This window comes from Thermobia domestica, chromosome 13 (assembly GCF_964235325.1).
Source record: "Thermobia domestica chromosome 13, izTheDome1.hap1.1, whole genome shotgun sequence".
Taxonomy (NCBI): domain Eukaryota; kingdom Metazoa; phylum Arthropoda; class Insecta; order Zygentoma; family Lepismatidae; genus Thermobia; species Thermobia domestica.
Window position 1 is genome coordinate 41,931,336 of NC_137466.1, and position 62,985 is coordinate 41,994,320.

General features: G+C 36.1%; 1 long non-coding RNA gene across 1 annotated transcript; it reads right to left on the reverse strand.

Annotated features, from left to right (window-relative positions):
- Positions 1-17,939: 17,939 nt before the first annotated feature.
- LOC145669179 (uncharacterized) lies at positions 17,940-52,349 on the reverse strand. Its single transcript, XR_014128159.1, has 5 exons — positions 52,250-52,349; positions 35,247-35,400; positions 33,029-33,182; positions 30,773-30,926; positions 17,940-18,358 (listed from the first exon to the last, which is right to left on the reverse strand). It is a non-coding gene; the product is annotated as an uncharacterized LOC145669179 (long non-coding RNA).
- Positions 52,350-62,985: the final 10,636 nt, after the last annotated feature.

Sequence of the window (62,985 nt, forward strand, 5' to 3'; positions counted from 1 at the left end):
ATAGCAGAAATTACGAACACATAACATAACAAGGGTGTATTCATTCTCTTTTATGAGCACATTTTTAGAGGTGAACTCGTTCCCTTTTATGAGCATATTTTTTCAACCCTTATTTTAACATAGCAGAAATATAGCGAAGATTAAACATAGTCCATTTTAAAGGGTGTACTCATTCTCTTTTATGATCACTTTTTCCAACCCCTATTTTAATGTAACATAGCAGTTGGCCTATTTTTCCACCCCTATTTGAATTCGTTTCCTTTTATGAGCACTTTTTAAACCCCTATTTGAACTTAGCAGAAATTACACTGAGACTATGAACACACAGCAGAGCATAAGATTATGTAACATAGCAGAGCTAATACAAGAGTATGACTTATTTTTCAACCCCTATTTTAACATAGCAGAAATTACACTGAGACTACAAACGCATAGCAGATACTAGCACTGGTGGACTCGATCTCTTTTATGAGCACATTACGAACACACAGCAGATACATAAGACTCATTCCACCCTTATTTGAACATAGCACAGCTAATAAAAGAGTATGGTATATTTTCCAACACCTATTTGAACATAGCACAGCTAATAAAAGAGTATGGCTTACGTGAACCCTCGGTATTTACGACCTCCATTTTAAGGGTGAATTTATTCCCTTTTATGAGCACTTTTTAAGGGGTGTACTCGTTCTCTTTTATGAGCATATTTTCCAACCCCTATTCGAACATAACAGAACTAGTAAAAAAGTATGAGTACGAAACATAGTGAATTCGTTTCCAACCCCTATTTGAACATAACGAACATAGCAGAGAATAGGGGTGGTGAACACACACCTACGAAACATAGCAAGGGTGTATTCGTTTTCAACCCCTTAGCATAAGACTATGTAACATAGCAGAACTAGTAAAATACTATGGCTCATTTTTTCAACCTCTATTTGAACATAGCACATAACACATAGCAGACATAAGACTATGGGGGGGTGTACTCGTTCTCATTTTTCAACCCCTACTTGAACATAACAGATAATACATTCGAACCCTATAGCAAAGCTTCTTTTAAGGAGTGAACTTGTTCTAACCTAAGAACAGAGATTATTTAAAGATTACAAAGGAATGCGAACTTCCGTGTTTTGTTATCAGTTACATAATAACTTCCGCCATATGTAAATAATTCTCATTACGTCATTCATCCGGATTTTAAAAACATTGAGCTAGTTTTCTCTTTAACAGACAATACGGTCATTCAACGATAGGATTGAAAAAAAGGAATCACTGAACGTGATTTGATGATATCATCTCTATTGCGTAATATTACGTAATGCAAACAATCACAAAGGTATATGTTGATCGCTCGCGGTATAACTTGTCATTCAACGATAGGATTAAAAAAGGGGGGGAATCCCCGACCGTGACTCATCCCTATTGCGCAATATAACGCAATGCATTCACACAGGTATAAAAGACTGATCGAGATGTTTTTTTCTAATCAGTTCCTTCTTGGTGTTTCAGGTGTAAAGTTCAGATTTTTTTGTGTGTGTTTATATTATTAGTGTGGTTTTGTTTTTAGGTAAGAAAGACATCTTATAACAATAATATCATATTATAAAAACTCACTTCAGAATTATTATAGTAACATTGAGTTATTTAAAAAAAATGGCAACAAAAAAGGTTAAGCCAAATACTATCAATTCACCAACTGATACTCTATTTAATAATAATATAAAAAAATCGTTTTAAAATGTGATACTGTTTTAAATGAGGATAGTGGATGTTTTTAAATAATAAAAGAAAAGACTGTTTAGATATATTAAAACAGGAACAAACTAATACATCTTTTAAAGTAAATTTTTCTTTGGCTACAACTTTTGTAAAACCAGTAGATTTAGAAACATGTAGATTCTTTGTAAATAGTGGTAACGAAATTATTTTACCGAGTACAGATGTGAATTCTGTAATTGAAAAACTATTTAATAAAATTTTAGTTGAACAAGAAAACAGAGCAATTAAGAAATCAGGGTGGTCTTTATGTTCTGAACCAAACCATCTCTTAGAAATTAAAATCAGTAAATATGATCCCCTGTTAGCTTCATCTTATGTAAACTTGCCTCAATGGATTTTATCTAAAAAGAATTGTGTTTTAAATATTCAAAATAACGATAATAGGTGTTTTATGTATACGTATTCTAGCTGCATTATATCCCGCAAAAGATAATCCACTGCGTGTGAATAATTACATACAATATATTAATACTTTATTACCGTTATTTGAAAAAACGAATATAAAATTCCCCGTTGAAGTAGCACACATAAGCAAATTTGAACATATGTATAATTCCGTATTTACTAAGGAACAAATTTCTATTAATATATATGGCATTAATTATGATAATGAAACAATTTTTCCGTTACGTATAAGCGAAAATACAGGTGTATTTAAACATATAGATTTATTATATTTAAACTCTCATTATTGTTTAATTACAAATTTAAATGGTTTAGTTAGACATCAGTTAGGTACTCATCAAACATTTATTTGTAGACGATGTTTAGCATCTTTTTATAACAAATCAAAATTAGATGAACATGAGAAATTATGTAAAGAACACACTGCAACCAAAATTAACATGCCGAAACAAGGAGATGTTTTAAAATTTCGAAATTTGAAATTGTTATTACAGAATGATGTGATAATAGTTGGAGATTTTGAAAGTTTATTAAAACCTATAAATAAACAAAGTGGATCTCATACAATACAAATTCAGCAACATATACCATGCAGTTTTGGTTATATTGTGTGTTGGAGTAACAAATATATGAAATCAGATCTAGTTATTTATCGAGGAGAAAATGTATCGATGAAGTTTATGTCTGCTATGGAGAATGAATTAAGAAAAATCATAAACATATTAGATCAACAAAAACCATTAATACCATTAAATAGTTCTCAGTTACAGGAGTTTAATCTATCCACTGAATGCTCTGTTTGCGATAGTAAATATATGAGTAACAATACAAAGGTTAATCATCATAACCATTTAACTGGTGAATATATTGCCACGGTGTGCAATAATTGCAATTTGCAAATTAAACGTCAAAGTAATTTTATCCCTGTCTTCTTCCATAATTTGTCTGCCTATGATGCACATTTATTTGTGAAAGAATTAGGTTGCACACCTGGCAATATTTCTGTAATTGCTGAAAGCACTGAGAAATACATCACATTCTCTAAACACTTTAATTTTAATGGTAGACCTATCGAGTTACGTTTTGTAGACTTATTTAAATTTCTTCCGTACAGTCTCGAAAATTTGGTGTCAAAATTAAAACCTGAGCAATTCGTCTATACAAAGCAATATTTTTCTGATGATAAGTTCTCTTTAATTCTCCGTAAGGGAATTTATTATTATGATTACATAACAAATTTAGATACATTTAAAGAAATTGAATTTCCTGAGAGGCATTTAATAGCAAATTGAATGGAACACAAATTTCCGAGACTGACTATCAATATGCAAAACTGATTTGGCGTGTGTTTAAATGTGAAAATTTAGGAGACTATCACGATCTATATTTAAAATGTGATGTACTTCTCACAGCAGATGTGTTGGAGAATTTTCGAAAGACGCGTTTAAATGCTTTTTGCATTGATCCGATTATTTGTAATACTGCACATGGTTTGGCATGGCAAGCCATGTTATATAAAACAAAAATTGACCTTCAACTTTTATCAGATATCAATATGTATATGTTTGTAGAAAAATCGATTCGCGGAGGTATTACACAAGCTGTATTAAGGTATGCCAAAGCTAATAATCCTTACGTACATGATTTTGATGCGGAAAAAGAAAAATCTTATTTACTGTATATTGACATGAACAATCTGTACGGACTATCAATGATTGACTATTTGCCATATGGTGGTTTTCGGTGGGAGGATAAAATTGACAATTGGCAAGACAAGAATAAAATTATCAATTCGCCCACGGAAAGTTAATGTTTTTTTTCTAGAAGTGGACTTAGATTATCCAAATTATTTACACGAATACCATTCTGATTTTCCGTGTGCTCCCACTTATGAAGTTCCACCAAATGGTAAATACTCAAAATTACTATTAACACTTAAATCGAAATCGAATTATATCTTGCATTATAGAGTACTAGCAGCGTTCACCCCGCTTCGCTGCGGTCACAACGGAACGCAATAAACTTTGTTACTTAGATAATTTTTACTTTTTCGCTTTCAAGTGATATGATAAAAACCATAGAAGATTGCAGCAAATCTTAACATTATATCGCCTGTCATTTATGTTAACCCGCCCCGCTTCGCTGCGGTCATCCCGGTGCTGGCATATTGTAAAAGTGTCTGTAAAAATAAGCAAATCAATTAAAAAATTTTAAACAGAAGATTCAAGCTATTTTCCGCTGTATATCGCCTGTCATTTATGTTAACCCGCCGAGTGACACGGTCATGCGGGTTGCATATAAATACGTTTATTTTTACCTATGATGAACTAATAACAAAGGATTTGTACGTTATGGACACTTGAATGGTCAATTATCTCAAGACACTGGTAATTAAAAATTAAAGTGATATGATAAAAACCATCTAGGGTCCAAATCCTAATAACCCCCCAAAAATGAAAGAAATTGATTCAGCCGTATTAGCGTGATGAGCGGACAAAGGATTTTGTACGTTCTCTTTTATATATATAGATTACAATTTTATCTAAAACAAGGTTTAATATTGGCAAAAGTACATAAAATATTATGGTTTCGTCAATCTAAATGGTTTGCAACATATATACAAGAAAATACTCAACGCCGTGCAAATGCCACAATTGAATTTGAAAAAGACTTCTATAAGTTATTAAATAATTCTGTATACGGAAAGACAATGGAAAATGTATGAAAACGCATTGATATAAAATTAATTAACAATGAAAAAAGTGTAAAAAATTAGTAGCGCAAGATCAGTTTCAAAATTGGGTAAAATTAGGAGATAATGTTGCATTATTCCATATGTTAAAAAAATCTGTAACTTTAAATAAACCGATCTATGTAGGAGCTACAGTTTTGGAACTATCAAAATTAGCAATGTATGAATTCCATTACAATATAATGAAACCTCGATATGGAGATAAGATTAGCATTACTTATATGGATACTGACTCTTTCATTTACTACATTAAAACCGATGATATTTATAAAGATATAAAAGACATGAACGAATATTTTGATACTTCTAATTATGCAGAAAATCATGCTTTACATAACACAAAAATAAACACGTTTTGGGTAAAATGAAAGACGAGTTAAGTGGAGTTCCTATCATTGAATATGTTGGTTTACGAGCAAGAAATTATGCAATAAAAACTGGTGAAAATAAAGAATTGAAAAAATGTAAAGGGATCAAGAAAAATGTAGTTAAAGAACAAATTACGTTTAACGATTATAAATCATGTCTATTTCAAAACGAAACGATTCATAAAACACAATTTGAAATTAAAAGCAAATATCACAATTTAACAACAAATCAGGTAACAAAATTAGCGTTAGATCCGTATGATGACAAGAGAAAAATTTTAAATTGTAGTATACATACTGTTCCTTGGGGGTATCATAATAAAGATTTAACATGTAAGATTTGTATATTGTAAATATGATAATTTTTTTTGGATATATTAGTATTGATAAACAAAAAATATGTCACAATTAGTTCGAGAACAAATAGTTGCCGAATTACATAAAAGTACAGGACGAAACTATCCTCGAATACCCGTTATAACGAAAGGTATTCATGATTTATGGCAAGCTGATTTAGTTGAAATGAATAGTGGAAAATTGAAAGATCTAGCAAAAATTAATCGAAATTTCAAATATTTATTAACTGTGATAGATACATTCTCTAAATATGCTTGGCCTATTCCTGTGAAAAATAAAACTGGGAAAGAAATTACACAAGCATTTATAACAGTACTGAGAAAAGCAAACAAAAGCCCCAAATTTTTACAAACTGACAGGGGTCGAGAATTTTATAATTCAGAGTTTCAGAAGGCGATGAAGCAAAATAATATTAAACATTATTCCACGTACAGTGATGTGAAAGCAAGTATTATTGAAAGATTTAATAGATCATTACGTAATTTAATGTGGAGACAATTTACACTGCAGGGAAATTATAAATGTCTTGGCATTCTGCCGGAATTACTACATAAATATAATAACACTATTCATTCCACTATTAAAATGAAACCTATCAACGCTATTAAAAAAGAAAATGAAAAACATCTATTGACAAACATCTATTGCAAAAAGTTTTCTTTGATAAAAACTAAATTTAAGATAGGTGAATATGTAAGAATTAGTAAACTTAAGCGTCCTGGTTTTGATAGAGGTTTTACACGCAATTGGAGTACAGAAATTTTTCGAATTGCTAAAGTTTTCTTCACTCTTCCTCCAACATATCACTTAGTAGACTCAAATAATAAACCTATTGAAGGAAGATTTTACAGACACGAATTACAATTAACGAAATTTCCAAAAACATATTTAATTGAAAAAGTTTTGCGAAAGAGAAATAATAAGGCCTATGTGAAATGGTTAGGTCTGCCAAAAAGTGAAAATTCTTGGATCGATTTAAAGCATACTATATTGTAAGAAAAGAAAAGTCAAGAATTTATAGGTGAAGCATGTCGTCACAAGTATTTCCAAAGGTGAATTTTATATTTTAAATTCTAGCAACACTGTAAATTTTCGTTGCTTAGTTAAATTGTCATCATCATCACGAGGTCTATCAGTATCACAAGTAAAAAGTATATTAAATCAAATTTGTTCTTCAACAAACGCTGTTTTTTATATAAAGGAGAAAAGAAAGCAAAATATTTTAAAACGCTAATTAAAATAAATGTAATATATCTGTAATAGAGATGGAATGGAAAATTCCTTTTACATGTATGGTAGCAGGTCCTACAGGCTGTGGAAAATCATATTTTGTTAAAACATTTCTTGACCATTATAGTAAGTTATTTAAAAATATTGTATGGTGTTATGGTGAATGGCAACCATTGTATGATACTCTTTCAAGCTGTACGTTTAAAGAAGCTTTACCTCAAAATAATGAATTTCAAGCACACGAAGGTCCACATCTTGTCATTATTGATGATTTAATGCGTGAGTGTGACCATCGGATTGTAGATATTTTTACTAAAGGTAGTCATCATAGAAATATAAGTGTAATATTTATAACACAGAATATTTTTCATCAACAAAAAGGAATGCGGGATATTTCGTTAAATTGTCATTATATTGTTTGTTTTAAAAATCCTAGAGACCAAGCTCAAATTAATTATCTCGCACGACAATTGTATCCAGGTAATACAAAATTTATTCAAGAAGCATATCAAGATGCGACTCGAATTGCACATGGTTATTTACTTTTTGATTTAAAACAAAATACTCCTGATGAGCAGCGAGTTCGAACAAATATCTTTCCAACAGATTCTTTTAATTATGTTTATGTGCCTGTAAAAAATAATTGCAATATGGTTTATATTGTAACAACTATTTGTGCTTTAATAGCCGTAAAAAATGATTAGTAAGGAAAATGCACATATGTTAAAACTTTTAGCAAAGTCAAAACCGAAAGCACGTAAGGCAATTTTACAAAATGCAGATCCTGATTTAATTCGCTCTATTTGTGAATGTTCCTATAACGTATTACAGGGAAATGTTCCATTAAATAAAACAGAGATAAATAAGCTAAAAAATATAAAAAGGAACTGATAAATTTGGTGAAAAAGGTCCATCATTAAAACAAAAGAAAAAACGAATAATTATACAAAAAGGTGGTTTTCTTACTGCATTGCTTGCACCTATTTTAGGAGGTATACTATCTAGTTTAATTAAATAATTATGCAAAACGCACAAAAACTTATTTTAATCTCACCAGAAAAATTACATCATTATCAAACGATATCTAATCTTGATGATGAAATGAAAGAAATTTTAAATAATAAAAGTTTAAATGCAGAAGAAAAATGGATAAGATATAGAGAAGTCTTACAAAAATATTTAAATATTATTCAAAAACTGACAGCAGTTACACCAACAGCAACTACTACGGAGGAGGAGGAAGAAGAAGAAGAAGAAGAGGATGATGATGATGATGAAATAATATCTACTCTCCCTGAAATTTGTAAACGTAAAGCAAGACCTTTATTACGTAAATTGAAACAAAATCCAAATATTCAATGGGACGATAATGGAAATGTGAATATTAATAATAAATTAATTCCAGGTGCAAATATAGTGGATTTGATATCCGATTTTGTTAGATGTCGTAAGAAAAATATTTCAGTTGCCGGCTGGAGACCTTTTGCTACATTATTAGCAAAAGCCAATATACCCTTAGAGTACATTGGTAATCCTCAACGAATAGATTATATTAGAAAACTAACAGAAGACAAAGAGGACGAAGAAGATGGTCCTCCACCCCGTAAACGCAAATGGTGTACTTATAAGCAATAATACTAATATTCTATTGTAATCTATTGATATTTTTAAGTATATAGAAAGAAAGAAAGAAAGATGAATGAGCCGTACTTTAATTACTACACACATCAAGCAGGAGGTGATTATAACGTGTATAAAGGTACAGCATATCAAGAAGGTTATGGCATTGGTAGTTTACTAGGAGGTTTATTTCGTACTGTATTTCCTTTATTAAAACAAGGTGCAAAAACTGTTGGTAAAGAGTTGATACTCGTACGTACAGAAATTAATGTAGCAGGAGATGTACTAGATAATAATAGACCTATTGAAGAGTCTTTACAAAATCGGTGGCAAGAAGCTAAAACAAATTTAAAAAACAAAGCTCAAAATAAATTAAATCAGGTGTTGGAAGGATCTGGAAGAAAAAGAAAGAAAGTTCATTTTAGTGGTGGTGGTGGTGGTGTGAAGCGGATAAAACGATCCAAAGATATTTTTGATTGATTGATTATGGAGCAAAGTGATAGTTTTTATCTCACACTTCCTAGCAATAGTTCTATGAAATATTTTCCTCAAAATACTCTTGCTTGTTATACTACTAAATTATATCAATCTATTGTACTGGAGAAGGGAGTGTGGGAAACAGCTGTTGTTGAAGTACATTATACAAGTTCATTTCAGAATGTTTCCAAATATACAAATAATATTTATTACCGTATCATGAATACAAAAAACTGGAACATAACTCAAATCTTACCAGGCCACTATTATCATGTTGATGATATTCTATCTCAAATTAATCATAAAAGTGATATATTAAATCTACAATTAAAAGTCAAAGCATCTGTAAAACGAATTGAGGTTAATATAGTAATAAAGGATCAAGAGAAGCATATAGAAGTACGCCTATCTCCTGAACTAGCCAGAATACTAGGATTTGATCATATTCAACTGGAAGATATAGCAGTTGTTCATCATGCTCGTTATCCACCTGATTTACAAAAAGCGCTACCTACACTTATGTATATTTAAAGTGATATTGTAGAACCACAAATGGTAGGTGACACCATAGCTCCATTGTTACGTATTATAAATACAAATATTATAGAGCATGGTATTAATAATGTACATATTTTTGATAATCCTCATTATGTGCCAGTGCAACGTAAACAATTTGATCAAATTATTATTGATTTAAGAGACAGTACAGGTAATCCACTTCCTTTCCAATATGGCAGTGTATGTGTAAAATTACATTTTCGTAGACGTAATACGGTATTGTAAATTTTACCATGTGTGAATATTAATAGTAAGAAAAAGACAAAAATGCAGTGTGAGTGTATGAAATCAGAATTAGACTTATTTGCTGGTTTACCCACTCAAACCAGTATTATAGGTAATAAAATAGTTCCATATAAACTACTAAAATTAAAATTACTAAATCAGATGGTTCTAATTTAACTTCTGCCGATAAGAAAATCGGTCCTGTAAATGATTTTCTCAATGCAATGTTCAGTGTAGTGCAATTATATTTAAATAATCAACTTATTTCCTACTCTTCACATACATATCCATATCGATCGTATATTGAAAAACTACTAAATTATAATGCTGAAGCTAAAACAACGCATCTTCAAACATCAATGTGGTTTAAAGATACTGCAGGGCATATGGACAGTGTGACCGATGCTAATGTAGGATTTAAACAACGTTTTCTTCTCACTGCTTTAAGTCACTCATTTGAATTAATGGGTTATATTCATGCTGATATTTTCAATCAGGAGAAATTTTTACTGAATGGTGTACAATTGCGTATTAAACTAATTCCAGCTAAACCTACATTTTGTCTAATGGGTGACGCAGATGCTGATGGAAAAGTTGTAATTACAGATGCAACATTGCTTGTGAAAAAGGTTGATGTATCACCAGCAGTTAAAATAGCACAAAATAAAATATTACAAAATTCTAAATTTAGAATAAAATATCCTATAACAAAAGTGCAGGTGAAGACAGAAACTCTACCACAAGGAATTATGGATAGTACACTTCCAGATCTGTTTTCAGGCATAGTGCCTAAACGTATTATTATTGGTTTTGTTACTAATACTGCTTTCAATGGTACTTATCAAACAAATCCATTCAATTTTCAACATTTTAGTATGACGTTTTTTACACTGTATGTTGATGGAACTCCAGTCCCATTCAAACCACTACAACCGGATTTTGATAATAATCTATATGTACAAGCATATTCTACGTTATTTACAGGTTCAGGTATTTATTATTCTAATCAAGGTAATGATATTTCACGTGCTGAATATCCTAATGGTTATACTCTACTGGTGTTTGATTTAACTCCTGATTCAAGCGCAAGTGCTGCATTTCATACTAGTCCACAACGACAAGGAAGTGTACGTTTAGAGGTTCATTTTAAAGAAGCACTGACATCTCCTGTAACACAATTATTTATGGTGAATTCTATTCAGAATTAGAAATTCATTTCCAGAGAAAAATATATATTAATTAAAAAAATGTTAAATACAATTGAGCTTTATGAAGCATTACAACAAAATTTGCCTAACGATCATTTTATTGGTGTATATGCTGCTGATGAGTTACCTTTGTTTATTCATACATTTCCAGCCGCCATAATTATAAATACTGATTCTAGTGATAAGCCTGGTGAACATTGGGTTGCTGTTTATATATGTAATATGTGTGTGGGAGAGTATTTCGATAGCTATGGTATACCTCCCTATATACAACATCATATAAGGTTTTTAAAACGAAACTGTCTGTATTATACATGGAATAATAGACTATTCAAGGTGATTTATCTCAATTTTGTGGACATTACTGTTTTCTATATCTAGCATGTCGTGCATCTGGTTATTCACTGCACGATTTTTTAAACAAATTCTCACTTACCACTATTGATGCTAATGATATTATGCTTTATTCATTTATGAGAGTATGATGGTGTTATTTTTTTAAACTCCGCCATTGCCGGTCCCAAGCCCTGGATGAGAAAGGAGGAGGGTTGGGGGTTGCTACCCCCGTAAAAGAAAATAATCTCTGCTATGTTCAAATAGAGGTTAGAACAAGTTCACTCCTTAAATGACTATATTTATTTGTTATAGAGGGTTAGAACGAGTACACCCCTAAAAATGGACTATGCTTAAATAGGGGTGGAAAAATAGGCCAACTGCTATGTTACATTAGAACGTACTCTCTGCTATGTTCAATTAAGGGTGGAAAAAATGATCATAAAAGGGAACGAGTTCACCCCTGTTATGTTTCATATTCTCTGCTATGTTCGTTATGTTAAAATAGGGGATGAAAACGAGTTCACTATGTTTCGTAGTCTGTCTGATGCGCTAAACGAAATCAGTGCTATGTTAAAATAGGGGTGGAACGAATACACCCTCATTATTGTCTTAGTTAAAATAGGGGTTGGAGTAGTTTTATGTATTCCCTGCTAAGTTCAAATAGGGGTTTAAAAAGTGCTCATAAAAGGGATCGAGTTCAAATAGGGGTGGAAAAATAGGCCAACTGCTATGTTACATTAAAATAGGGGTTGGAAAAAGTGATCATAAAAGAGAATGAGTACACCCTTTAAAATGGACTATGTTTAATCTTCGCTATATTTCTGCTATGTTAAAATAAGGGTTGAAAAAATATGCTTATAAAAGGGAACGAGTTCACCTCTAAAAATGTGCTCATAAAAGAGAATGAATACACCCTTGTTATGTTATGTGTTCGTAATTTCTGCTATGTTGGAAAATATGCTCATAAAAGAGAATGAATACACCCCTTCTATGTTTCATATTCTTATCTGTTATCTGATCTTCTGTTATGTTACATAGTCTGATGTTCGTAGGGGTTGGAAAATATGCTCATAAAAGGGAACGAGTTCACCCTTAAAAATGGTTATAAAAGAGAACGAATACACCCCCTAAAAAGTGCTCATAAAAGGGAACAAATACACCCCTAAAATGGAGGTCGTAAAAGACCGTGGGTTCACGGTGTAAGGTGCTCAATTTCTCAGGGGCTCCTGAGTTGAGCGATGTTGAGTGATGTTGAGCCAGATCGATCCATTTTCTACTACTGGCCTTGAGCTTATATAAAGAGGTCACCCTACCGGTATAAATCCTCTGTGCCAGCCCCACTTGCACAACATTGACCGAGAGAAATACTAAAGAAAGAAAGTCAGTATGCACACAGCCATGGATAGTAGTACATATGTGCAGTATAGTGTTTTATATAATCAGTTTTCCTCGTAACAAATGCGATAATGTACGATTTGTTTATAGTCGATAGAAATTAAAAACACATGAAGGTTACTCACGAGATGTGAAGAGAGAATGTGATTCTAATCAATTTGTATACAAGCTTATCCATTCAGGTATGTTAAGAATTTTCTCAATTTACAACCTTTGCGATTTTTTTTATTTTTATTCTGTTTTGTTAGTTTCTTGTCATACAGAAAACTAGTGTAAATAAAATATACGAGCAGAAACACAATCTTTTCTTATCCAGTGCAAAGTTCATCATTTAGAACTATGTAGTAAATTAACTTCAGTGGTATTGTTAGTACGTAGTATGTAGAGTTTTGAAAAGCAATACGTGAACCGTGTGATAAAATTAAATTGTAGCGTTTGAAAACACACAGAATTGATTTCACTTAGTGTGACCGGGGTTGGAATCACAGACCTGCTAGAAAATTTCACTTCGTTAATAAAATCAACTAAATTCATTTTAGGCATTCAGTTTTACAAAATTCCATTCCGTTGCGCGATTTAGAATTCGGTTTGATTTTTTTTTTATCTGGGCTAGTAATACAAACATTCAGATTTTCGAAGCACTCATTGTCAGTTTCACTCTTGGGTCAGTGTCTTGTTTCTGTTAGATTGTGGTTTGCAACCTATCCCGTGATGGGATGCAGATGATGAACTGCAGATCTGGATACTGGACTGCGGGTGAGAATGAAGGAGGCTTAGAAATCTTCACATTTTGGGTCAATTTGAGTTCTATTTTCCGGAGATGATTGGTTTGGTGGATGGGTCAGTGAGTGTTGACAGCTTACCCGTCTGGGCCCGGTGGGTTCGCGGTCACCAGGCAGTGACACATTCACACAGCCATAGTCTTAAGGAAAGTGAACATCATACAGAAACACATCAGTATCATCATCATCATCATTTTTATCATTTTATTTTATTTGATTTATTTTCATATTTTTTTATTTTATATTATTTTTATTTTATGACTTTTTTTGTAAAAAACTTCTATTTTTGTTTTGCTATATTCGTAGGAGAATCTTTCGCAATCCGACAAGCTCTTTTACTCGTTATAAATCTAACTTGTATAATTCATGCATATACACTATTGCACTTAGTGTACTCTATGCTTTATAGCCAGTAGCGTACCCAGGAATTTATTTCGGGGGGGGTTCAAACTAAATATGAAGCTATTTTATATTAAAATTGCTAAAATAGCCCCTAAAATTAGGCTAAATTTTTAAAAAGTCGAAATTTCGGGGGGGGTCCGGACCCCCGTGTCCCCCCCCTTCCGTACGTCCCTGTTTATAGCAGACCAATTGGACAATCAAAACTACATGGCTTTTACTTAATATAAACATTTTCTATAATACTGCTTGTAGACAATCCAAGAAAGCTTGAACAATATTCTTGTTCAAGATCATTCAAGACTATTTGATGGAAAAGACGTCAGCACTGACGTCATTTTTGTCTTGAATTCAAAAGTTTCGTTCAAGAAATTTCGTTTCGATCCTCTTCTGAACAATCCAATTCAAGGTCATTCAATAGCCAACCAGTTCTCGAGTTGAGTGCAGGCAAATACGAAACAAGTATGATGGCGTCGTGAGACAGAGCTGCAGTTGTTGAATAAATATATTTTCATTACTCTTTTCCATAATTGTCTGATATTCCAAGTGTGCATTATAATAATAAACGAAAGCTAATATTTGAGCCGAAGATATTGAAATTATTTTTGGTTGAACACAATTTTTATACTGTAGTTATAGTGCTTGTATGCCCATAACTTTTGCTAATTTTGAGGCAATAAGTAGTATGAGTATTAATTTGGGAATATAATATACAAAAATACCGGATGTAGATTAAGAAAGAAGAGTCCATTAAATAAAAAAAATATATAACTTACTTTTCTTGATTTAATAAGAGGTTTTGTACTAATGTCTTTGTAACAGTTTCTGTGATAATCGAGTGAGCAGTTCTCAGACAATAGAAATGGACTGCGTCTTATTTTTTGTTGAATAAATAAAAACCCTCTATTTATTATTTTGTTTTGAATGGGAATGGTCTATTTTCACTGTGGGATTGAAAGCCAATTAAATTGAGAGTATCTTTAAGTGCAGTGATGTACAGCATTGTTCAAAAAATCTCGGCCACCCAATTTGCTTTTGAAAGGCCATATTCTCCCATTCGCAAGTAGAAAATTCAAATAGTTTAGATAAAGAAATCTCAATTGAGCAAAGAAAATCAACATTTGCGTGATTTAATTCAAACTGTGGGTTAGAGTACAGGGGTTTACAACGAAAGGTGGGTGGCCAGATTTTTTGAACAAGACTGTACATAAGCCAAGGATACGAACAAGCTCAATCGAAGTTAATTAACGGGGCTGCGTTGACTCAGTGAGGTCTCTGCTTTGATCCCAGCTCGTCCTAAGTGAACTTGTGGTGGACAAACACTGTATGCGTGAGTTTCAATGAGATTCTCCTGTTGTCTCCCCTCCTTCATTTCCATCATTTATTACCATTATCACCTTCTCCCTTAGTCTCGATGTATGATCGTGGGACGTCAAACTCAAACAAAATAATGATGTCACTCATTACCTGAGGTCAGTAAATTTATGTTATGAGGTTCTTTATCTCCATGCTTTGGACGAAAGCTGTCTGGTGGTTCGGATCCTCTTTAGTTGCTAATGTTCGTCACAACTTTACTGTTAGACAACAACAGAATGTAGCTCATCCATTCTTAAACCAAAGACTAAACCTGTGTAAAGGGGCCCACAGACGATCCACGGTTTGTGCAAACACTGTGTTTGCGCAAACAATCGACCATACACGGTTTAAGTGTTTGCACAAACTTCCGTTCAATTTTGAGTTTGATCGCGTAAACATGTCCACTGAAGCAGCTCGTATAGCGATAGTAATTACTTGTGCTTTGGAAGCGGAAAGACCTGTGAACCAAAACGGAACAAGGGGGTGTGAATGAAAGAGTGGTTCAAGAAACGGTCTAAGTAGAGACCTGCACGGGCCGAATTTTTCGGCCCAAGCCCAATCCAGCCCGGGCCCAAAATGTTTTGGAGATTTTCGGCCCGGCCCGGCCCGATAAGTTTTTTAAAATTCTTGGCCCAAGCCCGGCCCGGGCCCGATAAATTTTAAAAGTTTTTGGCCCGACCCCGGCTCGATAAATGTTTAAAAAATTTAGCTCGAGCCCCAATCTTTCTCAAAATATAGTATTAAACTTGACCTAACCCTTAGAAACATTTTCTAAACTCTGGTTCACAACTGACGCTGCCTCCCGAATGGACCATTGCCTCCTAGAACTTTGCCTGTCATCGAGAGAACAAAAACTCCACTACCTGTAACAAAAATCTAACTTAATTGATTTTAGCATAAAGTGAAGATGGCAATATTGTTTTGCGACAGGCAAAACTTTTCCACCCCTTCTTGTCATATTTTGTGTTCAATGAAGGTCAAGGTCAGAGCTCAATTTATCGCGCAATGCCTGAAATCCTCTATAGTGAAACTGTAGCCTCGAACAACAGAAACTGTAAATAGCTATTGCATTCTTTGTAACATTTTTCACGGGCACACTTCTTCAACGTTTGGCTTTATTCCAATTATCGTTAAACGAAAGTCAATAATTATTAAAGAATTGCAATTAATCGGCCCCAGCCCGGTCCGACCTGAAGAGAAATCAGTGTCGGCCCACCCAAGCCCGGCCCGGACCAAAGAAATAACAGAGTCGGCCCGCTTGCCGGTCAGGGCTTCGGGCCGAGCCCGGCTCATGCAGGTCTCTAGGTCTAAGTTTAGTCATCAAAATTTACCTAGGTAATATCCGAACTTGAGATAAGTTCGACTGTGGACGATAAAAATTATTTACGAATGGAATTCAACTACATGTGGTGAAATACTAGAAAATTGATTTTATTCCTGAATGACTCTCTATCCGCCTCTATCTATCTATTTTCTTCATTTTATCCACCAATTCCTCATATGCCACATTTTTCAGATTCCTGTTTTTATAATCTTCACTCTTTACCTTCCACAGTTCAGGTAAATTTCGATAAGTTCAATAAATTCTCTCCAGAATTCTTGACTCCTATTCATTGACGCTATAGCGCAAGAAATAAGCGTCTGTACACTAGGCCTCTTACTCGGAAATAAAGCTCGTGTTTGCACAAACATGCACATACACGGTCCACGTGTTTGCGCAAACATCATGTTTGTGTAAACAATTTTTGAACGAGTTCGATGTGGAAAAGGTTTGCACAAACTTTTGCGCAAACAGTTCATACAGCACCATACACGGTCAAACTGTTTGCACAAACAGCCTTGTTTGCACAAACCGTGGACCGTGTATGGGCCCTATAAGATTACAGATATTTAAATGGTAGGCGGAAAGTATTTTCGACAATGTTTAAAGTAGAGGGGTTTTGTACGCATACCTCAAATTAATCCTGGAATCTTACACGGCTAAACGATTCACGTTAACGTCTTGAGTGGTGCAGGAAACCTGGGTTCGATTCGCGGTGGAAGCTCACGCAGTTCAGATCCAAGATTAAGCTGTAGATCTATATCTCACTTAGCCTCGGCGCTGAAAACGGGCACTAAACTCCAAAACTAACCATCAAATTGGTGCAAGTTAAATGAAATATAACCTTGATACAATAATAACTATTTAGGTCCTTGGGGGTTTCGTTTCTCTCGTCTTGGACCAATGCATATTCTTTCCTGAAGGTATCCACTTCTAAAACTGGTCCTTCACATGTTTAATATTTTTTCAAGTTCAGATTCATTAAAGGGAAACTTTATTCGATTAATCTAGGAGGTAACCAACCCTAAGTACACAATTGTCGTTTATACATAATCATGAATGTGCCGGTTAAGAATCTCTTAATTGCGATTTCATCATCATCTTCTTTTTCCTCCTATTATTAGTGACACATATGTTGGTTTGGTTGACTACCCAAGAGTCATCCGAAAATCTTCAGTAAATATGTAATGATGATTTTAAAAGTTCTAGTTGTATAAATAATTTAGGTATAAAAATATAAAACTGGGCAACGTTTGCATTAACAGATTTGATTTGTTCAACTGAAAATTTTATTACGTGATATGCTGTCAGAAACTGAGATTGTATGGTTACTTAAATGTATTAAAACAATCGAACTGCGACTTGGGAATTTAATTAAATTTTCGAATACATTGCAAAGACATATTTTCTAATTACATATCTAATTACTATCAACAAAGAATTGTTACAATTTTGCCAAAATGATATGTGTTTGTCTTTTATCTGGAAATTGCGTTGATGTTCTCTGTCTTTAGTATCTTATATCTGTAGGTTAAGCGTCTTCGCAATGAAGTTTTGATCACACGTTTTATAATTATATAAATTGGCTAAAATAAAACACACTGTATACATTTTATTATGTGTGATCAAAGTTGGCTATATCAAAAACTTGTGTTCGCCATGATAACAATATTCTAACCATTTGAAGTCCAAAAAGTACTGAGCAGAATTTGTCGTAGCACTCACACATATATATGTAAAAAAAAAAGTGAACGGTGAAGAATCGACTAGTTCTTCTGTCGACTGAACTGCAAATAAAAAGAGGAAGATTCTTAATGTTATATCTGTATTTATTCAACAAGAGAAAATATATGGAGAAGTATGTCTAATTGCATACCTTTCAGGTTCTAGTCTGAAGATGCGAATTGAACTATGAAGCAACGTCTCAGATAAAGAATCATAGAATATATATCTACTAATCCATCAAATAGTTACATCGATTCTTTCCAGATGGCAGTTAAGGTCGACAGATGTTGACACTTAGCACCACTTATTAGCGTAACGATCGATGTAACTAGTTGATGAATTCGTAGAGCAATGCTAATGGTTCCAAGTTAATCTGCGACGTTGCCACACAGGGCCGGCGCTAGAAGTTTTGCCCCTGGGCGGTTCTTTCACATGCCGCCCTTTTATTGTTTTCTTTCTCAAATTTTGCCGCCCCTGTATTCTTTTCTTTTTTCAAATTTTGCCGTCCATCAGACTTGCCGCCCCGGGCGGTGGCACGGCTCGACCCCCCTCGCGCCGGCCCTGTTGCCACATAGCAGCTGCTGGAAGCCCTAGAGAATATATCATTATATAACATTTTCTGTTTATTTTCACCTGTAGAATAGCATTCTGTTGTCCGTGGCTGCCATTTTTATTACACCTGACAATTACTTTTAAATACAATTTATAGTTATATAAATATATATATTAAGAGAAAACTGTATCAAATGCCTCGGTGCGGAATTAAACATTATAGAGGGCAAGCAAGGTGCATCATAATAAATGTTGCAAGAACCGGAAGACCAATCAAACACAATTCTACGTATATCTAATATACATTCTACGTATAGTTAATCTTTCCCTTTCGCACTTTATACCCAGTAATTTAGTTGAAAAAAAAAATCCGAAACCTCCTTAATGCACACGGCTAACAGGCCAATTTGTTACTGAACTACAAAATATCAAAGATAAATATTTTCCAGCACGGCATTCCGGTTAGGGATGGTACCGAGACCGAGACAGAGTTTTATATACCGAGACGAGACCGAGACCGAGACGGACTTTTAAACACCGAGACGAGACCGAGACCGAGACAGACCTCTATAAATCGAGACGAGACTTAGGTCAGTCTCGAAAGTCTCGGTCTCGTCTCGAATATTGATATTGATAGATACTAAAATTACCTTCACTCAAAATTTGTTTCGTTGCTGTGTTAGATAATATGAGAACGGTTGACTCATGTACAATGGCGTATTTAGGAGGTGGTTATCGGGCTCAAACCCCTTCCGAAATAAATTTGTGATAATTTTTTGCATTGCACGTACAACGCAAATGTTTCTTACTCGTTCCTCAAGCCTCTCCCGAAACAAAATCCACTGCTGATGCAACTAGAATTCTCTCTCTCTCTCTCTGTATATATATATATATATATATATATATATATATATATATATATATATATATATATATGGTCGCGTTGCCATCCAGGTTCGGCCTGCACGGGTACCCCAGGGGCCCAACTTTAATTTTAAATGGAAGCAAGGGACGAGTGTGAAAAACTAAAAAGCGTTGTGGCAAAAGATCTTTCATATCGGGCACTGTATTCAAAATGGTCGCCAAGACATGTTGCCTCTATGAGATACAGTAAAATGTGCAGTACCACTAACATGAAAACGGTTGAACATAAATGAATCGAACAAAAACTCAAATAGAAAATGTCATGTGGCACATCGATTGATATTGTCGCGGAGGCTCCCAAGGCCACACTTCATGGGGGCCCAGGGTGCAACTTCAAAATTGTAAATGGAAACATGGGGTGAGTGATACCTCGTTCAACATATCTTTAAAAACTAAAGAGTGCTGTTGCAAAAGAGTTCATATGGGTCACCGTTTTCAAAATGACCACCAAGACATGATATCTGCATCAGGTAAAACGTCCAGTATCACTAATATGAAAACAACAGAACAAATATTCGAATGGGAAATCACAGAGGGTATTTATCATTCTATAGCTCGGGAATGTTGCAACAGTCGAAAAGATGATTAGAGAAAGTGCCATAATGGAAAGGAAGAAATTTAACTCCTAGAAAATTATCGCTCCAACCTCACTCCGTACGTGAGTGAAGCGGGAAGGATCGGTGAAATTGCAAATGAGAGCCTTAGTTTTTGCAAATTGTATCTACGAAACAAAGTTATTTGAAATGTGTTTCTATAAGAGATAAATGTCTCTGTAATGGGATAAAGTATGTAAAATTCTTGTTAAATGGTACCTTCCATTTCGATTGCGCGCAATGGTTTGATGCAAAAATGAATCAACTGAAACGCGAAACAAATTTGTCGAACAATGCAATTTTAGAATAATGTTTACGAACGTTGGTTTTGTTCAACAGTCCTCTGCATGATATTGGTTCTCTTCTTTTCCTTCTGTCTTCTTGCATGTAATGAGTTTCACTGAGATATTGTCCACAGTTACATTCCGAATAACTTTCAACGGAAATTTTAGTTGTGATCCTTAGTAACGAAACGATATACACTGATGCAGATATGTCCCAAAAATCTTGCACGCAATGCGTTAAATTATCAGGGGCGAAGAGGCGGGTAAAACGTTGTTAAACTTGAATTTCACTTTATTTTTATTCAGCTTATTTCACTTTATTATTATTCATTATAGTACCAGTCATTTGTACACACAAGTGTTTTAGACAAACCATATCTATTGCAAATAAAAATGAGGTTCTCATTTGAGATTTTACCATTCATTCCCGCTTCACCTACTTACGGACAAATGGAGAAAGATAATTTTCTATCATTTCCTCTTTTGCATCATGTCAATTTCATTTTAATGATCTAAATTGCATTATATTCGAGCTGTGGAATGATAAATACCCTGTGTGCTTTCCTATACGAGTTTTATTCTGTTCATTTATCTCCAACTATTTTCATATTAGGGGTCTAGTAGTACTGGACGTTTTATCTGATACAGACACCAAGTCTTGGGGCCCATTTTGAAAACGGTGACCCATATGAAAAATCTTTTGTCAAAACACTGTTTAGTGTTTCAAGATTTATCCAACGATGTATCACTTGACTCATATTTCGGTGTAAAATTTTTAAGTTTGACCCCCTTGAAAGGCAGCTCTGGGAGTACTGCGAAAATATTATTCGACGCGCCCCATTTCTCTCCTGTTTCACATTCTGACTGTTCGTTTATCTCCAACTGTTTACCGAGCGAAGTAGCTCAAGTGGTAGAGCGTTGGCTTCGCATTCGGGAGGTCGTGGGTTCGAATCCCGCTGCCGACCATTCTGACTGAGGTTTTCCAGGGTTTCCCTCAGTCCTACCAGGCAAATGCCGGGATGGTACCTACTAAATAGGCCCTGGCCGATACCTTCCCAAATCCTTTCCATTGTTATTGTTGTTGTTGGATATCCAGTGTAAAATGGCCTCTGAGCTGTATCTGGTGATTGTTAAATAAATAAATAAATAAAATAAATAAATATTAGTGGTACTGGACGTTTTATCAGATACAGGCACCATGTCTTTGCGGCCATCTTGAATATGGTGACCGATATGAAAAATCTTTTGCCGCAATGCTTTTTACTTTTTAAAGACCTATGGAACGAGGTATTACTCGCCCCATGTTTCTATTTAAAATTTTAAAGTTTGGCTCTGGTACCCCATGAAAGGCGGCCCCGAGAGGCGCCGCGACAACACCATTCAGTGTGTTCCATGGCATTTCCTATTTGAGTTTTTGTTTGGTTCATTTATGTTCAACCGTTTTCGAGATATCTCCGTGGAAAGATTAAAATGGGCCATCCTGGATATATATAGCCACGGACCCAATATATGATCAAGGGAGGAGCTAAACCATGGTTTGCCGCTTTATCCAGTGTAAAGAAAGTAGGATTGAAGCCCATTTTATCCAGTGCATACCTGAGCGTTAAAGGGAGCTATAGTCCCTATAGCCCTCCCCTAGGATCTGCGCTATATATTTCCCAAGTTGGGAAATTTTTCTTGATACTCTGCAATATCACTAGATAAACAAGCAATGTCGCTAAAGCAAAATAAAGTTATATTTTCTCAAATTGCGCTACGTAAAGTATTACATATTTCTAATTTAGTTATTTAACAAAACCACAATAGCCCATACATTATTTAGTGTAGCTTGGAAATCTCTACTCTGATTTTCACGAAGATTTGCATCCCTTGTAAACAATGCAGACTGCAGTGCAGAAATGTTGCCAACTAATTAAACAAAAAATGTTATATGCAATTTTGTGCTAAGAAATGAATAAACAAACTGAAGGGGGAAAACAATGAGATTAAAAACAAAATGGCATGGGCTTGTGATACGAGAATCAGGAACCATTTTCTCTTGTTTGCAGTGGCGTACGCACTGCTCTCCTGAATCTTTGAACTACTAGGTAAACGCATACACGCACCACGAGGAAAAAGGGCAGAACGCTGAATTTCCTCTACCAGTGTAAATTACAACTAAAACTTACTATCCCCACTCCTAACGTTTCCTCTAGCTGAGAATCTGCCTAAAATGTTAGGATTCAGAGCCACTATTACATGATGACTTAGTGTTCCTACTAGCAGATCTATGGTTGGATGGATGGATTAAAGTTTATCGTCCCCTTCAACAATAAGGTTCTATGAGATTTGGACCTACAGCCAAACGAGTGATTCGAACTACATGAATTTCCTCCGGAAATCGAACGCGGGTCTCCCGCCCGACGATGAGTACGCGGATCATATAGCAGCAGGAGTTAATTATCAGATTTAGAAACATGTGCAGTTGTACTCACGACTTCTATTCAAAATTGAGGTCTTGGGGGGCCGCGGTAGCTCAGTGGTAGAGCGTTCACCTCTGGCACATGGGGTTCCTGGTTCGATCCCAACTCTCGCCAAGTGAACCGTGTGGTGGACAAACACCGTGTGCGTGGGTTTCCTCTATGTCCTTCAGTTTCTTCCCACTTTCTTCATTCCACCACTTCATTCATGTTTTCATCATCACAGTCTCCTTTAGCCTAGCCTGCATAATCGTGGGACGTAAAACAACCCAAAAGATTTTATTTAATTTAATTTTAAAATTGAGCTCCTTGTACGTTTCCATCACAGCGATATACAAGTTATAACTGAAAAAATTAGCCTCATATTACTTCGTAATGAATCACTAAAACAGGTTTTATCCTCTTTAATTTCTCTCTATACCCCTTACTCTCTTTCTTTCTTTCTTTTTTTTTTAATTCACTATTTCCTCATCTCTAATGAAAGGTCAAACAAAGATCTGCAATACTATAAGGAACTTATTATCTTCAATAAGAACAGCAAGTTCACTTGATTTCTCTTTTTCATTTTCTTAGCCCATTTTCAAAAAATGACACAACTGTTTGACAACCATTCTTTGTGAAAAACTGAAAAATAACTATGAGTTAGCAATATTGAAAATGAGACTAATAACAGTTTATTCTTCCATGAGCAAATAGTACACAACAAATGCAATGTATTATGGTAATTAATGTATTCTTAAGGCACAGTAAGAACATTTAGGATCCGACTCAAAGTATGTATCTATATGGAATCGAAATCTTGAACCAAAATCCAATTTGTAAGGGAAAACTGTTACAACAAATGACAAAACACACGAAGTGCGCGCCACAATTAAAAGATGTCGCCCAAGGAAGCCAGCAGGTTACATGCTGCCTCCGAGTTATTTTATTAAACATAAACAAGACAAACCCGTAAGTGCAGAAGAAAAGCAAATACTTTACCAAACGATATCAACGTTGTTCAATTCACTTGAAGAAAATTAAGACCTATAATAGCTAATTTTCGTGTTCTCATAGAATATTTATTTACTTACTTTGTAGTACTAAAGTTAGTACTTGTACATTCACATACTATACAATGTAAGAAAGCGCATCAATAAATTGAACTTAAGGGGCAAAAGTACCACCTGTTTTTCATGGATATGGGTAACGATTTAGGTAATAGATAAAAAGAAATAATCTCCCATAATAATAAATATGCTTGGTGTAACATACCAGCACCATCTCTTTATCGTTCAGTTGATAATTTGACATAACTCATTGTAATTTAATCTATAATTACAGTTTGAAGGAAAATAACAATGTTCAGTTGCTCTTAAAGAAGGGGGGGTTATATAGTAGTGGCTATTTTTCCCTATATCACGGCAATGGTGTGAGAGTGAGACGAGTAATGCACATCGCAGTAGCAGAAATATATGCACGTTCTACAGCAGAAATATTGCGGGAAACAGACGAAACAATTTACTCTTCACCAATCAGCAAATAGTCGTGCGCGCAGTGATACAACATCAAGTTATGCGGTTTGTTTTTGAAAGGTGGTGCAAAGGATTGTGAAAAACGCTGTAATAACTTAAATGACATGGACGGTGCGATGCGCATCAACTGTACCTTAGCGTCAAATACTGTGATCACGGTATAATATATTTCGAATGAATGAATGAACAAAGCTACAAGAAACGGAAAATTTAAATGTTTCTAAAGACTTTACTCCGAAAACGCGCTGACATCACGTATAATCATGGAGATGCTTCCAAGAGACTTAAATGCTTATAACGCCATTTACAACAATTGTTATTTCAAATCGTTTCAGATACCAAACACATTGGTAGTAATTGTTATACTGCTTAAAATGACGTAGGCCTATTTGTATTAAACTTTTATAATGATTATTGCTTTCGTTTGCTTCTATAACATTACAACAATAGTTTCTGGTGGTTTTAATTACAAAAAGTCGCAGTTACATTATTTTAAGCAGTGTTGCTCACTTAAATAAATTGCTAAATATTATTCTAAATATGTGCAAATAGATAAGCTGCAAAATATTTTAAAATTACTCGTAATTTGTTTCATGGTGCAAGAATGCTTTCAAGAGACGACGTTTATCATAGTCTTTGGGCTACTTAGCCTATAATGTTAATGTTTAAGTCTTCGTTCCAGCAATACATGTAAATGGAAATTGTAACTGGATTAAATGTAACTGATATATTTTCAGTAACACTAGTTGTTCCAACTAAGCCTTAGGCCTGGTGTACACTTTAGATTAAGAGCGTGCTTAAAAAAAAGTACTAATTACACTCTAATTACATTTCACTTGCTTTAGTTTGACCATCGACCATCTCAAACTCGATCTATACCATATAGCTATATGCAATTATTCAAGGATTTACAGTTAGTAATACACAGTGTTCACTTTTGTTTTGTTTTGTTTTAGTTCAACGTCCCACAGTTATGCTAGGGCGGCTAAAGGAGACGTGGAGCTAATGATTATAGTGGGATCCAAACCACTTCGGTCGTTCAACTTTACTCCTACCGGAAATCGAACTCCAGACCACGCGAACCGAAATCAAGAGTGCTAGCCGCTAGACCAAATGGAGGTCTTCACATTGTGTTGAGTCAAATCATTCAGTGTTGCCAGATCTGAAGATTAAAAAGTAGCGTGTCTGTACTCCAAAAGTAGCGAATTCGAACTATTTGTACCCCAAATATATAGAAATGAATACTGATAGTGCTAATTAAATAATTTAATATGAGCTGGAAAGTGTGCTGGACGTATTGCAAGAAGAAATTATGATCGACGGACGAAAACAATTCTAGACTGGATACCACGAGACAAAACCAGCCTAGGAAACCTCCCCATACAAGAAGGTGTGACGAAATCAAGAGCCACTGAGGAGTAACCTGGAAAAGAATTGCCCAAGTTAGATAGTTGTGGAGAAGAATTGGAAAGACCTTCATATAGCAATGGATTGATAATGGTTGATTATGATGATGGTGATGATTTTATTATATCTGGACCTCGGAGGTAAAGTAAACCAAGTCATAATTTCGTAATTTTACAGATGCGAAAAACCAGTTCCTCAACTAAGACTAAATATATTACTTTTACTAGGTAAGGTAGGGTAAAAATGGATCCAAAATTTAATTAAAATCATAGAGCGAAAAAAATATTTTTGACTATTCAATCCATCATGTTGCAGCAAAACTACGAAAATTAATACAAAAGGAAACTAGAAAGTTAAGAATGACTTGTTTTGGCGAGTGAGAAAAAATAGATACAGATAACTCGAATTACCTATATACTTATATAATATGTATGTCCATATGTCGTAATGAAGCAAGTTTAGTTTTCTCGAATAAAAATTGCATGCACCGTTGAGAGCTCAGGAATAAGATTAATCTATGTTACGGCACTAGATATGTGCTTACGTAATGATTACGACTTTATGAACTTGTATAAGAAACAGAATGCACTTAAAATGAGACGCGAACTATGCGAAACATCGGACTTTGAATCTAACTTGTTTTGTGATCCAACTCGAGACCTCACATAGCAAAGATGAGTGTAGTAGCTCCCACCACAAGGTTCAGGACGTTTGTGTTATAAAGTGTCAATTAAACATGGAGATGTGAAACGGTAATATAGCAAGAAATACGTATATTGTAGTAATAATTTACCCTATTTGTTAAGATAATGAACGTTATATTTTGTTTTTAAAATGACAGTCAAAGCAGAATGTATTGAATAGTAAATGAGAAATTGTAAAGTTTCAATTTCGGTACGATTAAATACATTCGTGCTGCTATGTGTTGCGGTATCCGTTAGGAGGTATTGAACAATTCTGATTCAAAAGAAGGAAATAAACTACTATAGAGTACTGGAGTTCATTTAATAGAGTTTAATTGTATACGCAGTTCTGAGGCTATATGAGACAAAGTCTATTGCTGAAAGTGAAATAGGGTTCTATTAGGGTTTTAGCGTGATATATCCACTGATCATTGAACCTGGAATACGCGCATGGAAAGCATTAGCACTAGCAAATTAACTACGAAGAGGTACACGATACTATAATTCTAAGTCAAAATGAAAGGAAAAAATAAGCGGAAACGACAGACTGTACGAGAATAATAGTTTCACTATTTTAATTTCACACTATTTATTTCGAGACTTTTGAGACTTTCGAGACGAGACCAAGATTTGGTACTCGAGACCGAGACCGAGATCAAGACAAGCATCTGTTGACCGAGACGAGACCGAGACCGAGACCGAGATCAAGACAAGCATCTGTTGACCGAGACGAGACCGAGACCGAGACAGTGATTTTTTACTCGAGAGGAGACCGAGACCGAGACCGTTATTTATCAACCGAGACGAGACCGAGACTGTACAAAGACTCGTCTTGTCTCGTCTCGATACCATCCCTAATTCCGGTGTGTATTGGCCCAACTAAATCACTACTTATATAGTATATTCACTCAATAGAAGTGCAGTTCGGCAAATGTCTTTGAAGTTCTCATGCTGAATTTTACAACAGTATCTCTTCCTCCCTCCATGCCTCTTTTGACAGCATTTACGGGGTGGCAACGTTTTACCATCCACTATGTCTCTTATTTCTTCCCAATACTAAGACTAATATGAAACATATCAGGCAATGTACGTAAGAATAAGGAAGCTGGTCTTGGGAACAGGGAATCGAACACAAACTGAAAAGACAGCATTGGGAACTGTGGCGACTGTCAATTGTTTGAAATGAGGGTTCTGGTTGGCCATTTAGTTGTCAGGGGTGTTTTCTTCGGTCGATGACTTATTTATGGCACAAACTACCACAAGTAGAAGGCCGTTTTCTTTATATACGAACTGCACTCCGATTGAAGAAACAAACTATACATAATCTTTAAGCTTTCTTGACGAGTATACAGTAAAGATTTTTTGTATGATTGCCAACCCTGCACAAAGTTATTCTATTTATTTGTATTCGTTTGCTTCCTATGGAGTTTGGTTTACCAAAACTCCTTTCTACAGAAACTCATTTATCTGTATATTTACCATCTGTAGGCGTGTCTGTCCGTCCGAGAGATAAAAGATCTAAATAATTAGTTAATGGATCACCATCAATTTTGAGCAAATGTTCCGAATCTGGTTTGCTAATAGAGGTTATATTCAAGCCGGAAGTAGTAGGAATAAATCATTTCCGGTTTTAACATTGATCACAGCAGAGCGAAAACGGCAATAGATAGGAAAAAGACGTTTCATGTAATCGGTTGAGAGTCCCAACAATACATTTTGTTTGCACTGCTAATTCTCTACAAAAATAGCTAGTGATAGAAAACCAGTAAGACTTCCAATTTCGATATTCGTTTAAATCACTGGTTCCCAACCTAGAGGAAGAGAACACCTAACATGGGGGGTATAAATTACTAACAGAGATAAACTACAAATTAAATTAAAATTCCAGACAAACATAAATTGTAGTTCCAATAAAAACAAAGCTCGTAAAAATATTGCACTAAAATAGTAGACTAAGTTCAAGTTTTTTTGGAAATAAATATAAATTGGTTATTATTATTATTATTATTATTATTATTATTGAAGATTTGAGAACACTGCATCTAATGTCGTAAAACAATTCAGAGAAACAAGCGGCAAGAAAGAGAGGGGAAGTAAACTAACTAAAGCTCACGAAACGAAGTAGATGGGATTCACGAAGAAGGCACTACGTAGACAAAGTTAGGAACCACTGATCTGCAGAGGGCTAAAATGATAAGCGATAGCAAGAAGGAGTGTTTTGGGATTGATTTAGCGTTTTGAGAATCTCTCTTTACTCTCTATTCAAATCAGAAGTAGCAAAAATAACCACTTCCGGTTTCAAAAATTGATCGCTGTAGTCACGACGGTAACATATAGCGAGAAGCGGTTTTCAGCAATCAATTAAAGTGTTGTAACAATATATTCCACCTCCATCCTAATCACTCTACTATAACCAATAATGGCAAACATTAATCATTTCTAATTTTAACGTTAATCGCTAGAGTAAAAAAAAAGTCATAAATAGCGAGAAGCGGGTTTATGCAATCAATTTAGTGTCTCAAGAATATATTCCATCCCACTCTAATCTCTCTACTATAACTGCAAGTGCTAGAAAACTACCACCACTTTCAGTTTCATTGGCTGAAAGATTTCATTTGCTACGGAGTCATTCGGTTATTCCCACCTCCAATTCAACTGACGCGGACTACAGATTGTCGGAGACAGGGTTGCCACACTCGAGGCTCGCGATTATGCCAAACACGGGCCTGAATTATGCTAGATTTTTGCAAATTATGCCGGATTTTCAAATTATCTTTCCGTACTAATTTTAAAGACCTGCCCCTGTTATATATACATACATACATACATACATACATACATACATATACCTTCCCTAAGTACCCCCGAAATAAAGTTCCTGGAGGATCCGTTTCTCAAAAAAAACCTTGCCTTGTTAACAACCCGACAGCCTGGGGAAACATTTGTGAAAACTTCAGACAACAACGACTTTGCGTAAACAACAACAAAAAATCCCCTTTAGCGATCGAATTAAAAGAATGTTATCCTCAGGTTAGTATTCACAGAAAATATTTTTACAAAATTTAAGTTTCATGGGTAAATCAGTAGACTTTGAATACATTCACATCGTATCCACTGAGTTGCGAAATAGTGTACCTCCAGACATGGGCACCCGAAGAAAATTTTCTAGGGGAGCATCTCCATGGTTGCTATATTATGTCTGGTGGTTTGCTATATTACGTATACATTTTCGTGAGCCAGGGGGGGGGGCATTCTTATTAGACACGGAGATTACTGAACAAAATAAAATAAAAACATCTAATTCGAATTTCTATTTACTAAATATTTAAAAAATAATGACTTACCGAGATGACGTGAAATGACAGCCATCAAATTATTTTATATTTTCACTTAATCTATTGGATATTAATATAACAATTACAAGGCACACGTATAAATACTCAGAAACAAGCACACACACGTACACATACACGTACACAAATATGAACCCCTCAAATCTGTTTACATCTGGTGGACTTTCTCTGCATCAAACACTGTTATCCTCAAACAAACTTCCTCATCATCTTCCCATGTATCTGCATTATTTGATTCATCTACAGATTTGTCATGTGCACGCATCATTGCTTTTAGCATTTTCGGGGAGGGTTCAGGGTTCTTTCTTCATTTAAAGAATCGGTTCTCTGTATTGGAAAGAGAATCAGCGGAGGAAGGGAGAATTTATATTTTATGAATGGATAACATTTTAAGAAATATATACAAAACATGCCGCTTCCAACACAGCACTGAAGCATTTCTTTTAGCGGTTTATTACTAGTGGTCCCCTGACGCTCATACCCTCTTCCCTCTATTTCTGTTCTCCAGAGGGAAGAATGAAATTATGCTAGATTTGGCCAAGATGCTAAAGTCAAGATGCTAGATGCTAAATGCGTATGAATTGTGCTAGATCTAGCACCAAGATGCTAGATATGGCTTCACTGGTCGGAGAGGGTGTTAAGTTAGATGAACTAGCAGTGGTCAATCTAGTATCTAGTTAGATATGAAATTGTAACTTAGCACTTACCATAATCAATCGTAGGAGGAGGAGGACGACTAAGCAAACAGGCGGACTGTGAGGACGATGGCGCTTAGCTGACGCACGCATAACTGATCAAGGCGATTAGCAGAAACTAATAAAACAGACATCATTCGAATCGGAGAGGAGTCGGACAAGGCAGCTACGAAGAAGATACACTTTATTTATTTATTTATTTAACAATCACTAGATTCAGCTCAGAGGCCATTTTATACTTGATATCTAACAACAACAACAACAACAATAATAATAATTTCATTATCTCTTTTCACTTACGAAAAATGGTCAAAAGAAAAATTGTTAGCTTTTGAAAAATATTTAGTAGTCTGCTCCCTTCAACAAAATTCTCTACGGGTAGGAAGTGAACATAATCCATAAGCGTGAAATCAATGTTGATCGTCAAATTCGAGATCTTTGCAGGAAGTCTTACCTTTGCTGTCGGGATGCTAATCTGGAAGCTATTTGTGAGGTGAATTAATTGCATGAGATGCTTAAAGATTAACCGGCACAAAACAAAATTTGTGTGAGAGTATTTAAGAAGTAATAATAATAATAATAATAATAATAATAATAATAATAATAATAATAATAATAATAATAATAATAATAATAATAATAATAATAATAATAATAATAATAAAAAAAGTACAACAAATGAATGAAAAGATAAAGTAAACACTGAACCTGAAACTATAAATTTTTCAAGACGTTTCTCACTAAATATGTGAACTTTTTTTTTCAGTGTCGTTACGGTCGGTAGATGATGTTGATACAAACTTGTGATATATATACACTGTATTTCTAACAACAAACTTATTTGTTTTCAATTGAGGAAAAGATTTATTGATAAACTTTTTTATAAAGATAGAATTTATGGATAATTAATTTAGCTGCATATTGTACAAAGTGAGTCGCCTACAAGAATTCTATTTTCAAATTACAAATCAAATTTGTAATTAATATAACGTGAGAAATTCAGAGGCGAAATGAGATTTTTCCCCCTTGAGATGGGATTTTATAATGTTTCAGGTTGGCATCACTGCCTGCCTCCCTTTACTTGAAAATGGTCCATGACAAGCAGAATTTAATTAATTCGCTACACATGAACACATTCTATAAATTTTAAAGAGTTGTTACCGTTCATGTTTAGGGCAGTGCAATATTTAACCAGTTTTAACGCCAAACAACATGGAGCGTAAAAGCATACTGATAAACAACAAGTATTACAATTGTAACAACAAAGAGACATGGAATTAAACGGAACAAACACAAAGTAACTATTCGTGTGGACTTTGTGGTGGACAAACAACGTGCTCGTGGGTTTTCTCGGGATTCTCCCGTTTCCTCCCACTTTATTCATTCCACCATTTCATTCATCTCTCATCATCACCGTCTCCTTTAGCCTAACCGGCATAACCGTGGGACGTAAAACAAAGATTTCATTTCATTTTACAAAGTAACTATTGTTATTATTATCATTATCATGGAAGATTCGAGTATTCAACACTGCATTTGAAATCATAGAAGAAATTGGATTAATAAACAGCAAAGAGAAAGCGTGAAATATGTAGGGTTCACGAAGAGCGGGCGTGAAGTATGAGGGATTCGTGATGGGGTGCTGAGTAACAATATGAACCACTTATCTACTCGTACGTAGCGTAAGAGCGATAAGCGATATTGAGAAGGAGTGTTTTGGTATTGATGTAGCGTTTTGAGAATCGGTGTCATTTTCTCCCTTAACTCTCTATTCAAACCAGAAGTAGCAAAGATAACCACTTCCGGTTGCAAAGTTGATCGTTATAGTGACAACATTAACAGATAGCGAGAAGCGGTTTTCAGCAATCAATTAAAGTGTTGTAACAATATATTCAACCTCCATCCTAATCTCTCTACTATAACAAATAGTGAGAAACATTAATCTTTTTTTTTTAATTTTAACGTTAATCGCTAGAGTAAAAAAAATCATAAATAGCGAGAAGCGGGTTTATGCAATCAATTTAGTGTCTCAAGAATATATTCCATTCCACTCTAATCTCTCTACTATAACTACAAGTGCTAGAAAACTACCACCACTTTCAGTTTCATTGGCTGAAAGATTTCATTTGCTACGGAGTCATTCGGTTATTCCCACCTCCAATTCAACTGACGCGGACTACAGATTGTCGGAGAGGGTGTTAAGTTAGATGAACTAGCAGTGGTCAATCTAGTATCTAGTTAGATATGAAATTGTAACTTAGCACTTACCATAATCAATCGTAGGAGGAGGAGGACGACTAAGCAAACAGGCGGACTGTGAGGACGATGGCGCTTAGCTGACGCACGCATAACTGATCAAGGCGATTAGCAGAAACTAATAAAACAGACATCATTCGAATCGGAGAGGAGTCGGACAAGGCAGCTACGAAGAAGATACACTTTATTTATTTATTTATTTAACAATCACTAGATTCAGCTCAGAGGCCATTTTATACTTGATATCTAACAACAACAACAACAATAATAATAGTAATTTCATTATCTCTTTTTACTTACGAAAAATGGTCAAAAGAAAAATTGTTAGCTTTTGAAAAATATTTAGTAGTCTGCCCCCTTCAACAAAATTCTCTACGGGTAGGTAGTGAACATAATCAATAAGCGTGAAATCAATGTTGATCGTCAAATTCGAGATCTTTGCAGGAAGTCTTACCTTTGCTGTCGGGATGCTAATCTGGAAGCTATTTGTGAGGTGAATTAATTGCATGAGATGCTTAAAGATTAACCGGCACAAAACAAAATTTGTGTGTGAGTATTTAAGAAGTAATAATAATAATAATAATAATAATAATAATAATAATAATAATAATAATAATAATAATAATAATAATAGTACAACAAATGAATGAAAAGATAAAGTAAACACTGAACCTGAAACTATAAATTTTTCAAGACGTTTCTCACTAAATATGTGAACTTTTTTTTTCAGTGTCGTTACGGTCGGTAGATGATGTTGATACAAACTTGTGATATATATACACTGTATTTCTAACAACAAACTTATTTGTTTTCAATTGAGGAAAAGATTTATTGATAAACTTTTTTATAAAGATAGAATTTATGGATAATTAATTTAGCTGCATATTGTACAAAGTGAGTCGCCTACAAGAATTCTATTTTCAAATTACAAATCAAATTTGTAATTAATATAACGTGAGAAATTCAGAGGCGAAATGAGATTTTTCCCCCTTGAGATGGGATTTTATAATGTTTCAGGTTGGCATCACTGCCTGCCTCCCTTTACTTGAAAATGGTCCATGACAAGCAGAATTTAATTAATTCGCTACACATGAACACATTCTATAAATTTTAAAGAGTTGTTACCGTTCATGTTTAGGGCAGTGCAATATTTAACCAGTTTTAACGCCAAACAACATGGAGCGTAAAAGCATACTGATAAACAACAAGTATTACAATTGTAACAACAAAGAGACATGGAATTAAACGGAACAAACACAAAGTAACTATTCGTGTGGACTTTGTGGTGGACAAACAACGTGCTCGTGGGTTTTCTCGGGATTCTTCCGTTTCCTCCCACTTTATTCATTCCACCATTTCATTCATCTCTCATCATCACCGTCTCCTTTAGCCTAACCGGCATAACCGTGGGACGTAAAACAAAGATTTCATTTCATTTTACAAAGTAACTATTGTTATTATTATCATTATCATGGAAGATTCGAGTATTCAACACTGCATTTGAAATCATAGAAGAAATTGGATTAATAAACAGCAAAGAGAAAGCGTGAAATATGTAGGGTTCACGAAGAGCGGGCGTGAAGTATGCGGGATTCGTGATGGGGTGCTGAGTAATAATATGAACCACTGATCTACTCGTACGTAGCGTAAGAGCGATAAGCGATATTGAGAAGGAGTGTTTTGGTATTGATGTAGCGTTTTGAGAATCGGTGTCATTTTCTCCCTTAACTCTCTATTCAAACCAGAAGTAGCAAAGATAACCACTTCCGGTTGCAAAGTTGATCGCTATAGTGACAACATTAACAGATAGCGAGAAGCGGTTTTCAGCAATCAATTAAAGTGTTGTAACAATATATTCAACCTCCATCCTAATCTCTCTACTATAACAAATAGTGAGAAACATTAATCTTTTTTTTAATTTTAACGTTAATCGCTAGAGTAAAAAAAATCATAAATAGCGAGAAGCGGGTTTATGCAATCAATTTAGTGTCTCAAGAATATATTCCATCCCACTCTAATCTCTCTACTATAACTACAAGTGCTAGAAAACTACCACCACTTTCAGTTTCATTGGCTGAAAGATTTCATTTGCTACGGAGTCATTCGGTTATTCCCACCTCCAATTCAACTGACGCGGACTACAGATTGTCGGAGAGGGTGTTAAGTTAGATGAACTAGCAGTGGTCAATCTAGTATCTAGTTAGATATGAAATTGTAACTTAGCACTTACCATAATCAATCGTAGGAGGAGGAGGACGACTAAGCAAACAGGCGGACTGTGAGGACGATGGCGCTTAGCTGACGCACGCATAACTGATCAAGGCGATTAGCAGAAACTAATAAAACAGACATCATTCGAATCGGAGAGGAGTCGGACAAGGCAGCTACGAAGAAGATACACTTTATTTATTTATTTATTTATTTAACAATCACTAGATTCAGCTCAGAGGCCATTTTATACTTGATATCTAACAACAACAACAACAATAATAATAGTAATTTCATTATCTCTTTTCACATACGAAAAATGGTCAAATAAAAATTGTTAGCTTTTGAAAAATATTTAGTAGTCTGCCCCCTTCAACAAAATTCTCTACGGGTAGGAAGTGAACATAATCCATAAGCGTGAAATCAATGTTGATCGTCAAATTCGAGATCTTTGCAGGAAGTCTTACCTTTGCTGTCGGGATGCTAATCTGGAAGCTATTTGTGAGGTGAATTAATTGCATGAGATGCTTAAAGATTAACCGGCACAAAACAAAATTTGTGTGTGAGTATTTAAGAAGTAATAATAATAATAATAATAATAATAATAATAATAATAAAGTACAACAAATGAATGAAAAGATAAAGTAAACACTGAACCTGAAACTATAAATTTTTCAAGACGTTTCTCACTAAATATGTGAACTTTTTTTTCAATGTCGTTACGGTCGGTAGATGATGTTGATACAAACTTGTGATATATATACACTGTATTTCTAACAACAAACTTATTTGTTTTCAATTGAGGAAAAGATTTATTGATAAACTTTTTTATAAAGATAGAATTTATGGATAATTAATTTAGCTGCATATTGTACAAAGTGAGTCGCCTACAAGAATTCTATTTTCAAATTACAAATCAAATTTGTAATTAATATAACGTGAGAAATTCAGAGGCGAAATGAGATTTTTCCCCCTTGAGATGGGATTTTATAATGTTTCAGGTTGGCATCACTGCCTGCCTCCCTTTACTTGAAAATGGTCCATGACAAGCAGAATTTAATTAATTCGCTACACATGAACACATTCTATAAATTTTAAAGAGTTGTTACCGTTCATGTTTAGGGCAGTGCAATATTTAACCAGTTTTAACGCCAAACAACATGGAGCGTAAAAGCATACTGATAAACAACAAGTATTACAATTGTAACAACAAAGAGTCATGAAATTAAACGAAACAAACACAAAGTAACTATTGTTATTATTATTATCATTATCAGTGTCCTCAATAGCCAAAGCGAACTGATGGGAGATCCTGTGACAAACAAAAATGGCCCCAACCCAGACAACACGTACGTGTACGACACATGTGCACTATCCATGCATAAGCCGTACATTTGCACATGTGCATTTGTGTGGATGATGAACACATACATAACCCGTGCATAAGCTGTACACGTGAATTTGCGTGGATGAAGCACACATACATAACCCGTGTATGTGCACATGTGCATTTACGTGGGTTATGCACACGTTCATAATCAGTAATTAAATCGTGCATGTGCACATGTGCATTTGCATGGATAAAGTACACCTTTACATAACCCGTGCCTAACATGTGCATTTGCGTGGATGAAGCACAAGTACAGAACCCGTGCTTAAAGCCGCTATGTGCACATGTGCATTTTCATGAATGAAGTACACATTTATATAACCTGTGCTGTAGCCGTTATATACACATGTGCATTTGTGTGGATGCAGCGCACGTACGGAACTCGTACTTAAGCCGTTATTTGCACAGGTGCATTTGCATGGATGAAGCACATATTTATATAGCCCGTGCTTAAGCCGTTATGTACGCATGTGCATTTGCATGGATGCAGCGCACGTACGTAACTCGTGCTTAAGCCGTTATGTGCACATGTGCATTTGCATGGATGAAGCACACATTTATATAACCCGTACTGTAGCCGTTATGTACACATGTGCATTTGCGTGGATGCATCGCACGTACGGAACTCGTACTTAAGCCGTTATGTGCACATGTGCATTTGCATGGATGAAGCACATATTTATATAACCCGTGCCTAAGCCGTTATGTACGCATGTACATTTGCATGGATGCAACGCACGTACGTAACCCGTGCTTAAGCCGTTATGTGCACATGTGCATTTGCATGGATGGAGCACACATTTATATAACCCGTGCTGTAGCTGTTATGTACACATGTGCTTTTACGGGGATGCAGCGCATGTGCATAACCCATGCTTGAGCAGTGGATGTGCACATGTGCATTTGCGTGGATGAAGCACATTTAAATTACCGTTGCTTAAGCCGTTGTGTGCACATGAGTATTTGCACGGCTACTGCATGTGTGTATGAGACGTCCATAATACCGTGCAAGTGTATACTTTTACTTTCATTTTTTTTACTCTCATTTTCATCAACAGAAAGTAACCTCCATTTTTGGTAGGTGTCGTTTTTTCCTCCAGACGGTGTTATAGAGACTTTTTGACGAATAAAAGCTGAATGATTGTAAAAACTCCATAACGTCCACTGAGCTAGGATACAATATCAACAGGTGGCAGCATTGTACTGATGTAACTACTGTCAGACAGTTCATAGGTTTACAAAATTATTTTCGTGACCGATTACAGTAGAATATGTTGCGTTATTTGTTATTTGGTAAATATGTCAAAGATACTACCTAAAGCTTTGCTCGTTGCAAATAATAAACTCCAAAACTAAAATTCTCACTAACAATTATTAGTTACTTGTTATATACTTTGAATGTGATGTCTTTGCAGTTATAGATTGTGTTACTGCGTAAGACACCAAATATATAAACTTTTTTTCGTTGCATCTCGAATTTCTTTTACATCACCTGTGCACTACATGTAAGTCATCTGGGTACTGCTTCAAATCATCTCTATCGTACATGTAAATCATTTGGGTACTGCGGGTAAATCACCTATGTCCTACATGTAAATCACCTGGGTACTGCGTATAAATCACCTGTGTGTTACGTGTAAATCATCTCTGTCCTACATGTAAATCACCTGGGAACTGCGTGTAAATCACCTGTGTGTTACGTGTAAATCACCGCTATCCTACATGTAAATCACCTGTGAACTACATGTAAATCGAATACGTGCTACTTGTAAATCACCTGCGCGGTAGGTGTAAATCACTTGTGCAGGACGTGTACGTTGCACATGTTCTGTGCACGTGAAGATGTTGAATAGGTCCTGGCATGTATATGTGCATCACATGTACAGGCGTGCATTTATACAGATGATGCACATGTTGCATCCGTGCAATTGTACATGTACTAAACGGATACTATACGTGCATTGTGCTGTCTGGGAAACTACTAGAATACTTAATAGACAGCTCATACCTTCAAGTCAAAGTTGAGGGGCCCACTCGAATAGCTCAACATCCGGGGGAGCAGGACACCAAACCTGACAAAATACTAGTTCATGGAGCTATTGCACGTATGCACATAACCACGGAGACAACTCCAGATCTCCAGTCCGACCATGTCTCCATATACATGGAAGTACCAATCGCTCTCACCTCCGAGACTCCAGCCCTAAAAACAATAAAATGCTTCCAGGAAGCAAACTGGGAAGAATACAGAAAACACATCGAGGAAAACATTGCCAACCTCTCGGTGGAACAAACCCCAGATAGTATAGAAAATTTCAACAATAGACTCACAGTAATCATAGAAGAAGCCGATAAACTGCACGTCCCAACAAAAACAATAAACACAAGAGAGAAACGTCTCCCCAGGCGAATAGTAGAAAAGATTCACCACAAACGTTGGCTAAGAAGACAATACACCAAATACCGAGATCCCCATACCAAAACAGAGATAAACAGGTTGGATAGGGAAATAAAAAGAGACATTATAGAGTACAATGAAGAAAAATTCATCACCCTATGCACCAACCTGAATGAAGCCAGACGTAAGACACCACGGCTCTTCTGGAATGAGGTCAAAAGATTCAACCACAAACCCAGTGGTAGTATCACCAGCAACATAGACGGACAACAATTAATAACCACAGCAGAAAAACTACAATTCTTCGCGAAACACATGCAAGAAAAGTTCAGAAGCAGTCCACCCCAGACACACGAACAGGAACAAATTCAGGATCGAGCCACACGTATCAGAAACACCATAAATCACCTTAGAGACCTAACCACAGCAGATCTGCAAGATGTGCACTCAGGAAACACTACAATCCTAGTAAACGAAAATAGAACCGTCAGAGATACACGAGGCACTAAAGAAAAAGAAAAACACTGCGCCTGGCCCGGACAGAATTAGAACCAAACACCTGAAGGAAGCTCCCCCCACGCTGCTTAAAAAATTGGCCTCGCTATACACAGCGAGCCTCAAGACGCGATATATCCCCTCCTCCTGGAAAAAAGCCGAAACAATTATTATACCCAAGCTAGGAAAGCCAAAGAGCAGCTCCAAAAGCTACAGACCCATATCCCTAACATCAACCATCTCGAAACTGCTCGTATTGAAGTATTTGTGCATTCTATTTACCAAGATTTTTTCCATGAAACAACTTACACCAAACCAGGCAGGATTCCGGCCTCAATACTCCACAATAGACCAAGTCCTTCGTATCTATAACGACATGGAAATAGCTCTTCGAAAAAGGCTCAGAGGGGGGGGGGCAGCATTCCTGGACCTCACCGGCGCCTACGACGCGGTGTGGCATGACGGACTGCTGAACAAAATCACAGATTTCAACCTACCTACAAGCATTATCAGATGGATAAACAATTTCCTCAGCAATAGAACCGCCCAAATTAGAATAAACAACCAACTCTCTGAAACCTTCTCAGTGGACAGGGGAGTCCCTCAAGGATCAACTATAGCCCCTCTCCTCTACATCATGTACGTCAATGACACACCAGTACAACAGCACCTCAACAATAACCTCGGCCTATTTGCTGACGATACGGCATACTGGACCTCCGGCAAAGCGGTTACATACATCCTGAATAATCTTCAGACCCAAATCGCCTATTTCCAAGCCTGGTGTGAGAAATGGAAATTAGACCTGAACCCTACGAAAACTCAAATCATCCTTTTCTACCCTGCAACAAACCACAGAGGCATTTTCAGCGACCTAAAAAGAACCATCAAAATAGGAGACCAATACATTCACCCCAAACCAACCGTACAATACCTAGGTATCAGCATAGACAGCAAACTCGCACTCCAAGAGCACATCAAACAGCTAAGGAAGAAGGCAATACGTACTACACTTGCCCGCCTCCCTCTAACCAGAACCGGATACCTCGAAGAAGAAAACAAGCGATACCTATACAAAACAGCAATAAGACCCCTGCTCATCTATGGACACCCCATCTTCTCACGTAACAATATAGAAGACATTGCCAGAACAGAAAGATACTGGATACGACGAACGTACAAGGCCTTCAATGAAACAAAGGAACAACTATACCGGGTGGCTAAACTGGACCCCATAGACAAAGAAATTCAAACACTGAACAAGAACTACAGCCAACAACTAAGAAACAAACGTTTCTACGAAGATCACTTTCAGAAATACGAAAGAAGAAACGACAACAATAGCAACACAACCTTACAAAACATCCTATCCCTAACCTAGCAAGAAATAATAATAACAATAAAAATAATAATAATAAAAATAATAAAAAAAAGTAAGACTCACGACGCCCGTCGAAATACACTAACATACAAAATGACCACATTAGATACAAAAGACGAACTCTCACACGACAACAACCCACAAAGAAAAACACGAAAAACACAAACATAATAAAATCACACACAACAAAGAAGAACTCACACAAATAAAACAGCTCACACATGTAACAGAAGAAGAACACAACAATAAAACCATACCACAAAGAAGAACTAGAATATAAAAGCAAAACAGAATAAACACCACATAACAAAGAACACAAAAATTAAATCAAAACACAGGTCAGCAAACAAGGAACATATACAGGCTATATGTATATGCAGTATATGTTTTAATACTATAAAAAAATTAAAAAATAAAAAATAAAAAATAAAATAAAATAAAAAAGTAAATAAAACAAAATAAAATAAAAAAATCCAAAGCTCTTAAATTCAAAGAAAAACATCAAAACATAAAAACAACCTCCATCCTTCCTCGATAGGCAAAACACTCCAGTAGCTGAATAACACCAGACAAAACTCACCACTGACGAGACAAACAGGCCTTGCATCCTGCCCGGACACCTGGCTCCCGTTCTGCGCGCTGTCGTTTCTGTGGGACATGCTAGCTCACTGCACAAACTTTGATTCGAACAAATAATGTACCTACACTGGACAAAGCAGCCTACGGCTGGACGTCGTTTCATCTCCACAGTGAGATGATAAACAGACTCTTTTGCTTGCTTGCTTGCTTATCATTATCATTGAAGATTCGAGTATTCAACACTGCATTTGAAATCATAGAAGAAACAGCAAGAAACAGCAATCTTGGATTAATAAACAGCAAGAGGTCAGGGCACCTTCTTGTCCTTAGGTGGGGAAACTGTCCTAAAAGGCGGATGAACCACTAGATGGTCAACGGCATGGAGATGTGAAAAGGAAATGGGAATACTACCACATTATCTTTTCCCAGAAGGGACAAAGGAGGAGAATAAATAAATATGATGGTTCTTCGTGACAAGGGACATCACCCAATTGTCCGGCTCCGATTTCAATGAAATTTTTGTTGCTGATAGAGGACATGTATGTATTATTTGTGATGACAGAAATTTTTGCCATGGTGCATGTTTTCTATTTTTCATAATGTTTTATAGTTGTGATGTGGTTGTTAAAGATTACTGCAGAAGTCCCTTACTTCCCTTTGTAAATGGAGTGTTAATGAAAAAAAAACCATGTAGGTACATATAAGGCTAGGGGAAAATCGTATGGTAGGTATGACCTTGACGGCAGCCATCTTGAAATCCGCCATTTTGAATTAAGGTCAAGGTTTTTTTAATGGGAATAGGGTAACACGATACATAATTTCGGGCTAGAATTTAATCAGGAAGACAATGGTGAAGTTTGTTTTAAGATACGCCCATTTGAAGAAAAGTTACAGGTATATTAATTGTTTACACTTACTACATGCGTAAGTCCTATAGCGTAGTCGCTAACGCTCTCGCCTTCGGTGCGAGCGGTTCCGGGTTCGATTCCCGGTGGGGTCACTCGGTCGAAAAAGTGTAACACCTTTTTCAGGTCAGCCACCCGGAATGAGGGTTTCCTGGGTTTTCCTCATTCACACCAGGCAAATGCCGGGCTGGTACCTAACTTATAGGTCCCAGGCCGCTTCCTTCCTTCCCCACTCCTTTCTTCCTTCCCTTTCCCCGGATTGTGTGCTCGCCGAGGGACGTCATCCCTCAAAACGTGACGGGCTACATGGTCTTAGATGCCGAAAGCCCAGAAATGTAAATCCTAAATCCTACATGCGTAAGTCCCTTACCTCCGCTTCTAACCCGGGTATTAATGATAAGAAGTTGATAAAAGCTTCGGTAATACATATTATGCCCAGAGGAAAGGGATACGGTAAGGGTATCCTTGACGGCAGTCATCTTGAAATCCGCCATTTCGAATTAAAGTGAAGTTTTGAAAAATTAAACCCATAAACCCATAGCATGTGACACCTCATTTTAATAGCAAATTTTCCAGAAAAGCCAATGGTATGCTTATTTTTGCTCTATAGATAACCAGTATGAATTTAGGACTGTTTCTAATGTGCACCAAACATCCATTATTCAATATTTCAAATTGGCAACACTCCTAATTTTCACCGCATGTTTTAAGATACCAGCTGGCACTTTGCAAATATTGCCATGCCTCATGTTTTCTAATTATATTACATTTTTTAAGAGTTGCGATTTGTAAGTTCGTTAATAGTGTTGGGATAAGCATCCAGCAATATTTCTGAATTTTGGAGACTTGATATGTAATTATTTATTTTAAACCAGAATACATGAAAAACCTATGGACCTATGTGACGTAAAAAAATACAAATGAAATTATAACAAATATGTGTTATACGAAAACAAAATTATCAGGAAATGTAGCCTACATGTTGCGCAAATGACAAACAATAAAATGTTTTTAATAAATACAACTTTAAAGGAACTGCAGCAATGATAGAAAATATCAAAGAGGCATAATATGACTGTTCCCAATACGCTGTTTGTACCATGAAAAAAATATGAAAACAGGTAACTTGTTTATAAAGAGGGTAACTTAATCGAGTTCCCGATCAATACTGATTATAAATCTTACAAACATGAACAATCGACAACAATCGCTAGAAAACGAATGACTTTTTTGTCTGACTAGCTAAAAAAATTGCCATAGAAAATAAATAAATATACAATAAAGAAATAAATATAAAACAAAACAAAAGACCATTGATGTACACAACAATCATATTTCGTTTTCTTTTTTGAAGTGAATTTTCATTTGATTTCTCGCCTCATCTACTATCCATTACAAGCTACGTCTTCGGTACTACCTAAATGCAAAGGTAGAGTTGTTTCATTGTGCGATGATTCATGTCAGTAAACGAGTTTTTGAAGTGCAGGTATAGGAAATAAATAATTATATGGCAAGTCTTCAAAATTCAGAAAGGTTGTTGGATGCTTATCCCAACACTATTCATGAACTGACAAATCGCAACTCTTAAAAGATGTAATAAATTTAGAAAACATCATCCATGGCAACAATTGCAAACTGCCAGTTGGAATCTTAAAACATGCGGTGAAAATTAAGAGTGTTGTCAATTTGAAATATTGAATAATGGATGTTTGGTGCACATTAGAAGAGTCCTAAATACATACTGGTTAACCATAGAACAAAAATAAGCATACCATTGGCTTTTCTGGAAAATTTGCTCTTAAAATGAGATGTGACATACTATGGGTTTAATTTTCCAAAACTTTACTTTAATTCAAAATGGCGGATTTCAAGATGACTGCCGTCAAGGATACTTTTACCGTATCCCTTTTCTCTGGGCATAATATGTATTACCGAAGCTTTTATCAACATATTATCATTAATACCCGGGTTAGAAGCGGAGGTAAGGGACTTACGCATGTAGTAAGTATAAACAATTAATATACCTGTAACTTTTCTTCAAATGGGTGTATCTTAAAACAAACATCACCATTGTCTTCCTGATTAAATTCTAGCCCGAAATTATGTATCGTATTACCCTATTCCCATAATAAAAACTTGACCATAATTCAAAATGGCGGATTTCAAGATGGCTGCCGTCAAGATCATACCTACCTTACGACTTTCCCCTAGGCCTTGTATGTATCTACATGGTTGTTATTTTATTAACACTCCGTTTACAAAGGGAAGTAAGGGACTTCTGCAGTAATCTCTAATAACCACATCACAACTCTTATTAAAAAATAGAAAACATACACCATGGCAAAAATTTCTGTCATCAAAAATAATACATACATATCCTCTATCAGCAAGAAAAATTTCATTGAAATCGGAGCCGGACAATTGGGTGATGTCTCTTGTGAGGTAAAAAAAAAAAAAAAAAAAAAAGGAGGTAAAATAGTCCCCCGTTCGGATCTCCGGATGGGGACTACTCCGAGAAGAATCATCAGAGGAGAAAACAATAACTTCCATTTCAGCATGGGAACCTGGAATGTACGAACTCTACGACGTGAGGGAAATTTTGAAAAGTTAAAAGTGGAAATGGACAAATGTGAAGTGGACATAGTGGGCTTGAGTGAAGTGAGATGGCCAAGGAAAGATAAGATAGTATCGGGAAATTACAGAATATACTATTCGGGTGGCGATAAGGCCGAGAATGGTGTCGCGTAGTAATGAAGAACGAAGTAGCAAGAAGTGTAAGCAATGTGGAATATTGCGGTGACCGCTTGATGTTTGCAAAACTACATACAAAACCAGTGAATATTGTGATAATACAAGTGTATATGCCAACAACCGACCATGATGATAATGAAGTAGAAGTAATGTATGATCAGATCAGTGACACATTGCATCAGGAAGGAAGAGGTAAGGTCAGCGCTATAGTAATGGGAGATTTCAACAGCGTAGTAGGAGAAGGAGCTGTGAATAAGGCAGTGGGACCGTTTGAACTATGTAGAAGAAACGAACGAGGTCAAATGCTTATCGACTTCTGTAGGCAACATATGGTTGTGATGGAATACGTGGTTTAAGAAAAGACAAACCAAGCTGTACACGTGGTAAAGTCCAGGAGATAAGAAACGCTATCAAATCGATTGCATTCTTGTGAAGCAACGTTTTAGGAATAGTGTACGAGACGTGTAGACTGCCAGAAGCGGACATTCATTCGGATCACAATCTCCTGGTGGCGGAAGTGCAAACCTGGTTAAAGACGATCAAGAAAAACGGGAGAAGAAATCGAAAATGGAGCTTAGAGCGACTAAGAAATATGACGATGATGTGAAAAAAGAGACTGAAGAAAAATTCTGTGCAATGGGCGATGTGGTTGACAATATAGAGAATAGTTGGGAAACAGTTAAACAGATTCTACTTGATACAGTCCACAATAACATTGGCAGGATGTAAAGAGCACCGAGAAAACCACGGATAACTGAAGCAATGCTTAAGAAGATGGAAGAACGCAGAAGGGCAACAAACACGGACATCAATGAATACAGAAAGCTAAATAATGAATTGAGAAGACAAAACCAAAGAAATGTACATGTAGCAGATGTGAAGAAATAATGGAACTTCAACGGCGCGGTAGATATTATCTGACGTACCAGAAAGCACAAGAGCTCGGAGGGAAAGCTAACAAAAGTATACGAACGTTTGGGATCGAAGATCAAGAACGTAAAGTAACCACTGACCATCAAAGAATCCTTAGAATTTGGGAGGAATACATAAAAGATCTGTATGATCAGAAGAACCACCCTAAAGGTATTGCGATCGAAGCAGAGGAAGAGGTGGATGATGAAAAAGGACCCAGTATATTGAAAAGCGAAGTAGTACAAGCAATCAAAGACATGCGAAGGAGAAAGACCACTGGAGATGACCACATACCAGTAGATTTGCTCAGGGATTAGGAGACAACGCAATGAAAGCACTGACTTCACTTATTAACAAGATTTGCCTGAGTTGAGAATGGCCAAAGGATTTTCTTGATGTTACAGTGATTGCATTCCCCAAGAAAAAGCAAGCAAAGAAGTGCAGCGATCACAGAACCATTAGCCTGATTTCCCACATTGGAAAGATCATTGCACATATGCTGAACAGGCGGCTGGAAAGTAAGATAGATGGGAGGTTGGAAGAAGATGAATTTGGATTCCGGAAAGGAAAAAGCAGCAGAGATGGTACTGGATTGATGAGAATTATATCAGAAAGAATTCTTGATGTAAAGGGAGAGTTGTGATTGTAAAAACTGATGTAAGTTATTACAAAATAAATACAATTATTATTTTAAAAGTAGCTAACAAGGAACACATATATAATAAGTCATCAATTAACATTGAGTTCAATTTTCTAGTCTCTGACTTAACCAAAATTTTTGGGTAATTCAAATTTCGGCCACACTGTCATTTCTATGGATGGCAACACTGGTTATTCTTCCGATTCGTATTTTCAGGTGTAGAATAACATTATCTATTATTGTGGTAAGTTTCCTTTCATTATCTCTTTTCACTTACGAAAAACAGGCAAAAGAAAAATTGTTAGCTTTTGAAAAATATTTGAATACTAGAGGCGCCTGATATAGCATTCCCTCGCCTAAATAATATAAGATTTTGACTACTGCCTCCGCTCCCCCTTAACTAGCCGGCTCAATATTGGACTTAAGAGGAAGTTGGTCAAGTGCTATATATGGAGCATTGGACTGTATGGTTCAGAGGCTTGGACATTACGGAAGTTAGAGAAGAAATATTTAGAGAGCTTCTAAATGTGGTGTTGGAGGAAGATAAAATGGATAGAAAGAGCAAAAAAAACGAAGATATTTTAAAATGTATAGGAGAGAAGAGGACACTTCTAGCCACCATCCTTCATAGAATGGCCAATTGGATTGGACACATCTTGCGAAGAAATTGTGTTCTTCACACCGCCATAGAAGGAAAGATGGAAGGGAGGCGAAGAATAGGAAGAAGAACACAGCTGCTCGATGATTTGAAAGATAAGAGAAAATATTGGGAATTAAAAGAGGAAACTGAAGATCGACGAAAGTGAGAGAAACATTTCCAGGCAAAATCTAAAATTGAAAAAATAAAATCTTCATTAGTCCCAGGACCTGCCCAAAGGCAGCATACTTAATAAATAATAAAGAGAGAGCGTGAAATTTGTAAGGTTCACGAAGAGCGGGCCTGAAGTATGTGGGATTCATGAAGGAGGCGCTGAGTAAGGAAGATTATGAACCACTGATCTACATAGCGTAAGAGCGATAGCGAGAAGGAGTGTTTGGGGATCGATTTTGCGTTTTAAGAATAGGTGATATTTTCTCTCTTAATTCTCTATACAAACCGGAACTAGTAAAAACAACCACTTTCGGTTTCAAGCTTGATCACTGTAAAGTGTAAACGGTAATAGCGAGAACCGGTTTCCTGTAATCAATTAAGTGCACCAAAAATATAATCATCACCTTAATCTCTCTATTACAACAGACGTCAACTATTTTCAGTTTTAACGTTAATCACTAGAGTTAAAAAGGTAATAAAAACGAAGTTTTTTTTATGCAATCAATTTAGCGTCCGAAGTACAAGGTTAGTTCAAATGAACAGATACGAAGTGACACTGTAGGTATAATCGAAGTCTTCATTGAAAAGTAATAACCAGAGACCTGAGGACAATATTCCACGATTTCACGAGCCGAACGATTCCTTCTTCCTAGAATTCAGATGGTTGTGATAGGAACCAGTCCTCCACTGTGTCCTTCAGTTCTTTGTGCGAGTTGAAGCGCTTCCCTTTGAGATTTATTTTTAGCACATGAAACAGATGGAAGTCGCAGGGCGACATGTCAGGACTGTAGGGATGCCCAAGCTGCTCTCACTTAAACTTGTCCAGCATATTTTGTGGCCTGGTCTCGGTCATCACTCAAACTCTCCCAGTCTCCACAAAAACGCACTCCACTTTCTAACTGACTTGTCGGACACACAATTTTCCCTGTATACGACCACAATCTGGCGATGAATATCGGCCGGTTTAACCTCTTTCACACTCAGAAATCTGACAACACCTCGCTGCTCCTCAATCGTCAAATTTTTCAATGTGAACACCATGATTTCTTCCACATGCACTGCCGTGTCAATTGGACGAAACACATAACTGCCTGATTCTCTCCTACGTCATTTGTGAGGTGCCTGTTCATGCCGGACACTACATTCACTTCCTTAGATATCGCACTACGTTATCCCAAAGCGGCATATCCCTACTTCAGTCAGTTTAATTTGTACGACGTTTCGAATCTTTCCATTTGAATACCCTTTGTAGAAAATCCACCTCCACTCCAATATTTATACTAAAACCGTAAGCTTTAGAAAATTACTACCACTTTTAGTTTCAATGACAACTGACAATATCTCTTCCCATAAGAACTAAAAGTTGTTTACGTGGTGTATATGTGACACAATAATACTCTTTTTTTAAGTATTCCCAAATACTTGCCTGTGATTCCGACGTTAGTTCCTGATGACCGCAAGGGAAGAACTGTGGGACATACAGTTCGAAAATAAATAAATTAATTGAACCACTACATCCCAGTTACTTGCATTGATTTCATTGATGACTGCAAACGAAGCTTACAATCTCACGTAATATGAGTACAAATTAGTACACAGAGCAGATGCATAAATTAATGACGTTGGAACAATTACTCTTAAAACCGAACAGTAGGAAGATAAAAGAATATCACTTTGTCTATAGATTTAAACAAAAGAAATCCAAATGATACGGCATTGTTCTTCGGTTTGCGAGATCTGAAGGGATCTGAATATACAAACAATACGTCTCACCAACTAACTATAATTACATTCATCACCTTGTCATGTGAACATCTGAACCAAACGAAATAAAGGATTATTTATTACACATCTCTAACAGAATATAGTATTACTAGTATTATACATACTATCATTCTTTTGTCAGTACGAGAAAGGATCAGAAACTAAGGTTACAAGCCAAATATTCCCGGAGTTTCGTCTGTTATCGAGGAATGAGAGGTATGCAGAGTGTACATGGAGTTGGCAACTGTGCGCTAGTTGTAGGTAAACACAAATGGCTACTCGTTTGTAAAGATGGTCTCGCAAAGAAATCCGAAAAGTTATTCGATTTGTGTGGACGAAACATGAAACCGCGAATAAAATTCACCGGCAGTTAATAAAGCTTTACGAAGAGACTAATGTCACGTCAGCATGTCGCAGAATGGTATCTAAAGTTCGCGGCTGGTAGAGAAAAGGTCACAGATCATGAGGGCAGTGACCGACCCGGCACGGTATCAACAGATTTGAACACAGATCGTCTGGAGGAACTGATTCAGAACAGCCCGAGGATCACGTCACAGTATCTGACGATATGTAGTAGACCGCCGCTTCGCTTCAGAGGAGGACAACGGACACATGGCGTGACAACGTGACTGAACACGCAAGGACAGGAATTTATACCAGGAGGAAATCTTCAAACTCATCCCACGATGTGACAAGTGTCTCAACCAATGTGGATACTATGACGAAAAATAACCTAATGTATACACTATTAGTTGTATGGTATATACACGTTCCACTGCAGGCTTTGTAACCTTACTTTCTGATCACCCTCATATTAGACAACTTCCTTTATTACATGCAACAGTCGGCCACTGAAAGCTGGATTTTTTGCTACACATGAGTTTCGCAGCAACACGTTACAAACTCATGTGAGGTACGATGGCTGAATGCTATATCACTTAAATCTGGAGCGTGAGTTTCCTGGTTCGATCCCCGATCAAGTAAATTTGTGGTGGACAACATAGTTTCCGTGAATTTTCTCGTAGTACTCCCCTTTCCTCCCAGATTCTCATTTCCAATTCGTCCATCATCATTCACTTGTCTTAATCATCTGTCTCCCTTGTCTTAAAGTCATAATCGTGGGACGTTAAATAAAATCAAAGATTTCATTTGCTATGGACTAATCATTTGTTACTCCCAACGCCAATTTCACTGACTCGTACTTCAGATTGTCAGAGAGGGTATTAAAGTAAACCAACTAGCAGTAATAAATCTATCCTCCAGTTGGATAGAAGTTGTAGCATGACACTTACCATTACATAAGGAAACACAGAATGGAACACATTGGAATACACCGTATCATATTTGTCACAGTGAGGATGAAAGGTTTCACTCTCAAACAAAGGGCTAACATTATATCAGCTAAATAGGTGAAACGGAGACCTTTCGGAGAGGGATGCTAAACATGGTTTCCGGTTAAACACATCTGAAATAATAATAATAATAATAATAATAATAATAATAATAATAATAATAATAATAATAATAATAATAAGGAAAATTTCCTGTCTGTAAATAACGTTAATTCCTAATAATTAACAGTCGCCATTCCGTTAAGATTGCTCCCTGCCTGCCATTATTTGAAAATGGATAATGATTATGTTAAGTATGAATATACACAGCTATTTATTACTAACATTGTAAGATAATAGCCTTATTGAATATTAATAAGACTGTAATCTCTTATGTAAAAACCATAAGTATTTACTTCATGACAAACACAATGTATTTACTAATTACATAACATGAGCACAGTATATAAACTAATAATAGTTGTTGCTGCTTATTTTTAGAACTGTATAATATGTAACAAGTTCCAACATCAACCAAAAAAAAAAGCATATATAGATTTGAGCATTATTTGTGCACCGTAAGTAGCTGCTGTACACACTAATAATAATAGTAATAGTACGTAATAATTAGAATAAATGGTTTCTTCCCAGTTGCGGACGCTGCTCTTATCTGTTAAAATCTTTCCCAATTGTGGACGCACAGGTGTTGCTTGTCATTTCCATGAGTCGATTACAAAGCAACCAGAATTGTTAGTCCCAATTCCGGACGCGAGGTAAGATCTATTGACAACAAGCAGCAACGTTGCCACATTTTAAATTTCATTACATTTACTATCCTGCCCTCAGCAACGATAAGGACTTTTTGCTGCAAGAATACGATTTGCTGAAAAGAGAAATGAAAAAATGAAATATTTAAATTTTACGTCCCACGATTATGCCGGTTAGGCTGAAGGAGACGGTGTTGATGAAAGATGAGTGAAATGGTGGAATGAAGAAAGTGGGAGGAAACGGGAGAACTCCGAGTAAACCGACGAGCACGGTGTTTGTCCACTACAAAGTCCACACGGCGCGAGCTGGAATCGAACCAGGGATCCCAAACACCAGAGATGAACGCTCTACCACTGAGCCACCGCGCTCCCTTGCTGAAGAGAGATTCATTCAGGATTGTAACTAGTAAGTTTTTAAAGGGGCATGACTTTTTCAGGAGCTTGAGCCGTTTTACGTACAATGTCGAAATAAAATTATCCTCACAAATTTTTAGTGAGGAGAATTTTATTTCAAAAATAAGATGGGAACCGCCCCCCCACACAAGGATTTCGTACCCTCTATGCAACTTCCCTTCACACTTAACCAGGCTTAGTTTGAGAAATACTTATATTCTAATCTATTGACTACTAATATAATAACAGAAAAAACTCCAACTTTTATATATTCCAGCAAAATCCTAAATGACGCTTCTGTATCTACTATGAGCAACAAATTATACACCATTCTTTTTAATGTATCTATTTGAAAAAGGTGAATGTCATGTTTTGTAATGCCTATCATGTATATCGTATTTAATTCATTAATTTGATCCTACTGCGTTAAAACAGTTTGCACCTTTTAATATACGTATACTAACTTCATTAAAAATAATGTAATAATAAGTCAATAACACCCAATTACCTATGAATTATGTAGTGGAATCCGGCATGTAAGGCAGATGGTTTCTTCTTTTCGGTTTCGATAATAACCACGTCTTCCATTATGATATCCAATATCAAACCTTTGGAACGGTGTCGAACACGAACTTACACAAACACATCAGCAACTGTGCACATATTAGCTGAATCTAGCTGAAAATTTATAATGGTAGAATTTGTTACTGTGTTGGAAGCTTTGCTCTCAGTGAAATCGAAGGACTGCCTCTGATTGGCGAAGCCATCAGTCAGTGACCAATAGAGTTACAGTATTTGTTATGTCTTACTAGGAAAATGTTTCAGAAAAAAATACCTCAATTCTACTTCCCCCTCTGGTCTTGGGAGGGGATAAAGTGCAATTCAATTGAAATATAGTTTGACATAGTCTGTAGTACAGATTGACTTTGTTAAGAGAATAATAATTATAATAATCTCTCCCGTGGTTGAAATATGCTATCATAAAATCACATTTCAGTGGTTTTAATGAATCTTCGGGATGAGCTATATCTGAGAAAATGGGAGCGTTTTGGGTAGAATCATTACAAAGATTCATTAGTCGTTTCTGCATAGCCGCCTCATTCATCTATTTGGGTTATGTTTTGTTCAAAAGGAAACATATTTCAGAGGTTCTCCTATTCGCGTTAGTGGATATTTTTAACGTCACATTTCCAGATTCACTATTTTTTTCTTCCTTTTTTTTTACATGTAGAATGAGCCTATAGTTGAACTTTTTGCGTTGTGTGTTGTACAGTTTTTCATGGAAATGAACCTCTCCACTAAATTTCAGTTTATTACTCTACTTCATTAATCATTCATAAGATTTTGATTCTACATTAACATGCATAATTATGTCTCATATAGTTTCGTACGAAAGTTTAGGCTAGGAGTTTGGGTGCAAATTACCTTGAGAAATGGATCTTCTTAATGAATTTTTGTAAGAAATTTTCCTCGGACGCTAAATATTCCTCGTCGATGAGGGTGTGCGAAACGGTCGATTATGATTAAATATTTAATCAACTAATATTCTGCAAACTACAAGCTTTTGTTATTGACTTCTAAAACAAGGAATTCAGTAATTTTAAAACAAGTAATTAAGTAAATTATCATGCAAAACCAATAAACTTAAATAACTTCTCTTTCGACAGGAGGAATAAAAATGGAAGTGCTATTTTGGGCTAGCATCAACGAAAATTTCCCTCACTAAAAATTTGCTTGGATAAATGAAATTAAATAATGCACAAATCTGCAAAATAATTACAGGAATTCTGATGTAATTTACATGTATTTCATATGTAATTAATGGATAAACTAGTGGTTAGCAGTATCTCTAATATTACATAGCTTTATAATTATAGATGTTCGTGTACTAACAGATTTGAATTCTTTATATCGAGGCAGGGTAGTAAATGTAATGAAATGAAAAATGTGGCAACGTTGCTGCTTGTTATCAATAGATCTTTCCTCTTCTCCTGCACGCGTACGCAATTGGGACTAACAAGTCTGGTTGCATCGTAATCGAGGCATGGAAATTCCAAACAACACCTGTGCGTCCGAAACTGGGAATGATTTTAACAGATAAGAGCAGCGTCCGCAACTGGGACGTCCGCAACTGGCACGGATACAAATCTGAACTGTCCATTGCGTTTTTTCACTAAAAGAATTGAGTGGTTCCATGGAGACGTCTGCTCTCGAATCGTCCCTTGTCTTAGCATGGTATCCAGCTGTTGTTTGAGGACTTCACATAGGTGGTAAGGTACTAAATAAGGTGTTTTATTGACTGGCGTGGGGTTGGAAAGTCGTATCTCATGGTCAAAACCACGGGCGAGTCCCACATCGTCTTCCGACCAACTCCAGACATCGGCAAACTGGTAAATTAGGTCGTAAAAACGCTCCCGGTCTTTTGGAGACAAATCTGGGTTGACATCTACTCTTATCGGGTCACACATCTTTCTAGACTGTTCCAACCTCTCTGGAGACGGCAAAGATTCTTCTGATGCTGTCAATGTCCTTTCTGGTTCATCGGGCACTTCCTCGAACTCCTCTGCATTGCCTATCTTCGTTCCTTGGCGCAACTTCACGGTGTTGACGGTGGGATTCGTCACAAACACCACTGGGGACTCACAATCTACTATTACCCTTGGGATAAAAATTCCCAACATTTCCTCTATACACTGAGATGGTAACAGTAACGCCATTTCCCCGTAATGTCCCAACAGGAACGTAACTTAATTAAAGTGTGCGAACGAGGTGGTAAAATAATATTCTCTAGAACTCTAAAAATAGCTCTAGATTCCCGAGCGATTCTCGATGTTAATACTTGAGATAAATTGACCTCTAAATTCCTAGGTGATAACTTCCTGGACGGAGGACGTCCAAAACGATACAAAGTCAAATTTTGCTTATCATAACTTATGATAGCTCTATGTTTTTCTAAGAAATCCGCACCAACCAAAGGACCATAATCAAAATTCGGGATTATCCTTAAAACGTGAGTAAAACATCTGTTCCCAAGGAAAATTTTCAACAAGGCAATTTCGCATGCTTGAATGCTTTTTCCCGTAACTCCCTTCAATCTGGTGTTAACACGAAGACGTCTTGCGTTCTTCGGAACTAGATTCTCCCCGAGACAACTTATTTGGCTACCAGAATCTATCATCATCTTAACTTGCTGACCATCTAAAAGAGCCGAAACTTGTAATAAGTCGTTAGAAGATACAATGGAGACTATAACACACTTTCGAGCAGATTCGTCCCTGTCATCTACTTTGTTTTTGAGTTTAAAGACGCCCTACAGTACCGTGCAATATGGTTAGGCATGTTGCATTTATAACAGACAATAGGACCCTTACTAGGAGTCGAACCCTGGGTCTGTGAAGAAGATTGCGTGGAAGAACCTGAATTGTTTTTATTATTGTTGTTATTGTTATTGTTTTTACGGTTTTGACGATTATCACTTCTCTCGTTATTACCCTGACCTACATTCCTTTGCTGACTTTTCCTATTTTGTGCATGATCGCTACCTTGATTTTCATCATTTGAGGTTAACGCGGATATTTAAAGAGTAATTTTTGCTAATTGCTGTTGTAAGTCATTCATTTGATCATTAATTGCCTTAGTCTGTTCTTTCTGTGCTGTAGCTGACTGCACAAAATTCTCTTGCCTATAAAGCGGACTTTGAACTGCTGACTCTGCACTTCTACATAACTGACTATCAACTTGGCTTGGCGGGAGCACTGACGAATGCAAGACCGCAGAATTCTTTTTAAAGAATTTTTCCAACTCCTTTCTCTTGAGTAATAGCCGAGTCTTTTCTTCCACTACTAAATCACCCAATAACGCAGCTACCGTATTATTTTCTTTGCGAATAACGACCTTGAAAAAGTCGGGAAATAACCCTTCTATGATCAGTTGTATCTGCTTTTTCTTCGGCGCGTTAGGATCTGCTCTGAGAATGAGATGCTGTTTTGCACATACATAATCAAGAACTGACTCATCATCGCCCTGTTCCCGTCCTCGCATTTGGGCCTCTGTCAACTGAGGAACCAAATTATCTTTAAACGCTGTTATTAATGCTTGCTTAAATTGCTCATATGACATCTGAGCAAAATCCGGCTTTCTCTCCATAGATGTAAACCATGATTCGCCCGGACCTCTAAGCAAATTCCCAAGTACTAGCTTCCGTCTCATCCCATCCCAACCATTAATGTCAGCAATAGGTTCATACTTTCGCACAAAACGTTCCACGTCTTCTCCTAACCTAGCGTAGAAAGGTTCTGGTCGTACTATGGTATTAAAAATAGGCAACGGTTGGTTATCGCCTCCTGACACCATGTCTAAAATGGGCTTCTCAACGGTAACTTCTAAAGAATCGGGTGTAATATCGGATAAGACCTCAGAAAACTCTTTTTTCGAAGCTGGTCTAAATAGTTTCTGGTAAACTTAGGCGATACAGGGGACGAACAAGCCGCGGGATCGAAATAAATCGTGTCACTAAGATTTAAGAAGTCATCACCCGGTACTAAAAATTCGTCAACAAGACGTTGCAACATATACACAAAAAATGCACTAAAATGGGCACTACTTTAACGAAATACAGAGTATATATATAACTACTTAAGTCTAAATTACACATGCAAGAACTTAGAGGGAGGAAGAGAGATAACAGGAAGTCTTAAAGCACAAGAGATATTTGAGGCTTCTTCAACACTCTTCAAAGGATTGAAGAAAAAAACAAATCTTGCGAATAAGAAAAAAAGGAAACTAATAACTTTTGAGTAGCGTAACACGGAGAGGGTGGGGGAGGGGTAGCGGTGGTGAAAATTATTATTAAAAAACTTAATTGAAAAGTTGCAAAGAAGAAACCAGTATATCCATCATTTTACGGGGGGATAGAGGAACAATTACTGATAAAAGATCAGTATCTCCGCCATTTTACGGAGGAAAAATAGAGGAACAATTACTGAGAAAAGACCAGCATCTCCGCCATTTTACGGGTGCTTAATTTGAAAAGAATTTTCAAAGAAAGCTGTGTCGTCAAGGAGAGATTCTTGGGATGTTGCTCAAGGGTAGAACGGGTCCTGGGACCGGACGACACCCGTCTGATTTTAAGAGAAATAAAAATAAGAATTTTAGGTTTTTTGAAGAGAGAAACAGAATGGGCAGGTGAGAGGTGAGGAAAAGAAGGGAAGAAATCTGATGTCACAGTATCTGTAGCTTCATCTTCTCTGCTGGGCTTCCTGTTATCCTCCTGTTGTTCGTCCGATGTTCTGTATGTCGAAAACCAAATTATAGACTGTTCGGTTCGTTTTCTAAGTCACTCTCGGAGTGCCCAATTGACTGCCGTGCACTCCCCGGACCGACTCCGTTGACAGCCTTTCGACAACTTCGCGACTAAGTCCTAAGATGACTCCGAAGACTGACTCTCGACAGACTCTGGAGACTAACTTCGATAACCGACTCCAAAGACTCCAAGCGACTCCAAAGGCTCCGTGTCACTCCGCAAATTGACTCCGTGAAAAACTCCCCGTTTCCGGGTTGGAGAGAGTATTTAAAGACGAAGATCTGCTGGTAACCCTGCTTACTCCAGGCTCGTGTAGATGAGATGTTTTCGTCTCAACAGGTACTCATGACGTCAGAGATGGACAGATAGTTGGGAAAGGAGCTCTCTCAGCTTTATTACATAAAATACACATTGATATAATACATTATATAACATAAACAAACACTTCCACAATTTAGCTACGGAAACACAAAATTACGGAAGAAAAACATTGACTAAATTCTCAGATATAAATGAATTTCATTAACTAAGACTTCCGAATAACTAGCGTTCTTTGACACATAAGAAATAGTTTTATGTAATTAGGAAGAAAAAGAACAATAGTCTCACAACACCGATGATAAGTCTTAAAGAATATCATGTTTCTTATACAAACAATAAATGATTTTGTGGGAGATCAACGAAAGTCAATAAATAATGAATATTAGTCTCTTCACAGTTATGAGGTTTGATGATACACTGAATTTGATTTCTTACTGTAGAATGGTTGCAGATTCCGTAACGCATTCATTTTAACATTGAAGCTTAATAGTTGTAAACATTCACCACATTCCAATAGGCCAGTTACAATTTTGTACAAAAATAAATGATCTGTTAATTCTCTCCTTAATTCTAATGTGTCACAGGTAAATTCGTTAACTAAATTATTATAAGAAATATATTCTTTACATGAAGATATTTTATATTTCTTGTAATACATGTGTCGCAAAAACTTAATTTGAATTCTTTCAATTTTCTTAATGTAATATTGGTAAGAAGGATTCCATACCACGCTTGCGTACTCTAATCTACCTTCTTACATAACTACTAAATAGCTTGAATGCAGTTTGAATATTATTTAAATCTTTAGAATTTCGTAGCACAAAACAAAGTATTTTATAAGATTCATTACCTATTTTTTCAATATGTAATTCATAAGTAAGTTTGTTGTTTAGCCATATAACTAAACCTTTAGTAAAATTTACTCTGGTTAATGTTTCACGATTCATAACATATTCATGGGTTTATGAAGTAAATTGCCTTGAAAATGTACAAATTAAGCATTTCTTTACATTAAAATTAAGTTTAACTTGCAGCGACCATATGTTACTTTTCTTCTTATAAATTTTAAAGTCGTCAGCAAGTAAAAGATATTTTGAGAAGTTAATAGCACGTGGTAAGTCATTTATAAATAATAGAAAAAAACAATGGTCCTAAATTGGATCTCTGTGATACACCTAAATTTCCATTGAACATAAAAGAGTATAATTGCTTATACACTACAAACTTCTTCCGATTGCTTAAGTAAGAAGAAATTAATTTTAGCAATCCATAAGAAAAACCAAAATTAGACAACTTTTGAAGCAAAATGATAGGATCTAATTTGTCAAATGCTTTATCAAAATCAATGTACATGGCATCCACACAGTAACTATCATTGAAAGAATCAGATATAAATTGAGTAAATGTGACCAAGTTTGTAATAGTACATCTTTTCGGATAAAAGCCACGTTGACAGGTTGATATATAAGATTTAACATGCTCAAAAATTTTCCGTTATAAAATTTCTCAAATGTTTTCCAAGGAACAGATATAAGTGAAATCGTTCGATATTTTTTTTACTTCACATAGACTGCCCGACATGAAAATAGGTACAATTTTACTAATTTTCCAAATATCTGGAAATTTCAAGATGCTATTGTGTGTATATATATAAAAGAGGAACACGAAGAATTTCCCCACATGCTTTAAATATATAAGTAGGTATATCATCATAACCACTCACTTTACTTGATTTAATTTTTTTTTACATATATCTCGTACTCTTCTTTTAGTTTTAGCAGAAATATTTAAACAGTGTGTTGTTTCATGATAACTCTGTTCAGGAATTACATAAGACGAACAACCAGGAGAATAATCGCTTTTAAAATGATCTACAAAAGAATCCACAATTTCTTTTACTGGAATTAAGCAAGTTACCTTCACAAGTCATCTGATTCTGTTTCCTGTTATCCCTCTTTTTATTATTTATGAAACTCCAAAATCTTTTTGGGTTCTCAAATATATTATTTTCTACCTTACTAACGTATAATTAGTAAGATCTGCTTATCACACTTTTCAACTTTTTGCGTCATTCAACAAATTTGAGCAAATTAAAACTGGAATGATTTCATTTTCTTCTAAAATATTCTTTCTGTTTTATAAGATTTATTATCTCGGCTTAAACCAACATGGATAAGATCTTTTATTTATTTTTCGTTTAGAAACATTCTTATTAATTACAGCGTCAAGTTTCCTATAAGAGTAATTTAGTGAATCATTCGGATTATCATATTGACATATCTGACTGCAATCTATTTTTTGTAGATCCTTATACAAATTGTAAAAGTCAGCTTTACAATAGTTAAAAATAATAGTTGGATTAAACTTTGTAACTGTTTAGGTGTAATACAGAATGCGATTAATAACGGATGTAAGTCCTCAGTTACTAATGAAGAATTATTCCTAGTAATATCAATATCTTTTAAATTTGTTAATAATAAATCTAATGTTCTTCCATTACTATTCCTTATATTATTGTATGATTGAAGATTAAACAAAGACAAAAAGTTTGCAAGCATCACACAAATATGACCTCCAGTCATAAGATTATAGCTGGAATCAGTAATAGAGAGTATGTTAACATCGCCTACTATAATTATATTGTAGAACTGAAAATTAGTGACCTCAAATTTTCTAAATAATAATAATAATACGTTTCAATCCTTGTGTTAGAGGGAAAGTATACTGATACAATAATATAAGTACTACCTCCTGTTATAACTTTAATACAGACAATTTGTACATGTTCAATATTTATCCTAATTTCTTGCACTTGAAACTTTTAATTACTGGTATAAGTGAACCTCCTCCCATTTTATTTGGTCTATCTTATCAAAAACAATATATATATATATCACCAATGAATTCACTATAAAATACACTATTAATTAGTGCTGTCGAATTTTTGTGACATTTGCGGTTTTCGGTTTTGAGAAAACCGGTTTTCTGAAAACCGAATACCGCGGTTTTCAAAACCTAAACCGCAAAACGGTTTTCAAAACCGAAAACGCAACTGCGGTTTTCGAAACCGAAACCGCGAAAACAAATTTCCAAACGGAAACCGCAAAAGCTCTTTTCGAAAGCGAAAGCCGCCCGAAACCGTGTTTGCGGTTTTATAAGCGAAACCATGTTTGTCCTTTTTAAAGCAGAAACAATGTTTGCTGTTTTTAATTGCACCGTTTACCAATATTGTGAAAGCATGTATCGATCGAGACGATTGTATTGATTTATGTGTGTGTTTTAACTTTTTTTATTTGCTCCAAGACTATTACGATAATATGTGCAGCACTGTGCGAAAGGGATAGTTTGATGGCTGTACAAGTCACAGCTAAATTAGGGTTGCCATATTTTAAAATCAGAAAAGTGGCGGGTTCTAAACCGTACGGACTGATGTGAACTTGTGTGTTACAAATACTGACCTGGGATCCTTCGCATTTTTTTTTTTTTTTTAGTTTTTCTTTGATGACACTTCCAATGTACTTTTCGCCTGCAGGGAAGCAAACTGGACCCCATCTGATTTTCATATATTTTGTAAATTAGACCACGAAGAACACGAATCTGAAGGAATTTTGACATTTCGAATGTCGGAATTCGAGATATTCGAACATAAAGTGATCATGGAAACAAACTGGACCCCACCTGATTTTTATATATTTTGTAGACCACGAGGAACACGAATCTGAAGGAATTTTGACATTCCGAATTTCGGAACTCCAGATGTTCGAACATAAATTGACCACGGAAGCAAAAAGGACCCCATTTGATTTTTATATATTTTGTATACTAACCAAAATGAGCAATAATCTGAAGGAATTTTGACATTCCGACTTCCCGAACTCGAGATACTAGAACTTACACAGTAGCTTTATATAGTATGTATAAAAGTGACGAAAAAAGTTCTGTCGCTTTTTAACCTATCACCTTAGAGCATCGATATGTCACCTAAGACGTACCTGGAAGATCAAAAATAGTATCCATCAGTATCAACGATCTTCTGCCAACATTCGGGATGGGCATGGATTCCTTCGCGGTAAAACTTGGTTTGCCGTGAAGAGAAGAAGGTATCAAGTGCATTTTGCACCTCTACTACGGAGTTGAACTGGAGTTCTCTAAGGTAAGTGCCCAAGGAATGGAATAGGTGATAATCGGACGGTGCAATATCCGGGAAGTATGGTGGATGCAATAGTGTTTCCCATCCAGAGAAGAAGGTATCAAGTGCATTTTGCACCTCTACTACGGAGTTGAACTGGAGTTCTCTAAGGTAAGTGCCCAAGGAATGGAATAGGTGATAATCGGACGGTGCAATATCCGGGAAGTATGGTGGATGCAATAGTGTTTCCCATCCAAGGCGTAGGATGGTGTCCCGGGTCATTCTACCCATGTGGGGCTTAGCATTGTCCCGTAATGGGAGAACGACTTAGCGATTGAGAAGTGCTGGCTCCAGGCTTTTGAGTTTTTATTGAACACGGCTCAACTGCTGACAGTACACAGTCGCATTGATGTTCTACTCTGACCAGCCGGTAGCAGTTCCCGATGCACGATACCGCGAGCAGTCCACCAAACACACAGGAGGACTTTCTGCTGCATTACTGATTTCAGCTGTTTTGAAACCGGTTCACGGGATTTTAACCAATGATGACGACGCCGTTGAACTTCGCACAGGACCCACTTCTCATCATATTTCAACATCCTGTCCAGAAATGGTTTTTCCTCAGACGAGTCAGCAAAGAAACACAGGTGTCTGCTCGCGTAGCCTTCTGGATTGGAGTAAAAGTCATGTTGGACACATAGACTCAACTTGTACTGCTTCCCAAGTTGATGGAGGTGCTGCTGAATGATTTCTCCACTCACATTGAATGTTAGCCCCAGTTCCTCACATGTCTCTCCACTGTTCGCCTCAATTGCTACCTGAAGATCTTAATTTTGTATGTGTGTTGGTCTTCCGGCACGTGGTGCGTCTTTTGTGGGTGTTTTGTCACCGTTCTTAAACTTTCTAAACCACCCTTGCACTGTCTGCGTAATCACGACACCCTCACGAAAGGCCTGAGATATCTTCCACCCCACTGCAGTGGTGTTTGACCCAAGTTTGAACTCGTACAGCATACACACCCTTATGACGCTCTGTGGAGGTTCCATATTCACTTTGTCCTTACACAAGTTCACGTTGTAACTGAACCGCTACAAGTAGGTAGAATCTTGGATATACCCACACCAATATCTGACTTTCGCCTTTTCTCCATTCGCATTCAACTCACGGTGTGAGAACAAATTGAACACAGACCTCCACAAAAAGCGACAGAACTTTATTCTTTACCTTTGCATATCTCACAGGACATAATATGTTTCGTATAGAGAATATAGTGTTTTTTTTTTCATATAAATACATAGCGTCTTAAACTTTAAGTTTTAATATCTCGAGTTCCGGAAGTCGGAATGTCAAAACTCCAGATTCGTGTTCCTCGTGGTCTACTTTACAAAATATATAAAAATCAGGTGGGGTTCAGTTTGCTTCGGTGGTCATTTTATATTCGAATATCTCGAGTTCCGAAATTCGAAATGTCAAAATGCCTTCATATTCGTGT